Source organism: Xenopus laevis, chromosome 9_10S (assembly GCF_017654675.1).
Source record: "Xenopus laevis strain J_2021 chromosome 9_10S, Xenopus_laevis_v10.1, whole genome shotgun sequence".
In the NCBI taxonomy this organism is placed as follows: Eukaryota; Metazoa; Chordata; class Amphibia; order Anura; family Pipidae; genus Xenopus; species Xenopus laevis.
The window spans coordinates 48,633,677-48,705,765 of NC_054388.1; the positions used below are offsets into that span (position 1 = coordinate 48,633,677).

General features: G+C 43.3%; 2 protein-coding genes across 2 annotated transcripts; both read left to right on the forward strand.

The window, feature by feature from the left end:
- Positions 1-2,504: 2,504 nt before the first annotated feature.
- On the forward strand, positions 2,505-12,358 carry ralb.S (v-ral simian leukemia viral oncogene homolog B S homeolog). The gene is given in 5 exon segments (NM_001091765.1): positions 2,505-2,545; positions 9,020-9,175; positions 10,173-10,381; positions 11,108-11,285; positions 11,536-12,358. Coding segments are annotated over 4 exon segments (621 nt in total). The 5' UTR covers positions 2,505-2,545; positions 9,020-9,061; the 3' UTR covers positions 11,656-12,358.
- A 23,118-nt stretch (positions 12,359-35,476) lies between these two features.
- Positions 35,477-41,908, forward strand: inhbb.S (inhibin subunit beta B S homeolog). The gene is made up of 2 exons (XM_018238661.2): positions 35,477-36,253; positions 39,341-41,908. The coding sequence occupies exons 1-2, from the start codon at positions 35,911-35,913 to the stop codon at positions 40,108-40,110; spliced, it is 1,113 nt and encodes a 370-aa protein (XP_018094150.1). The 5' UTR covers positions 35,477-35,910; the 3' UTR covers positions 40,111-41,908.
- Positions 41,909-72,089: the final 30,181 nt, after the last annotated feature.

Here is a 72,089-nt window from a genome sequence, read left to right on the forward strand (position 1 = left end):
TACACCATCGATACGCCCTCTTTATAATGAACTGCAGCTTAGGAAAGGGGGGAGGGGCTTTGTTTATGCAGAATTCATTATCAGCATTGTGCCAAAATAGCCTAATTATGTGGGGTAGGGGGTATTTAGGAAAATGAAACAACTTGCAACAGGATCTTGACAAACTGGCAATCTGGGCAGTTAAGTGGCAAATGAGATTCAATGTTGATAAATGTAAAGTCATGCACCTGGGATGCAAAAATATCCAAGCCACTTATACCCTTAATGGGACTGCACTAGGCAAATCCATTATGGAAAAGGACCTTGGAGTCATTGTAGATGATAAACTTGGCTGTAGCAAGCAATTAAAAGGGGCACACCTTAACGGGAGGAGGGGGCCATTCTTCCACTTTATAGAGCACTGGTAAGGCCCCATCTAGAATATGCCGTACAGTTTTGGTCTCCATCACTCAAACAGGATATAATTGTATTAGAGAGGGTGCAGAGAAGGGCAACTAAGCTGGTAAAAGGTATGTTATGCTGGAGAAGAGGCGCTTAAGGGGAGTTATGATAACTATGTATAAATATATAAGGGGATCATATAATAATCTCTCTAATGCTTTATTTACCAGTAGGTCTTTCCAGTTGACACAAGGTCACCAATTCCAATTAGAAGAAAAGAGGTTCCGCTTAAATATTGGAAGGAATTTTTTACAGTGAGAGCTGTGAAGATGTGGAATTCTCTCCCTGAATCAGTGGTACAGGCTGATACATTAGATAGCTTTAAAAAGGAGTTGGATGACTTTAGCAAGTGAGGGAATACAGGGTTATGGAAGTTAGCTCATAGTACAAGTTGATTCAGGGACTAGACAGATTGCCATTTTGGAGTCAGGAAGGATTTTTTCCTCTCTGGGGCAAATTGGAGAGACTTCAGATGGGGGATTTTGCCTTCCTCTGAATCAACTAGCAGTTAGGCAGGTTAAAATAGACTTCAAAGGTTGAACTTGATGGATGTGTGTCTTTTTTCAACCTAAATGACTATGTAACTTTGGATTATTGCTTTAATTTAAACAATGCAGAATACATTTACAGCATGTCATATTTTGTTCTGCTCATGTTTAGCAAAGGTGTTTACTGCCCCTTTAACATCAATCAGAAAAGGCTCCTATACAACAAACATGCCTATTTATTGTGGCTCTGAATATCTTTATGGGAATCACCACAACCCAGTGCAACTCAACTGCCATTAGGGTTGCCACCTGTACAGTAATAATGATGGTTGATCCCAATTTTATTAATATGGAAAAAAGATCAATATATAAAAAGGTATTTTTTTCCAGAAAAGGTGGCAATCCAAACTGCCACGCATATTCCAGGTCTGTTCCTGCACTCACAACTGCTCTCTTCTGATCCAAATCTTGTTCTACACAGAAACTCATGATTATTTATGTAGTGCTCTCAATTACACTGTCTTCTTAATCAGACACCCTACCTGCATCATCCCTCCACTTACCCACAAGCCACTTAACTATAATCCCCTACCTAAACCCTGTTACCCAAGTTAGTTCTTTAGCTGCCAGTACCCCTCTCCTCTTCCATAACCTCCTGCTGTTTTACTCCTCTCCTAAACCATAAACACGTGCAAGTGCCTTAAGACCCTTTCTCCATTTCCAAAACACTTTATTTCTCTCCCACCCAGGGCCGGCCTTAGGCCAATTGGACCAATTGGGCCCCGCACCTCTGGGGGGCCCCGCACCACAGATAATATTTCCCTCAGCACATGATGCTGCCTGGCCTGCCCCCAACTTTGAGAGTCCAGCCCATCCCCAAATCCATAGGTCTAGCCTGCCCCCAACTCTCATAGGCCCAGCTTTCCTCCAACCTTGATAGGCCCTGCCTGCCCCCAATCCAACCAAGCCTGCTCCCAAGCTGATTCGGCCCAGCCCCAAACTAATTGGCCCAGTCCACTCTCCTATTTCCTCCCTCTCTCTCTTACCCTGTGTGCCCCTATTATGTTACCTTGTCTGCCCCTTTCCTTTCTATTTTGTGCCTGTATGCCCTTATTTTCCTAAATACTTGGTGTGTCAGTAGCCAGCAACACTTTGTCTAGGGGCCCCGCCAACATGGTCCCAATTGGGCCCCACATGTGATAGGACCAGCCCTGCTCCCACCCATATATCCAAAACTGCCTGCCTGCGCACTGAGACCCTCTTTCCACATCCACCAACCCGTGCAATACTGCAGTCCTGCGGATAAGTCTATATTCCTCTCACACTAACTGCAAGTGTGAAATAAGGAGCCCGAGGCACTAACACTCCCACTACATCAGGTCGGAAGCCAACTCCGCACTTCGCAAACGCTAGAACTCTAGAGAATGGAACTGTGCGCCTGCGCGCCTAGTTAGCTCTACATAGTGTCCCGCCCATCAGAGTAGCGCTCATACGAATTATGTCCCCTCTCGAGATCCGTAGCTGTTGCAGGAAGTTGGGGGAGGAGGAGCCGCACCCGGGGAGCTGGGAGTCTGGGAGCACGAGAGTGTCCGGGAGCGGGGAAGGGAGAACAGGAGGTGAGTTGGATGGGAAAATAAAGGGATGTATCTTTTGCTTCCACTATTATACCCTTGTTATGAGCAACCAGGTGGTGTTAAACCACAGCTCGAAGCTCATGTCTCACTGTAGCGCCCAAACACCCATCTACTGCCAGTCCCCAGTGTCACACTCACACTTACAGCTTTACTCCCAGAATTTAGCCTGTCTCTAGCACCTCCCTACAACCATGTAATGTATCTTATTGCCTACTCCCAGCATCCTCCTACAGTCCTATCACTCATTCCCTAAACCCCTAGTATTCCCCCAATACTGTTATTATTTATTGCCTACTCCCAGCATCTTCCTACAGTCCTATCACTCATTCCTTACTCCCAGCATCCTCCTATAGCAGTTTTACCACTCATTCCCTACTCCTTGTATTCCCCGAATACTGTTATTTATTTCCTACCCCCAGCATCTTCCTACAGTCCTGCCATTAGTTCCCTAATCCCAGCATCCTCCTACAGTCCTATCACTCATTCCCTACTCCTAGTATTCCCCCAATACTGTTATTATTTATTGCCTACTCCCAGCATCCCTCTGCAGTCCTATCACTCATTCCCTACTCCTAGTATTCCCCCAATACTGTTATTTATTTCTTACCCCCAGGTTTATTCCCTACTCCCAGCATCCCTGTACAGACCAGTCGCTCATTGCCTACTTGCAGAGTCAATCTACAGTTCTAGCATCCCCCTACAGTCCTGTAGTTTATTTCCTACACTCAGTGTCCCCCTGCAGCCCTGTCACTAATTTCCTACTCCCACAATCCCCTGCTTCCAGATCTTTGTTGAACTACACATTTCACTCAGATCTACTGACATCTGTTGTTACTCTGACGAACTGCAGTGTCACACTGACAGCTGGAAGGGGTAGATTTTATAGTTCGGCAAATATGGAGGCTGGCAGGTTGTCCATTTCATATTTTATCTTTATTGCGTGTGTCAAAAATTGAAGTAAACCACAATAGCTAGTATTTTTGTGAAAAGTGTCAATGTAGTTATTCCCCAGATGCTCCATTACTGACATTCAATGAAGTGGATCCTTACCAACAGGGCTGGTCCTATCAAATGTGGGGCCCAATTGGGACCATGTTGGCGGGGCCCCTAGACAAAGTGTTGCTGGCTACTGACACACCAAGTATTTAGGAAAATAAGGGCATACAGGCACAAAATAGAAAGGAAAGGGGCAGACAAGGTAACATAATAGGGGCACACAGGGTAAGAGAGAGAGGGAGGAAATAGGAGAGTGGACTGGGCCAATTAGTTTGGGGGAGGCTGGGCCGATTCAGCTTGGGAGCAGGCTTGGTTGGATTGGGGGCAGGCAGGGCCTATCAAGGTTGGAGGAAAGCTGGGCCTATGAGAGTTGGGGGCAGGCTAGACCTATGGATTTGGGGATGGGCTGGACTCTCAAAGTTGGGGGCAGGCCAGGCAGCATCATGTGCTGAGGGAAATATCTGTGCTGCCCTGTGGTGCGGGGCCCCCCAGAGGTGCGGGGCCCAATTGGGCCCAATTGGTCCAATTGGCCTAAGGCCGGCCCTGCTTACCAATATTGAAGTTTGGGAATCGCAAGCCGAAGCAGAATTACTACTGTTTAGATATGTATCTGTCCGCACCTGTTTCTTCAAAAAGTATAAATAATAAATGCCCCTTTCTATGCTGAAATCCAGCTATTTAACAGTTCTTCTTTGAAATTCTGGCAGGGAAGGAGGGACTAAACCAGGGGTGTCCAAACTTTTTGCAACGAGGGCCTGATTTGGTGAGGTGAAAATGTGTGGGGGCCGACCATTTCAGCCTGACATTCTTTGAACCATTAACATCATTTAACTCATTTAAACAAGGAATTGCGGAGCAGTATTATTTGGGCACATTAGTGAAATGATCTGCCTCTTGGTCTATACTGCTGCCTGTGTGCTGAAGGAATTAGCAATAGACACGTACTGGCACATAGTGACGCGCTGCTTCACATACTTCTTTAGTTTACTGTACTGGCACATCATTACGTCTATTGACACCTTCAGCCCTAAAGAAGTATGTGATAGTGGCGCGTCACTACGTGTCTATTACTAACACCTTCAGCACACAGGCAGCAGTATAGACCAAGTGGCTAAGCGATTCCTGATTGCACTGTGCTGGCGGGCCGCATTAGTATTAATTTCATGATGGAGGCCAGGGCCGGTGTAAATTTGAAAACGGGCCGCCTTTGGCCCCCCCGGGCCTGAATTTGAACATGCCTGGACTAAATACATTTTACAAATCGTAACAACTTCTTCACAGCTTACAGACAGCATGCATGAACTACATAACCCACAATGCATTGCACTGTGACTTTCCATGTGGGGTTTGGAGGATGCAAGCTGAGGACAGCTGGCTAACATAATGGTAGTCAGCCAGCTCAGCAAAGTAGTCAGACAGATCAACAGGAGGGTAGGCTTAGAGAATTGTTTCAAACCATTAAAAATTATGAAAAATCTGCATATTTATTAATTGATGTATATTGCAAAGTTGCTTGAAATTACGTTTACTTTTCAAAAAGTGCCTGAACCAACTCGAAACCTGAACCAGACTCACTGAATCACTCTGCTCCTACCCTGGCACCCATGCCTGGCCCTATTTTCAAGTTTCTAACCTGCACCCACAACACCCCTATTTTGTATCTTAACCTGACACAGGACCTACGAAAACTGAAAATGATATAATTCCATAGGCAAATCAACCAGGTTAGGGGAAAAACGATCTTTTAACTTGAGATGGCAGGGCAATGAGTGCCTGCAATTAACCTGTGTATCCAGGCAGGTTAAACTTGACTGGTATGTTGATAATCCACAGGTACCCAACCAAATGCAGGACTGGGCAGTGGGGTCTTATCTTGAAATATAGAAACATCTTGTGGGAAGAATATTTGTCCCATGGGGTATATTTGTTTGCAAGGCTTCTGTTCCAATTGCCTTTAATTATGAGACTCACTGATTCCCAGGAGATGCTGCTTTCTCTACCATTATAAGTCCACCACCATATTTATTTCTCCCAGATATTCTTGCCTGGGGATGGCATGTGTTTTTAGTCTGTTTTAAGCATGGTCAACCAAAGTATGGGCCATCTCAGTTCCAAAGCATTTTGAATAATGGATCATGTACCTGTATTAGACTCAAGAATGTGCCTTCTGGTTACCAGGTGCTGTGACCTTAGCAACCAGTTAGCCTTTATTGTGCTCTATACACACTATCTGTATTCCTCTGCCAGCAGTAGAATAACCGTTAATGGATATGCTGGTGTAGAGTAAACTTTTGGTACCCCTTAAATCTGATAATACACCATTGATTTACTTATTACATTTCCTTAATTAACTCTGAGGCTGGCCCATGCATCATCATTATTTTTCAGATAATCTGATTTCAACTTGGCTCTGGGCATCCAATAATGTTATGCATCTTGGTATTTGCAGTGGTGGGGCCATATGCTCAGGCTCATGTACATGCAGATGAAGCACTGAAGGGACAAGCACAATCAGTAGGGACTGCTCTCCGAATCATACAGCTGTACCAAATAGCAATAAGGCCACCCTCATTGTAAACAGCCCCCCGCTTTTCATCAGTTCCCAGATAGTGAATGCCCCCATAAGGCACAGCGAGTGGCTGGTAGTATTTTCAATGTAGTTCAATGTAGGGATAATTGAGCTCACCTTTGTATCTGCTTTGGAACTCCATTATGTGCAGTGACGCAATAACTGATTTGTACACACCCCTTCTTCCAACTTGGGGATTGTCTGTCATTGGGCTTATTGTAAGGGCTTCTCCGTGCCACTGGGCACTACAAGACGGACTGTTCCTGCAAGATGACTGTAGACCCTAAACCCCTACATGCCAGATACAGACCCCTATGTGCACCTCTTTCATCTTGGTTTTAGTCCTCTCCAGCACTACAACTTGATACCCAAAGCCTGTCAGGAGTCCCAGCCGATAGTTATTCAAGAAAGGCCTATTCATCTTTGTGACTAGTTATTCCATTAGCAACAGTATAATTACAGAACCAGAGACACCAAACAATGAGCAGTTATTCATTTGCATTAGCATACCACTGTTCACTGTGAAAGGTTTCTTTTGAAGCAGAAGTCATCATCATTGCACTGAGTATGCTGTCCATTTTTTTGCTATTGAGTTCAGGGAGAGCTTCTTTATGCCCAGATGGATAGATTGGATGTAAACAGCAACTCAGAAACTTGGGTTCTGTTCATCTGCTCACTGACTGGCAGCACCAGCCTTTGGCCTGACTGAGCTCAGAAGGCAAGATGTTGGGGTCTCTTAATGAACATGATTGTGTTTGGTTTTGAGAGGCTGAAAGTATAACCCTCAGGCCACTCCCTTGGTTGCTTTCTACGAATGGGCTTAGGACAGTGTGTATATAGTTCCCTATTTCATGTGAATCATAGCCATTGTGCAGAAAAGCCCCTTCCCATCCCCATCATGGCCATTTATACATCTTCCGGCCTGGAAAAAGTGACATGCTCTGCATAACATTTTCTCTTAGGGCTGATCGCCTTTGGGAGTGGGTAAAATATGTACGAGAGGAACATGGCATGATAGAGAGCAGTTGACCCAGTAATATGCACCAGGGGGGTAGAACCATTTACAGTCAGGTACTTTATACAGCTCCAATAAATCTCTTTTCTCCATTGTCCTGTGGCTTTCTGCCAATAAGAGGATTTGGATATAGAAATCCTTTTCTATCTATCTATAGATATTGTATAGTAGCAAGAACTCCGTGTTGCCTTGTTTGTTAGTAGGGCACAAAGCTGTAGTGGCCCCTTGAGACCACAGAAGGTTCAACCTGTGGCCTCTGGCTGCTGCAGGATTCTGGGATTTGTACTTTTGTTCTGATTACACATGTCTGCTTTAGCCGTTTTAAGAGGAGAAGGTGCCATGTATGTATTATATGCACTGCTCTGCTGGGGCCTGCCCATGCTATGTATTACGCACTTGTTCTATTGGGGCCTGCTAATGATATGTATTCTAAGCAATGCTCTTCTGGCCTCTGCTGATGTTGTGGATTGTATGTACTGCTCTGCTGGGGTCTGTTCATGCCATGTATTAAATGCAATGCTGTGCTGGGCTCTGCTCATGTTGTGGGTTAGATGTACTGCTCTGCTGGGGTCTGCTCATGCCATGTATTATATGCACTGCTCTGCTGTGGCTTGCTCATGCTATGTATTATAAGCAATGCTGTGCTAAGCTCTGTTCATGTTGTGGATTAGATGTACTCGGGTTTGCTCATATCATGTATTATATGCAGTGGGTCTGCATATGCCATGTATTATATGAACTGCTGTGCTGGTGTTGGTTTTTTTTTTTTTAATTTTTTTACTTACAACTGAAAATTATTCTTATGTACAATAAATGGGTGAATTCTTTGAACAAACCGATGACAATTAAAAACACAACGAATAACCAATACAGGAGATAGAGGGCCCTACTCAAAAAAGCGCTTACAATCTAAAAGCTAGTAAAAGCCTGAGCTTAAGGAAGGAATATACTTATGATACCAAGTGCCACTTACTGAGTTGATATTTTAATCCTGTGGAACAAATACAGGTTTTGATGGGCTAGGATCAACAGGAGTTATATTTCTTCCCTAACTCCCACAGGCCATATAATAATCCCAAAGATCGTTTCGACAATCATTGAATGAGCTTGGCACCGGGAGAGTCCATCCAGATTGCATAAGCGTTTTTTGAAGGGATTTAATGCCTCATTAGGAAAGCCACTGGTAGTCAGAATTTTTGTTGAATACTATAAACTACCTCCACGTCTGGCTTGTGCCACTATATAGCCATGCCAGAAGTAGTGATTCCCCACTGAACTGAAACCATTTACCCACCGGCTTCCCCCTATATACCCTGTGCAAAAAGGAGCATGTTCTGGGCACACTGACCTGGCAGGAAACACCAAAAGGAAGGTTATGTAAATTTCCTGTGGGACTGACAACAATAGCGGGAACTGAGCTCTTTGCAGGATCACATTTCCTGTGTTTCGCTTTACATGTGTAATTTCCCTATAAATGCTCTAGAATCATGTTGTTAGGAGGCCTCATTTCATTCCTATCCGAAAAACTTTGAAGTTCCAGCACTTGATTAGTTTATTTCCCAAACTCTTAAGTAATGTTTCTATTTCTAAGTGATATTTACTATATATTTCTAATCCCAGCAATTTTGATTTCTCATGTGGAAAACCTCAGTGCTACCTTAAGTGGGTTACCCCACACTGTTTGTCTGGTTTCCTACCTTGCCTAACCACACACCAGCCATCAATCTGTGAACCATCAAAGACGGCTGCATTGTGAGCCAGGGGTTATATACATTGGATATGAGTTAAAGGGAACTTGCTAGGTATTGTGGACCATTTTTTATAAGCTATGTCATTGCCATACAATTCTACCCACTGTTTGTCTTTCTCTTAACAGCCGGGACACTGAACATCAGGGAATAGACAGACTCTCGGAGACATGGCTGCTAACAAGAATAAGAACCAGAGCTCCCTGGTGCTGCACAAGGTTATAATGGTGGGCAGTGGTGGTGTGGGCAAGTCTGCTCTCACCCTTCAGTTCATGTATGATGAGGTAAGAGGATCATGAATCTTCATTTTGCTTTTCCTGTATAGAAGGCCCTCCAGTACTGGTACCGAATTTTCTAGAAACTAAATTAAACCGCGTGCATAGAATTGCTTGTCTTCCTACACACAGGGCTGCACCTTACGCATACAAGTTGGGTTATACAAGGCATCCATACACTCTGGGATATTAATAATTGCATATGTCAATAAGATGCCCTCTTTGGCCAAAATACATTTGTTGGCCACAAGCTATTCCTGGTTGGCCAAGAGCCACATAGATATGCTGTTGTCACTGACCAACCTGGTCTTGTGTTTATGTTGGAGTTACTCACAGCCTTGTATTTCATTTAGAAGTAGCTGAATTGTGCATATGCCCAACTTAATGGCAAAGTCTTCTGCACCATATTGGTTTGTGTTAAACTGGTATCAAGCTGGCACATGGGCTATTCTTTTTGTACAAACAGCTGCTTGGCAGGCTATTGGCACATAATAAACGTTGCAAGTGAGCAGGGTGCAGAAGGACCACCTGTTCTGTCTGCAGTTTGTACCACATGTAGTCAGTATGTCTGCTTCAGGCATTAAAGGAACAGTAACATCAAAAAATGAAAGTGTTTTAAAGGAATGAAAATATAATGTATTGCTACCCTACACTGGTAAAACTGTTGTGTTTACTTCAGAAAGAAACTCTACTATAGTTTATATAAACAGGCTGCTGTGTAGGCATAGGGGCAGTCATTCAGAGCTGAAAAATGAGAAAAGGCACATGTAGTATACAATAGTATTCTTCTGCAGTTATCTGTTATGTACTGTATATCCTGTGCTTGAAAGGCTGCCCTCATGGCTGCACTGTAGTAGAGCTTCTGAAGCAAACACACCAGTTGTACCAGTGCAAAGTAACAGTGCATTATATTTTTATTCCTTTAAAACATTTTTATTTTTTGTTGTTACTGTTCCTTTAAACTGAATGGCTCTGGAGGCAGCTCTGAAAGTCTCTTTCCCTGCAGTTTGTAGAGGACTATGAACCCACGAAAGCCGACAGCTACAGGAAGAAAGTGGTTCTAGATGGGGAGGAGGTTCAGATCGATATACTGGACACTGCCGGACAGGAGGACTATGCAGCCATTCGTGATAACTACTTCCGCAGTGGCGAGGGCTTCCTTCTCGTCTTTTCCATTACTGAGCATGAGTCTTTCACAGCCACTGCCGAGTTCAGGTTGGTACTCCCCACTGTTTACAGATCTGGCTCTGCAGTATGGCTCAGCAGGGAATAATAATCTGATAAAAACTGTGACTGATAAGGATGATCAGTTACAGAGTACTTCCCTCTGGGGCACAGCACTGTACTTAATACCTGCAATAGACAAGGAGTAGGTGAGCACAGGGTTCCAGTGCTGTTTTGCCCCAGGTGTGCCCTAGCCTGCATGTCCATTTCTGCCCCTTGTAAATACAGTTTCACAATTCAGGCAGCACTGTATTCATAGCAATTGACAAGTCCTTGTGCTCCATTCTGCCAGGCAAACACCTGTACCTATGGGCCCTAAGCATGGGGTAGATAGTATGTGTAAGACCGTGGTACTAGTTATAAACAAGGTCTAATAATAATAATGTCTTTCTTGTGTCACTGGCTCCTGTTGCATGTGCCTTGGAGCCAATTCTATGGCACATTTTCCCACCTTGTGCAGAGTACTAAATCAAATCACTTGTTGCACCAAATTTTAATAGTCTTTTATTCTTCCACTAAAAAAATTAGGAGATGATAAAGCTGTGTGTGTAATCCACTCCCTGCATCCATTGCACATGCCCTGGCTTGGCATGACCTTAATATGTTATCATTAATTCCCTCTCCTCTCAACCAAAGCTGTGAAGCCCATAGCAATTTTGTTATGCAAATTTCATTATGCCACAAAGCCACCTCAATATCCTGTTACTGCACTTTCAGGGAACAAATCCTGCGAGTGAAAGCGGAAGAAGATAAAATCCCCCTGCTCGTGGTGGGCAACAAATCCGATCTGGAGGACAGGAGACAGGTCCCTATGGATGAAGCCAGAGGCAAAGCAGAGGAGTGGGGAGTACAGTATGTGGAAACGTCTGCGAAAACTAGAGCCAATGTGGACAAAGTGAGTCTTGTGCAAGAGGCAGTTTAGGGGCTTCGTGGGAAGGAAGCTAGGGGTTGAGAGTGTGCTGAATCAACACTTTACTTACAAGTAACCTTTAGCATCTTTTGGCCTGAAGTAATTAATTAATTGGACTGTTAGGTTTTCTGTGTCATGCCTTTCTGATGTGACTATGCATATAGATATAAGGCAGATATAGCCGTTCATTCCTTCTGGCCGGTTGTACTCTGAGCCTCCTTTTTCTCTCTCCAAGGTATTTTTTGACCTAATGAGGGAAGTCCGAACAAAGAAGATGTCTGAGAACAAAGATAAGAACGGGAAGAAGAGTGGGAAGAGCAAGAAGGGCTTCAAGCAACGCTGCTGTTTACTGTGATATCAGCCGGTAGCGAGATGCGTGGAGGCAGCAGCCAGGCAGGTCCCTCAGTCCCTTTTCTCTCCCTGGCACCCCATATAGTCCTTCATTTCCTTTGTGCCGGGGACATGCACACAACTTGACTTCGCTGGCTGCCAAAGCACTAAGGGATCAACCCTCGGCTGTACCCCTAACTTAACATGTCTTTTCATTTCACCATTTGCTTTTGATACCTTGATAAAAATACTTTAACTGCTGGTCCCTTCTGCGCAAATGCCACCTCGTCCCTGACTATACTAGGTGCCAAAGTCTGCTTTTTATGCACTTCGCTGTTTGGTTAAACTTCTTGAGGCAGCCGTGACACGTGTCCAATGGGACTTCTGTCAAATCCTCCCAAAACCCCATATTGAAACTTCTTATCTCGGTGATGTGCCAAACCTGAACAAAAACTTTTTTTTTAAAGGAGTTACAAAAACAAAACATGAATTAAAGGGGCTACTAATTTCCCCAATAATTGTTATATTTAATGCTTGCATCTAGTATTCTAATGAAGCCTTTTATTGGCGCCTCCTTCATTCCCATTGAACCCATTATGTACAAAGCATTCCCTTAAAGGCCGGCTATAAACCCTGGGCAGTTTGCCCTCTCTTTCCTCTATGTCTCTACAGTAAGGTGAGGCCCTAGAGATTATTTTTGCAAGAGGGAAAAAAGAATCTTTAACAAAGAAAAGTAAATGAAGATACAACAGAGCAGATTGAAAATGCCACTACAGTATTTTGTATTGAGCGCAATAATGCCCTTCCCCGCCCATGATCCCTTTTTAATATATATATTAAATTAGGAACTACCGAAAAGCAGCTTATACTACCTAGTAACCATCAGGCTGCTACCTGTGCCCACCTACATATATCCTTGCCCGCTTGCCTCCCCCTCAGCTTTAAGGTCCAGTGGATTTCCCATGCGATAATGATCTGTTTTCCTAATGAACCCACATGAACTTGTTTCCCCAGTCTCTTTAGGGGTTGAACCATTATTTTCTATGCATAATGCACTTGAGTTGTGATTCGATTCACAAGCTGATGGTTTTCCTAAAAGAGCAGTATATTTAGGGTTAATTTCTCACACAGCCAATAAAGTTGTTGAAACATTGAAATATCTGTATTGGTCGCTTTGTCACCTGGCAGGGAGGGGGAGACTTTCTGCCATAAGGGTGGTTGGCAAACTGTATAGATTGCAATGGGTTGGGGTAGGTGCAGTAAGTAGGGCAATAGGTAACATGCTCAATAATGGCAGCATGTCCCATAAATATTCCTGGTAGGGCATTTTTTTCTCTAACACACTAACACACAAACTAAGTTCCTGAAGGGCATACCTGGTTCCTGGGTTAAATAAAATAGGTTCATAATATATAGCATAGCTGTCGTATACATATGCTTTATGGCTTAGGATAGCTCTGCCTCTTCCTAATTTGAAAAGTCTGAACCTGACCTTCATAAATACATATATAAACTATCTTGCAATAAAAGGCCTGTGGCAGCTTGCTGTTCTACAGTGCTAAACTTTAGGGACAGGGTCCGTGACCCTGGCAGACAGGTTTTTTTTTTTGTATGTTTTTTGGTGAGCCCTCAATCCTGTTTTTATTTTAATTATTTTTTTTTTATTTCTTTAGTTCAGACAGATGCTTGGTTGCCAGGGTACCATTGGAATTTATTGGGGTCTGGATCTTGCCTCGGGTTGCTGCATGTTCTTCCCCATTAACTTGTCACAGTGGGCAAATATCAAGAGTCATAGGTTCATACTTATCAACCAGAAACATAAACACTTTTTTTTTTTTTTTTTAAATACATAGTTACATAGTTAAATTGGGTTGAAAAAAGACAAAGTCCATCAAGTTCAACCCCTCCAAATGAAAACCCAGCATCCATACACACACCCCTCCCTACTACATTCTGCACAAGGTCCATTAAAACGATAAAGGCTTCCAGGGGATGATGTAGTGGGAACAAAATCTAGGGTTTCATCGACGACCTTTTTAAGCTAGTTCATACTTGAGATCTTTGCAATGCCTCTGATGAGTCATGTGCCCAGTGATACAATTACCTCATATGTTGGAGCTGCTAGAAGTTACGCACACACCTTTGTACCTTTCTGCCTCCTCCCTTTTTGCTCTTATGATATGTTGGTTATTAACATAGTCATTTTAGATATTCATGTGGGGGTGAGTCCGATTGACTTTGCGGAAATATTACGGCAATCAACTGATTAAGGTAATGACTATGGATGATCAGGTGCAGTGCCACCTCTCTCCAGGGCCAGTGTTTCCCATAGAATTGCCACAGAACAACGCCACCATCTGTCTGATGGTGGCATTGTTGTATACTGAAATAATATACCAGAAATAGCAGTGCCCAGCTGCACCATCACTCTCTGTACATGGGGTTATGATCTTTTTGCCCCATTAACCTGATTTAACCCAAAATCATGTACGAGGGAGAATGAACCAATCTCCTTGCTCGATCCAATCTAACTGTACCAAATGAACCACTGAGAATAACATTGATACAAAATCTAGTTATATACTCACGCTCACAGAGCGTCGGGGGGGAAATAATCGTATCCCATTTTAGCCCAGGGTGTTACATTGAGCCAAACATGGGGTACCAGGGTGGGGTAACGACTTCTGCAGATGCTTCTGTACTAAGGAATATCAGCGCCCTTCCCCAATTTTCTAGAGAAAATTTCGTTTGAATCTTTATTTATCCTGTGACTTAAGGGGGCAATTTTCTAAGTGTTTTTAAATACATATTTAGCATTTTATTGCTCATTTGTTCCCCATGCTAATCACACTGGTTTGTATTTCAACTGTATAATAAAATTTTTACATTTTACTTCACTTTGTCCCTGGGATTTTTCGTCACTTGGTTCACGTTTGTGTATGTATTTGCAAAATCATTTGGCCTTCTAGTCTTTAGATTGCAACTGAAAATCTCGTTACTAAGGGTAGTGACCCTGCAAACTGAAAATTAATTTGAGTGGAAGGAGGCTCTGCAGTTACAAAGGGGCCCCAGAGAGAAGAGGCGGTGCCCCCAGTAGTGTACAGCTATACGTCTTAGAAAGACTAAGGTTTCTAAAAAGATTTTGCTTTGGATTCCACTGTTTAAATGCACATGCTGTCAGGCTAGAAAGTTCAAGTTTCTGTAGGCCAGCCAGTTATAAGCCTTTATCCGTATTCAGTTTTGCCAAAAGTGAAGTGTGGCACTCTGTTACATGTACAGTAGAGGGCACCCTAGGCTTGCAATGTGGTACACTGGCCTTTCCCTAAAGACATTGAGATGGAGAATTAATTTGTTTAAATGCTGAATTAAAAATGTGACCTCTTGACAAAGCTACTGTTGTAGCGAAACAGCTGTCGAGGCACTGTGCTGTGTACAGAGGAAGGGGTCCCCCTATTTGAGGATGCGCTATGTTTTCCTAAGTTGCTTCTACATTGTTCCTTCTGGACTTGCTGTATTGGAGGCGGCTTGATGGCAATACATCCGGACATGGTCTGTATAAGCCGCTTTCTCATCTGTTTCATATAATGCATATCAAGCGCATGTGTGGCCAATCATTCTACTTTTATGGAGGGCGGAATTGCCTAAATGCAATACAGTGACTGTAGCTTTGCTAACTATCCCATGGGACTGCTTACCCTGCCTCTGCCTAACCATCTTGCTTGACTATGGGACAATACATACTGTTGCTTTGATTTACGTCTCAAATATCATATTCCATACTATCAGCACCACTAGGACCATTTTGGACGGCTTATAACCTTATGAGCCTAATAGCCCGAGCAATTCAACTATATGTGTGATATATACTATTACAATTTCTGAACAACATAGTTCACTTATAACTTGGGAACCATTCTTATATATCAACATCGGACTAACAAGAATTACGCTGGCTCACTAACCCACGCTACACCCAAGCCTACTTTCCCCCACATTCTATTTTATTAATCGGGTGGTGAGGTCTAGCAACCTCAGGGGGGGGGGATCCCTTCTTTCTCTTACTGCTTGTTTTTAACATGTTTTTAAACTTACATATGTTCATGGCATGGCTGTGAATAAATATTGCTTTTTAATACTACATTGATATATTTTTTGTTACATTGTATTACCCAGCAGCAGGAGTCCTTGGGGCCTAAGTCCCAATTCTGGTTCATATAAAAATGTGACTAACTTTTGTATAGCTAGGGAAGTTATCTTCAGCAACCAATCAGATACTTTATAATATTACTCTAACCCCTCAAGGCCAGAAAAAGCTACCTGCTTATTTATTGCTACGGGTAATTGAACCACAGGCAGTCCCTCTAATTTGTAATTTACTGCTATCAACTTCTACAAGCTTATATGAACTTACCCCCACATTTCTGGGAGTCAAGATCCAACCTGCTCACGGATCCTGGAAAAGTCCAAGATTTTCCTGCTGAAAAATTCCCTTTGTGGCACAGACTCCTCTGCCCATTGCTTCATTGGCACTTCTTGGAAATATTGCCTTTAAGTCAGCAGCTCTTGGGATGTTCCTAATAATATATACACACTTTACTCACAGGATCTGGGTGCAGAGGTAAAAACCAGTGATTTCATCATTATGAATAGGATGATATCATAACCCATGTTTAGTGTGGGAAGAGTTGGATGCTGTGGTGAGGTGGATGGGGCAGTAGGAGCGATTCCATGTGTAAAGACATGTACCTAGATTGTAGGCAAACTGAAAGTCTTGTAAAGGGAATTAATTCAGTAACTGAGCATAATTTGGGGAAATAGGGGGCATGTTTACAAACTGGTGCTTTTAAAGGCCAAGAGAATGTTAGTGTGCATAATAGGGGAATTTTTGTTCCTCTGTGTGTGGGTATATAAAACATGTTCTTGTGTATGGGATGCAGGTTGGGTTCCTTCTCAAAAGAGAAATGAAACGTGGAAAAGGTCAGAGAAGGGCAAACAAATGAATAAGAAGAGAACACAATCTAATTTAGAGGAAAAGTCTTTACACATTAAAACTGAAGAAAGGCACCTCATCGGGGGATCTGTTCAACATGTACACATATACGTGGTCAATATAAAAAAAGATTTGCCGGTTATGGAGTTCACTAACGGGAGTAAGATATAAGTGATTCATTGGTGTTGGAGGAAAGGACATTTCACCATCACCATAGAAAATATTTCTTTACTGCAAGGACAGGAGGATTATGTATCTGGGCATTGAGGAAGGAGAGTTCTAGTTCTGGTAGGAGTATTAGCTTTGCAGTGAATTAGTTTCAAGGAGTTTGGAAAGGTTGATGAATTGGTTGTTTTTTGTTTTTTTTTAAACTCACTTTCTATGTGACTATTAGCTCTGTCCAACTGATTAGATAGAGGTGTGACTCATGCTTCATATACTGTATGGCACTAGAAATGTGCAGCTTTTTAACTCATTGTTAACCTAAATTCAGTTCTATTGGAGCTGTATATTTAAAGTAGCATCCCCTGGGGCCAACATGGAGATATGGGGGATACTCTGGTTTACCCTGGTTTTCCCCGATGTTTTTTCTATATCTGTAACTTTGTTCTGAGCTAAGGGGGGGCAGCCTGAGGGCCAGTTAGGGTAGGATTTTGGGGAATGTTTATTTGTGCCCTGGGTACCCCTGGAACTATAGCAGGGTGACTGTTACCCCAATGTTTCTATTTATCTGTAACCTTGTTCTGAGCTAAGGGGGGCAGCCTGAAGGCCATTTAGGGTGAGATTTAGAGATAAGTGAATCTAGGGTAGTCTAGCAATAAATCGGACCTTATTTATTAAAGGGAGCAAAGTACCCAGTGTTTGGGGTAGTTGCCCTTGGGGAAGGGGACAGGGATCAGTCAGCATATGGCATACTACTGATACCTGAATCTTTGGCATAATATTAAGGCACAAAGTCATGCTACGATGTGCCACCTTATCGTAAGGCACGCAATGCACGTGCCACATCACTATGCTATTGACTATTTTTGTTCCCAGCATGCCAACTGCTTTATCTGCTTTGTGCAAGGAGTATGTGCTATGCTTTATGCTGTAAGTGGCCGCAGATCACGATAAGCTGTACAACTGTGTATTTATTCCGTGACACAATGCTGCTTGCCAACCAGAAAGTTTGTTTGCACTGGCGAAGTGTCACTAAGGGCAAGAGGGTGCAAAAGTGCATTAATGTGCGTATCCAAGGATCTGTCATGCTCTGGGCGTGTCATTTTGTTGTTGTAGAGCAGCCGTGGGACTCTGGGCACGAGAGGAAGGTAGGTAGGACATCAGCTCACAACTCGTCACTTTATTTACTTTTTTCTTCTCCCTGTGCAAAATAGTGGGAGTTGTCCACAAGAATTAGCCCTCCTCCTCTGAACCATTTCCAGTTCTGTACTGCTGCCGGTGAGGTGATGTCACCAAAGCACAGGGTAAGTTGTGACTTCATTATTTGAAAGGGTACTGGCCTAGCATTGTATCTCCTTGTCACATGACACACATTCTGCCTATTATTAAAATGTATTTACAGCTTATTTCTTGCACTTAACCACAGAGAACAGCGACACTGAAATGTTGACAGGGACAACTATTTTGTAAGCTGGAGACGAGACTCTCAGTAGTGATTATATTACAGGATAAACGGCATTCTTGGGCCCTCAAAAAGTTAAAATTTTACTAAAATTTAACCCCCCCCCCCAAAAAAAAGTTTGCCTTGTGAAAGAAAATGTAATTCCATTTAACTACAATATATCCATTCATTCCTCATTCTCACTGGATTTATAGTGATGTGTAATTGTCAGTAACTTCCAATATTTTATAATCTACAGTAGGGGGTAAATTATCCCTTATAATACATGAGTTATACTAAGAGTTCCCAGTATAACTCAGCCTGCAGCCTTTTGCCTTTATATGGTCACAGAGCCCCTCATTGGGTTTATAGTTATGTGTAAGGGCCTTCTGCTACATTGTTTAAGTCAGATCTAGCAGATCAAAAAAGCCTTCAGCCTAGTGTCTTTATATGGTCACTGAACTTCTCCGTGACTTCCAATATCTTATAATTTACAGTATGGGGCACATGATGCCTTATAGTATATGAGTGAAACTCAGATTTCCCTGTATAACTCAGCCTGCAGCCTTGTGCCTTTATATGGTTGCAGAACCCCCTCAGTGACTTCTAATATTGTTATAATTTACAGTAGGGGGTACATTATCCCTTATAACACATGAGTGATACTCAGAGTTCCCTGTATAACTCAGCCTGCAGCCTTGTGCCTTTATATGGTCACATAACTCCTCAGTGACTTCTAATATTCTTATAATTTACAGTAGGGGGCACATTATTCTTTATAATACACAAACGATACTCAGCGTTCCCTTTATAACTCAACTTCCAGCCTTGTGCCTTTATATGGTCACAGAACTCCTCTGTGACTTCTAATATCCTTATATTAGGGGGCACATTATTCCTTATAATACATGAGTGATACTCAGAGTTCCCTGTATAACTCAGCCTGCAGCCTTGTGCTTATAAGTGGTTTATAATGTGTGTATTATAGCTCTGCCTAAATTAGAAATAATAAAAATTAAAGAAATAACCGTCATTAACTTCACTTTATTGGCCAATTAATTAGACTGGGAACACATGAAACAGATGATTAATATTTGCAGCTCAGGGCACGAGTGTTTGGCACCAGTGATTGGCGTAAGACTAATTTTGCAGGCAGTGCCAAGATATCACCATGCACATGAGGCTGAGCGGGCACAGACTTTCATTAGACTGAGATCAGATCTGGGTTGTATGAAGCCCAGCAATACACAGATAAAAGGTCTATACTTGCACTAATTCTGCTCCTTCACCTCTCACAGACAGAAGAAATCTAAGAATTTTGCAAAAACTGAAAAATAAAACAATTTGGCTTTCCCTCATTCAGATCTGCTGTATAAAATTCATAAAACAACAACTAAAACGTTCCATTTACATAGTTATATCAGAGGGTTTCAGACCTTTATAACGCAAGCCCATATTCAAAGCTTGGTTTAGACAGGCACCCACTGTGGTTGAAGTGGCTCAAAAGAGTTGTAGTATTATTATATGGTATGCTACACATCAAATTTCTTTGACCATTTGTAAGACCATTCCCTTATACAGTAATATGCATAACATGTCAGTAAAGAGCAATCATTTCTAAAAATAGTGGGCCAGTAATATGTGTCACAGTGACCCCAGTATTTTATGATGCAGTGAATACTTCTTGAGTATATGATATAGTCACCCCACCATTTGTTAACCTAGTGTTACCTGCAAAATACAACGCAGTAACATGCCAAAGGTGAAATGAGCTCAGCAATATCACTGTGAGCCAATAGTTGATGACATATTAGTACTAGCATTGTATAACGCAGCAGTATTATATGACAGGGCGATAACAATAACATCGATATTTCATGACTTAGTGGCACCAGCAATATACAACATAGTGACCATTTCATATTCATACAGCACCAGTATTTCATGACACAGTGACCCCAGCAATATATGTCTCAGTGACCCCAGCATTTCTTAACACAGTGGCCTGACCTTTTCCTGACACTGGCCATTTTCTGATCATAGGGTACAAAGAAAGCACAGTATGAAAGTATGGAGGTACAGGTATGGGACTTATTATCCAGCATGTTTGTGACCTGGGGCTTTCCAGATAACGACTCGTAATCTGTAATTTGGATCTTCATACCTTAAAGGAGAATTCAACCCGTAACTAAAAAAAACTCTACCCCCCTACCCTACGTAGTAATTATATCTTAGTTTGCATCAAGTACAAGGTACTGTTTTATTATTACAAAGAAAAGGGAAATCATTTTTAAAAATTTAGATTATTTAATTATAATGGAGTCTGTGGGAGACGGCCATTCCGTAATTCGGAACTTTCTGGATAACAGGTTTCCGGACAAGGATCCCATACCTGTACTGCCTAACGGAATGGCAATTCTCACCAATATTTATAAATACAGATAAACACAGAGTGGCATTTTTGTACAAAAGGCTGAGAATGACAGGAGATTGCAGAAGTAAAGAAAAGACTCTCCATTTTCTTCTGTTTTTGCTATTCTTGGTGAGAAGCTAATGGTTACACTGAGCTGCCTGTTGGACAGATAATACGAATGTGACAAGGCAGAACATGTCTGACCAGTTTCTCCTATTGCAGAGTCTTGTATAAAAGCGAGTTGCAGGCCTAGCCGTGTATGATGCAGATGCTCCCAGCTCACTCCTGGTATGTGCAAGGAATGTTCCCATTTGAGTTGATTCTAAATACATAGCTTTGCTATTAATGTCAGTAACATTCTGCTTTCTCTTCTTGCTGGAACAAAGGGATCGTAGTTCAGTCCTTAAAGCGATACTGTCATGGGAAACAAAGAGCAAACAGATTTTTTTATATATTTAATTTTGAAATCTGACATAGGGCTAAACATATTTTCAGTTTCCCAGCTGCCCCCAGTCATGTGACTTGTGCTCTTATAAACTTTAGTCACTCTTTACTGCTGCACTGCAAGTTGGAGTGATATCACCCCCCTCCCCAGCAGCCAATCAGCAGAACAATGGGAAGGTAACCAGATAGCAAGATAACAGCTGCCTGGTAGATCTAAGAACAACACTCAATAGTAAAATCCAGGTCCCACTGCGACACATTCAGTTACATTGAGTAGGAGAAACAACAGCCTGCCAGAAAGCAGTTCCATCCTAAAGTCCTGTCTCTTTCTGAAACCACATGACCAGGCAAAATGACCTGAGATGGTTGCCTACACACCAATATTACAACTTAAAAAAATACAATTGCTGGTTCAGGAATGACTGTTTGTATCGTAGAGTGAATTATTTGCAGTGTAAACAGTGTAATTTAGAAATGAAAAACTACATCATAAAAATCATGACTTATGGGTCCGTTTACTAAAGTGCGGTAAAAATATTCGCACAAAATATAGACAAATTTGTCGCCAAATATGTTTTCGCCAGTTTACTAACCTGCGGTAAATCTAAATTTGCGGATTTTCTTGCGCAAAAATATGTTTTCGCCAGTTATCGCATTTGCTGAAAATAACGCTACGTACACATTAACGCCTGGTTTACTAAACAGCGAAATGTGCAAAAGACAACATTTTACCGCGATCTATGTAGTGGCGTAAAAGTATTTTTTCGCCAGAAAATTCTCAAGGGGCAGGAAATATCCCATAGTAATTTTTTTTTACCCATCATTCTTTGCTGACAGGAGACAGATCTGCAGCTATTGCTGACAGGATGTTTTGGCTTCTGCTTCCATCTGTTGCAACAGCAGCAGTTTCAGCTCAGAGTCGTATTATTGGCTGCGGCATCACAGTCCAAAGATTCGTTGGCCTCTACGCTTTTTTGGTTTCATTGTGATTGGCTACATTAAACTGTGCATTTCTGTGAAGCAAAGAGATTGACTGGTATCATTTCTTGTTCATATGCTTCTATAAGTGTTTATATGATGCAGACATGTTTGATTGGTGTTACTCTGGTAATGTTGTTGGATGGTATAATCATCAGTCAATAAAGTTTATGAGTTTTGAAGATGCATTTCTGGCCATAAATGTCACAGTAAAAATTGCCATAATAACCGCCATAAAACAAGACTATTTTATAGCATAAATATTCGCAAAAACTTAATTTGTCGCCAGAAAATTTCGCAACTCGCTAAAATTACCGCTAACGTAAGCTGGTTCATTAACGTAGTTACCGCAAGTGATCGCAATGACTTCTGAGCGCTTCGCTGTTTAGTAAACTTAGTCGCTGCGAATATTCTGGCGTAAAAATATTCTCAGCGATACCTAAAAAGGGGAGTCCCCATCAAATTTCAAAAAATTTGGGGGCCCTGGACCGACCTTTACCCCCAGCACCCAAGACAACTTCCAGCAGTTTAATCAGGTCAGGTTTCAGGGAAGGTGACAGTTGTATTAATACAGATGTGAACTGTTGTGCCTAATAGTGATGGCGGCACGTTATATTTTCTGCAATGTTTTTTGTCTATGACATGTAACTTGTGATACATTGTTCTTCCTTGTTTTGACTTTATTTTGTAAACTGCTATTTTTATACACTCAATAAACTACCCGAATTTAAAAAAAAAAATATTCTCAGCGATAACATGCGGAAACTTAAAGTCAGATTTACCGCACTTTAGTAAACGGACCCCAGAATCCCTTTAAGCTTATCAGGAGGGTTGGGATTTTACCTTACAATATAATAGTGACATGGCACCCTATATTATAAACAGACACTTCAGAGCATTTTACTTTCCTAAAGGTGGCCATACACTGAGAGATCCGCTCGTTTGTAGATGTCGTCAAACGACCGGATCTCTCCCCGATATGCCCACCTTGAGGTCAAATGCCCACCTTGAGGTCCCTAGGGCCCAACGATCGGATCCTAACGAATAGCAATGGGCGGTCGGATCGCGGGACCGCATCAAGGAATAGATGCGGCCGCGATCGGACGGGATTTTTTGTCCCATCCGATCGAGATGATCTCGATCGGTGAAGCCCGTCGGGGGGCCCCATACACGGGCCAATAAGCTGCCGACACGGTCTGTCGGCAGCTTTTATCGGCCCGTGTATGGCCACCATTAGAGAGAAGAACAGTCTATTCTAGTGCCCCCAAAGAGCCACACCCCCTGGTGCCATCAGTGAGTGTAGTTTTCCCACTGTGACATGGATCCAATATTGTTTAAGTAAACAAAACTCTCGAGTCTAATTAGGTGAACCCACCTTCACTATACACTCCTTGTTTCCTTGAACTTTAAAACAGGGATCTATCTGTGGTGTATTGGTACCATGTATGATATGCCCAATGTGTATGGGTTTGGGGGCACTTGCAACAGGCATTCTTATACATGAAATGGGCACTGAGGCACCTAATTTGAGCCTACTGTCATTCAATGGAGATAACTGATGTGGATTATGATTTTAAAACTGCACATACACAGAAAGATTAACCCCTTATGAGATGGGTGAAGTCACATTAATCCAAATATTTAGCTAACAAGCCAATGATTGACTCATTGGTAGATAGACCCCATGGGACGGGACTGTATCAGTGGTCCAATGTGCACCTCACCTAACAGCATAGATATCCGTTCAGGCTTTGGATATATATTGGTTTGATTTGGCATGTTTGGCGCCATACACACTACATCAAGTTGCCAACTGTCTGGAGTTGCCAGCAATGGCCTGTATGCGGCAGCCTTATTCATGCTTTGTATATATCAGAAAAATTCAGATAATCATCGAGTGATTGGTGGTGTTATTGGGGTTTATAGCTGCTGTGTACTACATGCATAGTAGCTCAGTGTGCTTTTAGCTTGTGAAAGGCAACTTTATCTTCCCTTATCAACATGGGGTGGATGGCTTGTCCAATCACAGAGGGCCTGGAGTTGCCATATTTACTTTTATTTTGAAGTATATAAATATATTTCATATTTACCCGAATGAGTATTTTCTGCACTGGAGGATATTTCTTCTCTATTTCTGTGCAGATATGTCTGTGTATTTATGGGAGAATGTATTCATTCCTGTAAGCAATCTCTTTGTGCAATGCGCAGCCCTTCACTGTCTATTGACACTGTACAACCCAATGCAAACGACAATATGTCAATCAGTCTGGGAAAAATTCCTCTAAAGAAGTGTTTAGGGGCAAAGATTGAAGCACCTGCCGTATTTGCCCTGAGCAATCAGTCTGTCCTGCCCCAAACCAAACATTCCAGTGACGGCGAATGCGTAAGCACAGAGAGAAAATGATATATAAATGTGCCAGTAAGAGACAAAACACTTGTCAGTTAGAGCGCGCTCCATGAATACCAGATATACAGCTGCAACGCACGACTGTGGCCACACACCTTCTGTGTCTCCATTTAACCCTCTCCCAGCTGGTGAGTCTATAACATGGATCAATATGTCAGGAGCAGGCATGCCCTTATTGGTATTGGAGCCGCCTACAAGCCCATTCATTCTTATTCCAACATAAGTCTCTATAGCTGTCATTGTACAGGTATGGGACCTGTTATCCACAATGCTCGGGACCTGAGGTTTTCCGGATAACGACTCTTTCCGTAGTTTGCATCTTCATACCTTAAGTCTACTTGAAAGGCATGTAAACATTAAATAAACCAATAGGGTGGTTTTGCTTCTGATAAGGATTACTTATATCTTAGTTGAGATCAAGTACAAGGTACTGTTTTATTATTACAGAGAAAAGGGACATCATTTTTAAAAATTTGGATTGTTTGGATAAAATGGAGCCTTTTAGACCTTTCTGGATAACGGGTACCATACCTGTACGACAACATCTATGGTACCACCATGGGAATGTTATGGGGTACATCTGAATATGCTTTCCACACTCTAAGTGGGTACAAATTTTTGTCACTCAAGGCCAAATAGTTACAGTGACATACACATGTCCAAAACTTCACTACCTTGGTGTACCATGCAGCCCTGAACTACCTTTTTGTGTGTTTTTAATTTTAGTGTTCAACAGTCCTGCCCTGCTTTATGGCTGAGATTCTAGCTATCTGTATAACAGAGCATTTTGTCACAGTGGCACAGATCCGATCTGATACCCATTGTAAGTATTAGCCCTGCCCTGCTGAGACTCTAGCTATCTGTATTGCAGTGTATATAGCAGTGCAATATATGAATAACATTTATTTAAAAAAACACCTTTTTTATTCTAGTTATTTATACAGGCTGGATCTGCTAAAACCTGTATTTAAAGGATTTGTAGTGGTCACATGATGAGAGTACAATACACAATGTGTGGGTGCATTTACGTGTATTTATACACATGCAGCAGCGAGTAGATGCTTTACGTAGTTACTAGACATTTTTCTATCAGACCGTGAGAATTCTTGGGATGTGTGTAGTTGGGACCTGACTCACCCTATAGTGAGTGGCCTGATTGCATCTTGTTCCATTCTATAATGTGTATTTATAGTTATATTCTACTACTGATCCTTAAAAGGGAAGGTAAACCTTTTTTTTTAAAGAATGTTTCAACCTTTAGTGAATTGGCCCTATACGTTAATGTTAAGATGATTGTCCCCTTCAGATCAGAATGAGAGGCAGTTGGGGATCTATTAAGCAATTGAAGGGTCAGAATGGTAAATATTAATTTCCCCTGAGAGCGGGGACTTCTCATAAACTGCAGGGGTCTTGGCACTAGGTGCATAATTCCATTGGACAGAATGATTGCTGTGCATTCTGGCCTGAGGTGACTGTCCATAATCCCAAAATGACTTGTTGGACTCAGTCACTGGTGCATTAGCTACTGCCTCAGGATCATTATTTTAAGGTAATTTTAAATGAGCTGTTCCCTGTAAGCATATCAGCATAGTTCCCCCTGCAGAAAAGGCAACAATCCAAGCTAATTAAAAATAAAATACATTAATACACCAGGCTTAAGAGCACTAACGTAACTAGAGGGGGGCGGCCCTGGAGCGGGACGTGCTGCCGCCCCCCTCCGTATGTTATTTTGTGTGTGTGTGTGTGTCACTGCTTAAGAGTCATTGATGTCACCCAGGAAACCAGCACATTTTCAGCATTTTTTTCTCTTTTTTGGAATTTCTCTTCATCTGTCGTTCTCTCAACTCTCCTCTGCTCCCATGAGGTGATTGGGTGAAATAATGCTCCTGCCTTTAATTCAGGAAAATATGCCCTTTCCTTTTCCCTGTGTGTCTCACCTTCCCCTCTGTCTGGGTAGGGTACATCTGTGGTTGGGCAAGGGCCAGCAGAGCAAGATAAGAGACAGTAGTAGGACAAGATGGAGACAAGTGGACAAGAATGGGACAGAAGGACAAGATGGGGGCAGTAGCACAAGATGGAGACAGTAGGACAAGATGAAGTCAGTGGAACATGATGGAGTACAGCAAATTGAAGAGAGTGGGGCATGATGGAGATAGTAAGGCAATATGGTGAAAATAGGGCAATGTGGAGACTGTAGGGCAAGATATAGTCATTGGAGCAAGATGGAGACAGTACTGCAGATTGAAGAGAGTGTGGCATGATGGAGACAGAAAGGCAAGATGGGGAAAACAGGGCACGATGGAGACAGTAGGGCAAGATGGTCCCCAGTTTTACATTCCTCTCAAACAGACCCATTTCTGTGGGTGCTTTTCCCAGATTTAATGCCAGAATGTTGTCCTGTTTTCCTTAAATTTGCCTTTCTATGCCCTTGGCATTAAAAGTTGTTTTTTTCCCTAATTTGCGCCAATTCTACAGTTTAACATTGCTTATATGTTCCCCCGTTTTTCATTTTTGGGGGCTTTCTTAAAAACACCAGGGTTTTCCAATGGATTTGCACAAAGTTCCTTTAGTTGCTGGCTCCATATGCCCCCGTATCCAATTTTGTTTCATACTCCTTCCCCTCCTTATTTTCTGGAAGGAATTGTCAAAGTCAACAGTTTATTTTGAGCACAATGGGAGTCGTGGGGACCATGTGTGAGCGTGGGGTGAGGTGGCGAATTCAGATAGGGAACAAGTTGCCTATTATGTACTAGGCCATGCAGGACCCCTCTACACTCCCCTACCCACCCACACATAAACCTTGTCCTGCTGATCCCTGAATAGGTCTCAAATAGAACTCTGTCACACTGTGGGGGCTCCTAATTAGATATAAATACATGTAACCCTTCCAGCCAAGGGGTTTGGAGAATGGTGACCCGCCAGGAATGTAAGATGTTGCTTATTCTCCCATTAACGACAAGCACTCAGCCCCCCCCCCCCAACAAAAGCTCAAGGGCTGAACCAAAGCGCTGGCGCCTGCAGGTTGGTGGGGAAGAAGGCAGCATTGAACCACTCAATAGTCTATGCCCCCCCCCACACACACACACAGACAGTGATTTCTTCATTGAAGTGATTGAAAACATCTTATTCAATTACATTATTGGCATGGGAGGAAGCGCACGCGCGCGCGTGTGTGTGTCCATGTATTAGTGAGCATATGTTTGTGTGTGTATCTATGCGTTAGTGTGCATGTATGTATGTGAATATTTACATATCAGTGCAAAATGTATCACACCAAGGCCTAATGGGTAACAGTGCTTGGACTGTCTGTGTTGAACCAACTCTGTAGCCAATCAGAGCATTGATTGATGTGCAGTGTCAGACCAGCCTGTAGCCAATCCCAGACCATTCCCAGGACTAGAACAATCTGGAGGCAATTAGATCATAAAGTCTTCTTAATAACTTAATATGTATAATCCATAAGGTCCCTGGGATGTGAATCAGATTCATTGTATCAGTGGTGCAGAGTGGAAGGGGGGGAGGTCAGTGTTCCCATCAGATGCCTGTATTCGGGCAGACTATGAACATGCCTTCCTTATTAAACACTAATAAAAGCCACACAATTCCACCAAGATAACAGGAAATACCATGCACTTTTCGCATTTCTGCAGAATCTGTCATTGACCATCAGAACTTACATTATTAGCTGCTGGGCTTGTGCAAATGTTATGCATACCAAGTTCATACCAAAGCCTATTGCCTGAGAATGCGTGCCAGCATGTGTATAGGTAATTGGCTTCATATGCATTCGGGTGCCAGCTGGGCATGTGGCAATATTCTGACCTGAGGGGCATGTAAAGTCTGCAGCGTTACTGTCATCAGCTACCAGTGGCGTAACTGTAGAGGAAGCAGACCCTATAGGGTAGGGGACTGCAGGTTCAGCCTCCTCTATAATAAAGAAATCAACCCCCCACCTGCTATTCTGATAGCACAGTGGGCAGGGCTGGACTGGCCCAGTGGGCCACTGGGAGAAAACCCGGTGGGACCTGGCCCTCATGGACCCCGCCGGCTCAGGTCCACTCCCTTGACTGGTCGCCTCCCCAGTTTAAAGAACGAAGGAGGTGAACTGGATGTGACGCAATGCGCATGCACATAGGGATGGACATCGGGAGGCCCTTGATTTTGTAGCCCCGGTGGGCCCCCAATGCCCTAGTCTGAAGTCGACAGCAGACAGTGTGAGTTGGCGGGGAGAGGGGGACGTGGGGAGTCAAGCAGGGGTGGGGTGTTGCATACAAGCCAGACCCCTCCACAGATTATTTGACTGTGGTCCAGCAGACGGTAATTAGGCCACTGCCTGCTACTATAGGCACCATTTCTTCCTATGCCACTGTCCTTCCCCAGAGGCTATTATCCCCACTGCTACTATGGGAACCATCTCTCTCTACTACACTTGTTATGCCACAGTCCCTTCCCAGAGACTATTATCCCACTGCTACTATAGGCACCATCTCTCCCTACTATGGGGCTGATTCACAAAAGGTCGATATTCCTTAACACACAGTTATGTGCGTTATTTAAGAAGCGTTCTTTAAGGAACGATTCATCAAAGTATTTTTGCATGCGCTAATAGACATATCGCAAGCGTTGATTCTACATTTCTGCACAGCGGTATTCTAATCGCATTGCTATATTTATAGAATAGAATTAATCGTAACGCATTATTCACTAACATCTTTTAAGCGATAAAAGCATAACATAGTGCGATCATTACTGTGAAATTTAACACCTCCCAGGAGTAGGCGTTACTAAACAACATCACATGGATTAATAGAGGAAGATGTATCGAGGATCTGTAGGGCAGCAATTAAAGACCCTTATGAGGAACTGGAACCTTACTTGCACACATTTTCATGATACCTTGGGCAGATCCAGAATGCTCTACGTTCTGTGTCATGGAATTATATTAAGTTTCCTAGGGAAAGGAATGACTAGAATACTGTAAAAAGAGACTTCTATTCTGCCAAATAACGCACAAAATAACGTATGCTATAAAATACCGCACACAATTCACCTAAAATAAACGTAAAATGATCACTTTTTAAGTTAACGCTCACTTTTTCGACCTTTAGTGAATCAGCCATTATACCTGCTATCCCACAGCCACAGTCCCTTCCCAGAGGCTACTATCCCACTGCTACTATAGACACCATCTCTCCCTAGTATTGTGTTGTAGATATATCTCATAGTCTTTCTACCTCCTGCTGGTTTTTACTGTGACTCCCCAAGTGTGGGGCCCATGAAATTAACCACAGCTTAGATCTTTACTAAGGATTCCTCTGTTCTCTTTCTGTAGTTTCTTTATGAGTCTCTGTCCTTCACATAATGTAATTGCTACAATTGCTCAGTAGTCATGTTATGACCCGTTTTTCATTTTACAGTTTATTTGTTGACTTAAGGAATGTGTTTTAAACCAGAAAACAGCTGACGACCATTGGTCAGGATCATTTGATTTATGGGCCACATCCTCCTTGGCCTTACAGCAGATGGGTGCTGGGTGTGTAGTTACAAGCCAGGTAATGAGTGAAGCACCAGAAGATGGATCTCAGGGTATTCTGACCAGGCAGAAATCAGAGAGATGCGTGGCACCAAACTTGACATTTCCAAAAATAACCAGCAAAGATCAGCCCCGAGGGCCTGAAGAAGTAGCAGGTTGATCCACCCTGTCAGCAGCATGTCAGGAGAGATGAGCTGTTTGCAGTCAATCTTGTGCTGTGCGCCTTCTGTTTACAGCACTAGAATCACTGAACTACAGTAGTTCTGCTGAAGGCAAACTTTAATGAGTCAGAGCCAGCCCATGCAGTCTGTCTGGTATGGAACTGTGTGAATACCCCCAGGCACCTAAACAATGCTGTGCCATTTATTTAACCCCAACCCAAAACCTGCCAAGAAGAATCCCCTATGCCCCTGTAAGAGGTGTCTTGTGCCACTGTGGAGCTGGGTACAACAGAATACAAGCAGCTACAGAATTCATCTTGATTGACAAGTGTATTTTCTTCATCCTGGGGTTTTACTACATAACTGTGTCAGTGATCTGTTGGGTGAATACTACAGAAGCCTTATGACAGCAGATATTGCAGTCTGAGTATTTCCCATGATTCTTGTTAGGGGTTCAGGGCGATGCTGTGGGTGCAGCACCAGGAGGTGTGGCAACAACTTGTGGCTTTAGAGGGTTTTTAACAGTGGCGTAACTAGAGTGTGCCGGGCCCCCCTGCAAAAAAAAATCTTCAGAGGGGCCCAGCGCACTCTGATCCTTATCCTCCCACCTCTGTCCTGACTCCACCCACTCTCCACCCAGGCTCTGCCCACTCTCCGCCCTGTGCCTACTTCCGCTCTGCTTTCCCACCGCAGGTAAGAGAGCGGCTGGGGAAGGGGGGGGTTATTAGCTATAGAGGAAGCAGACCCTTTTCCCCGCCCCCTGCTTCCACTATAGTTACACCACTGGTTTTTACAATATTTTGTATATGCAGTGCTGTGCTTTTTGGCTCTGTTTAGCCCGCCTCTCCCTAACCTCTCGGGCCTGTCCATCAAACACAAAGCTTCATGCAGCAGCAGATGACATAGAGCATTAGTTCATTGTGCAAACATGCGTCATACACACAGATGGTTCCATGACTGAACACATGAATTGGAGTTAGGGTTGCCACCTGGCCGGTATTTTACCGGCCTGACCGGTAAAAATGATTGTTGATCCCAATGTTATTAATAGGGAAAAAAGATAAATATATTGGAAGGCCGGTATTTTTTTCCAGAAAAGGTGGCAACCCTAATTGGAGTGAGCAGAGCATCCGAATATTTGAAGGCCACAAAATACACCCTAATTTGTGCACTTTTACAACTGCCACTCACAAGGATCAGCAGGGGGCAGGGGACACTGTAAACACACTGTGACCTGGTATATATACCTGGGGGAAGCAGTCATTGGTGGTAAGATTCTAGAGTAATCTCCACAAAAACGATTAAGACCGCTTCAACTCACCACCACTTAGCTGCTCCCATGTAGGTGCTGGGTGCTCAGTCCGCAGTGTCCCCACTGCCAACAGTAAATGCATGAACAGAAGGACGGCACTCCGGTAAAAAACAGGTTTTTATTGCTGGGTACTGTCAGGGCCGGATTTACATAGTGGGGGCCCCTAGGCCCACTGCCGTTCATTGCCCCTGTCCCCTCCAGTGGGACAGGAGCAATGGGGATTGTCGCAAGGGAAATTAAAAAAATTATTATATTACCAGTGCATCCCCAGTGTTTTTGACCCAATGTGGGTGTGCTTGGGCAGCATGCCGCCCCCTAAAATCATGCCGCCCTAGGCCCGGGCCTAGGTGGCCTTTCCACAAATCCGGGCCTGAGTACTGTGAAGATACATAGGCCTTACGCGTTTCGGGAACACCTTCCCTTAATCATAGGCCTATGATTAAGGGAAGGTGTTGCCGAAACGCGTAAGGCCTATGTATCTTCACAGTACCCAGCAATAAAAACCTGTTTTTTTACCGGAGTGCCGTCCTTCTGTTCGTGTAAGATTCTAGAGACTGTCTAGAGCAGGCAGTGTCCCTTCCAACACATTCTAAATTCTATTTAGAATGTGTGTGGTAGTAGACTCTTGCTGACAGTGTTGGTGCAACCTGCTTGTTGGTGATGTGGTGTCAGTACATACCTTGTTGTTTGCCTTGTCTCAGGTTCGTGACTCCCAGGCTCTTTAGTGCCTTATAGTGAATGCACTGGGGTTACACAGGCAGTGCCAGGGCCTGATTACCGTGACACAGCATTATGTGTCTCCTATTGAATGTTAAACAATTTTGTGCACATAAAGCACAAAAGAATCACCGACAAAGGTGCCTTTCTAGTCACATTTCTCAGGGCTTTGTTGGTGCATAAGAGAAAGGCCGCACTCCTGTAATTTACACGAGGAATGTTATGAGTTTGTGACGCACGTCAGGAATGCAGCTGCTCAGCGGGGTTCTTGCTGGTCAAGCTGCACTTAGGAACAATCATGGATGGAGGCATGTGCCGTGCCAGTGCCCATGCCTTATACCCAGCCACACAGCTAAAAACACTCACCTCTTACTGCAGTGGAGTAATCAGCAGGAGTGTCAGTTCTTCAGAGAAGGGACTGTTGTACAAAGACAGCCTTAGCCTTTGGGTAGCCACTGCTACTCTACCAGCCAAGCAAGTAACAGTGATATTTGACACCTGTGTTATTAAAAAGATAGTCGGGTATTTTGTCACGGGGCAAGGTTAGAAATTGAAGCACAAAATTTCAGCCCTTGGAGCCCAGTAAGCACTTGAACCCCTGCCTTTTGCTCTGCCAAATCCCAAGGGATCCCTGAACTGAACAAACTCCCTAACCAAGCCTTACCCCGGCCCAGGCACAAGTCTTACCCATGTGCCACCCCATCTGTGCCAGATGCGGCCAGCAACACAGCTTACACACAGGAGTGTAACTACAGAGGACCCATGAGGCCCTAATTTATATACAATTTCAATAAATATTGGTAAAACAGATCAACCTCTGGACATTTTGGGGGCCTGAAAAATAATTTGCTGTGGGACCCAGTAATATCTAGTTTTGCCACTGCTTACACAGACAGGCACAGCCCATTGTGTGAGTTCAGAGAACTGTACACAGAAAAAGCATGAGAAATTAATTTTTGCTTTGTTTTGAATTTGACATGAACGTAACAGAAATGTTTCCTACGCTGGCTGGATCATATCTTACAGCCAGAACCCTAGCACTTGGGCCAGTGGTACATATACACAATGGCAGACAGGTGGCGCTGTTTGCTCACCTACTACTGCACTTCCCATGCCAGTACAGTGAGAAGGCTGCGGATAAAGAACGCAATCAGATCACTTGTTATGTGGAGCCTGGAGGAAAGAATGCGCAGAGGTAAGCGAGGCAAACACCGCAGAGAATCAACAACTTTCAGATCCCAGTAAAAGTACCAGTGTGAAGTTTGTGCAACAACAAAATGATTCCTTCTAGTTGGCTCTGTATTCCCTGGCACTAGGGTTGCCAACTTTTCTGGAAAAAAATACCGGCCTTTCTATATATTTATATGTTTTCCCTATTAATAACATGGTGATCAACCATCATGTTTTACGGGCCAGGCCAGTAAAATTTGGGCTGGGTGGCAGCCCTACCTGGCACCAGTCATCAGAGTATGAGTGGGAAAGCAGTGAGTATGTGTAGCCCTTTTCCAGGGACGGGGAGAGACTTGTAACATCACCAAATGTGCAGGGAAAGGATGGATTGCATTGTCGGACTGGGATGCCAGGGGAACACCAGAAAACCTTAAACCATGGGCCCATTCTCCAAGCTAATTTTCTTTCACTTCTCACTCAACCTTTTTATTTTCTTAGTACTTTTTCTTTTACATGATATACTCTAATTTCCATCTGTGTGGCCCCTTTTTTTTCCAAAAATAATTAGGGAATGAACATGAAATTTTTATATATGCTTAGAAGCAGGAGGGCCCATGGACACCTGGGCCCACCGGGAGTTTTTCTGGTATCCTGGTAGGCTAATCTGACACTGACATTGGGATGAACTGGAACTGGAATGTGACCATCACATGCTCTCACATGCACGCCCATACTTACATACTCAAATACACACTCACAGGCATGGTTATAAAGACATATATCTCTATCACATTCCCATCAATCCTTGCCCCAGTGGAATTCACAATCTAAGGTCCCTGTCATATTGCCATATGCCCCTGCCCCAGTGAGCTTGAAATCTAAGGTTACTATCACAATCTCATCCAGTCCTCATCTTCGCCAGTGAGCTTGCAATCAAAGATTCCTATAATATTCCCATCAGCCCCTGCCCCAGGGAGCTTGCAATCTAAGAGCCCTATCATATTCCCATCAGTCCCTGCCCCAGTGAGCTTACAATCTGAAATTGCTGTTGCATTCCCATCTACCTCTGCCCCAGTGAGTTTACAATCTAAGGTCCCATCACATTCCCATCAGTTGCTGCACCAAAGAAAATACGGATACTGGCACATGGGGAGATTTGTCGCCCTTGTTTAAATCTGTGCTGCTGCTGACAACAAATCTCCCATAAATGCTTTCCCAACCAGTGATTTAATTTGGGCAGCTTTGGAAAACGAAATGCTGTGTCTGTTCCCATTGCCAATTTCTATTGCCATTGGGAAGGCTTTTCGGCGACATTTGTATTACACCGATTTAAATGATGGTGACAAATCTCACTGTGTGCCAGTAGCATTAACAGTTCCTATCACATTCCAACCCACTAGTGTCAGCTTTATCAGAAGCCAATGAGCCAGTCTGTATGTATTTTGTGTGTGGAAGAAAACTGGTACACTGGGAACCCATGGAGATAAGGAAAGTATACACCATCCTTGCAGATAATGGCATGGCAGGAACTACCTAGTCTGGTTAAAAGGTTTGGGGATGCCTTCCTGTTGCCTTTTCATATAAACCTCTTTCAGTGGAATGCAATGGGACAGCTTTCTGCTCTCCTGCAATCATGGCAGATAAAGGCTAATCCCAGAAACCCGAGACAAAAACTGTCAGGACCTCTACCTCCTCCTGCCCTGTGCTGACCAAGCACTTCCCAACTGTCAGTTCACCTCCCCATGGCAAGTAAAGGGTTACCTACTGGAGTTCAAAGTGCAACAGGGTTAGCCCTTTCACTAAGCGATTAAACTCCCCCAGCCCAAGTCTCGCCCCCTGTCCTGCTGTGGCCCCAAAATGCTTTGAGTTCAGAGGGCAACAGGGTCAGCCCATTGCTGATTTCGGGTGTAGGGCAGAGGGGTATGCATGAATTGCTGAGTCACCATTGGGGACAGGTCCGGACTGAGAATTAAAATAGGCCCTGGCATTTAAGGTACACAGAGGCCCAATCAGTCCACTCAGAGGCCCAAACAGCCCCCACCAGCCCACTAAATACTGACTTTCTATGGGACCTTATAGCAGCCCCTCTGGCATTTGCCAGAACCCACAGATTGCCAGTCCGAGCCAGATTGAGGAGGGATCCTTAGGCAGGATAGGGCACTGGAGCAGTTGGGGATGCCTGGAGTTATGAGTTTGGGAGATCCCAGACTGCAGGGCTTGGGAGGGACCAGCGCTTTGGTGGTAACAAGTGGAGGTTTGCAGGTGATGCAAAGGGGGATCTAAGGATGATGAGGGAGAAGGCAGGAAAGAGGGAGATCCCAGTACAGGGGCCAGAGGGAGGGGACAGGATTGAGAGGGAGATCCCAGGCAGCACCCAGTAAGTGAGGGAGGGGGCGGAGCAGACACACACTCAGTCTCCCAGTGACACTTGCTCATTACAGGGAGCCTCAGAGCGCAGAGCAGACTGGCAGCACCTTCCAGGCCGGACTCACAGCTTCTCTCTCCGCTTGGAGACCCTCGCCGGGAGGTGGATCCGGACCCAGCGCCGCCCCATGGCTCTCCCGATACTGCCTCTGCTTCTGGCCGGACTCCTGCGCACTTGTGCCCCCAGCCCCACTCCCGAGCCCGGCTGCCCCTCCTGCCACCCCCCGATGGAGCCCGAGATGCTGGAGGCGGTGAAGCGTCACATTCTAACTCTGTTGCACATGCAGGATCGGCCGAACATCACACACACGGTGCCCCGGGCCGCCATGGTCTCTGCCCTAAGGAAACTACACGCCGGCCGCGTCCGGGAAGATGGGAACCTGGAGATCCCTGATCTGGATGGGCACAGCCTCCCGCCCCCCGGGCACAGCACCGAGAACAGCGCCGAGATCATCAGCTTCGCCGAAACAGGTGGGTCGTGCCCTCAGGTGCTGCAAAAACACTGCGACTTCGCCACTGGGGAATCAACAGGTTCTGCACTTGGGGCAACTACTGGCGGATTCTCTGTGCAGAAGCCGGTGCTCGGGCTTTTATCAACGGGCAATTAACACTTTGTATTAAACACGACAACTGCTCCCTCGCTGCTCCTGCTTCAGGATTATTTGTAAACAGGGGAACAGTAATGGGCACATTCATTCTAAAGTCACTTTACTTAGCTCAGGGGCTTCTGCTCGGGGTATTACATCTGCCCAAGCGATATAAATCGCACAGACGCACAGAGGAACCTGTTATTACAAGTGGAGGTGTAATATTAATATGAGCTGGGGAATTGGACAGGTAGCTGAAAGTGTTTGCTGCTGTAGCTTTAATTGTTTCAGGGTGTAACCCCCCCCCCATTCCCCAGTGTGCAAGCTCTTGGGGTGTAATATTGTGCATGGTGCTGGTGCAATGCTGATATCTTTTTTGAATATATCAAAGCTCATTACTGGGCAGTGTGTAAGGATCAGTGCTGAATAGGCATATATAGATGTATATACCATTTGTACATATGGCTCAGTCATGCATAAGTGTGCAACGTCTGGGACAGGTGGGTTGTGCAGGTATTAGTTACAGTGTTATGTAAGTGTGCATGGGTCGGTGCTGTGCACCCGTGTAAATATCAGCCTGTGCTGCTCAGATTTGCAGGGATCAGTATTGTGCCATTTTTACTGCTGAGCAGATGTTGAAGGATTGGTTGATAATTTGGGTATGAGTCCCTGGGTATCACTGGCACACACAGAGCACATACCATGAACACTCAGGCAGCCAGGTACAGGGAGATTAAACAAATAAGTAGAAAGATACCCCATTTTCCCTGGCATATTGGCACAAGTAATTTGTTTTTTTTCTCTGTGTTCCACAATGTCCCAAGTTATATTTGTTTATCTACAGTTTCACACGAGGAGACCCCAAACAAGAAGGACAAGGGGACAGTAAGGGTTGAAACAACAGATTTGGCCAAGGTTTTGGTGGGGCAAAATTATGACAATAGGACATTATAGCTTTGGGGGGTCAAGATGAAAAAAAAAAACAGGGCAAGATGACAACAGTATCACTTTATATTTATGTTGCCAAATGTGGCATCAAACTATTGAATTACAACTCCCAGCACTTGACAGTAATATTAGGCTGACGGTGGATCCTGGGATTTGTAACAACCAAAGGGCCATAGGTTGTTGAGCGCTAATTAATAAAAATAATGTGGCCCACCAGTTGTTTGTGGCTCCCCACCCTGCAATTTGTTGCTGATGAAAGTTCCACGGGGCAAGATCCCTTTTATTTTGTTGTGTTGGTTTGTGGGTTTCATTCTATTAGAGAACAAACGTGTTTTTGCTTTCATTTTGCATATTCCGTGGTTTCTATGGAATATTGGGCAACACAATTCACTATTCAAAATAAGCCATTGGCACATTTACCCTGAGGCTATTGCCCTTTCTCTGGTGAATAAATCTGGCTTTCAGGAAATAATAGACTGAAGTCTTTTAGGTAGTGAATTTCCTCAGATCTTTACCGGGGAGCAAGTCAGGGAATGACAGTTATGGATGGTGGTGAAGAGCAGCCGCGTGTATTTATTCAGCATTTAAAGAGATACCGCTTGTTCTAAGGCTTGAGAGCGTCTGAGGCCAATGGTTAACTCTTTGTCCACCTCAGTTCTTTGCAGAGCCTTTCAGTAACCATCACACTGCACTGTTCATAGGAATTATGGACAGTGAGTGGGTGTCATGTTCCTTGACTTTTAATATCATTATAATTTACACTAGGGGGTATATTGTCTTATAATACATGAGTGAAACCCAGAGTCAAGGCTGGAACTAGGGGTAGGCAGAAGAGGCACGTGCCTAGGGAACAAAGCTTGGGGGGCACCTCATAAGCAGCCTACTCCTAGGCCGCTACTGAAAATGGTTAAGCAGGTGCTGACACAAGCCCATCCGCACTCATTTGCACCTGCCCGTGCGTCCACGTTTGCACATGGTAGGATGGGGCACGATGTGGCCGGCCAAGTTGCCTGGGGAGCCCGGCTGGCATTGCCCGACACTGCCCAGAGTTCCTTGTGTAACTCTGCCTGCAGCTTTAGCCTTTATATGGTAACAGAACTCTTTGGTGACTTCTAATATCCTTATGATTTACAGTAGCTCATCCTGCAACCTTGTGTGATGTTTATTTTTTGTATTGTCTGGTATATTGTACACTTTAAGGTCCCCATAGACGAAAAACTTTCTCTTGCCGAACACCGATTTTAGCAAAGTCAGACCAATCCTTCGAAATTATTGTGCAGTTAGTGGGATTCGAACGATCGAACATCTTACGATTTTTCAGCCGACATCTGTCAGGAAATTGATCGGCCAGGTCTTAAAATCTTTGTCGGTCCCAGTGCAATCTATCTATGTTTGCAGGGCCAAGCAGGCAGCTCCCCTTTGTTTTCCTGGCAAATTGGTCTTTTTAGTTGATGGACAATTCGTATGATTGTTCCAAGATAATCGTGGTCTCACGATGATGATCGGATCTTTTAAAAATCTCAACATCTATGGCCAGCTTTAGACTAAATATCTTCTAAGCTAAATGGTGGCAAGTTCCAGAGGCTTGCAGCACAAAGTCTCACAATGGGAGTTCTGATTATGAGACTTGGAGCTCTCTCTCCCTGTAAGAACATTATACCTCTGAGTATAAACAGGAGGAAACAGTCAGATCGGCAAGAAACTCAGATCCCATGTGCTTGTTTATACTGACCATAGGGGTTAGAAGAAGTCTGTCTGTCAGTGCACTCGTCTGTGTCCTCGGCTCAGTTTCTCTCTTTGTTGTTGCCGGAGGGGGTTAGGTGGGTTCTGATATCACTAGGGGTGTTTATAGACATGATGGTTGGTGGGTGGAGGTACTGAACTTTGGTTGCTGTTCTCTGAATGAGCCGAGGGAGCAAGGAAAGTGAGTTCACACCCATCATTTGTTTACGGTTTGTGGCTTTTGTAGGTTTAATTGCCCTTATTTATCATGTGAAATTAAATTTTTTTTTTGATTTTGCAGATGATGTGACAGCTTCCAGGGTCCGCCTCTCCTTCACTATCGCCAATGAGGGGAACCAGAACTTATTTGTGTTCCAGTCCAACCTGTGGCTGTACCTGAAGCTCCCAGAGGTGATGGATAAAAGCCGGCGCAAAATCCGTATAAAGGTGCATTTCCAGGATGCATTTAATCCTGAGAAAATTAACATGGTGGAGAAAAAAGTCGACATCCGGAGAAGTGGTTGGCACACCTTTCCCCTTACTGAGGCCATCCAGTCTCTCTTTGAGGAAGGGGAGCGGAGGCTGAACCTGGAGGTCCAGTGTGATGGCTGTGGGGAATATTCAGTCATCCCTGTCTATGTTGACCCTGGAGAAGAATCGCATCGCCCCTTTCTGGTGGTGCACGCCAGGCTTGCTGACAACAAGCACCGGATCCGTAAAAGAGGCCTTGAGTGCGATGGACGCACCAATCTGTGCTGTAGACAACAGTTCTACATTGACTTTCGCCTTATTGGCTGGAATGATTGGATAATAGCCCCTGCTGGTTATTATGGGAATTACTGTGAAGGCAGTTGCCCGGCCTACTTGGCTGGAGTCCCTGGGTCTGCGTCGTCCTTTCACACTGCGGTGGTGAATCAGTACAGAATGAGAGGGTTGAACCCAGGGACGGTGAACTCGTGCTGCATTCCCACCAAGCTCAGTACAATGTCCATGCTTTACTTTGATGATGAGTACAATATTGTCAAGAGGGATGTGCCCAACATGATTGTGGAAGAGTGCGGCTGTGCATGATGGGAAAGTTAAGGACAGTACCAAGTTCATTGTGATCCCTTCTGCCCATGGGATCTTTGGAGGTCGATGTCTCACACTTGAGAGCAGTGGGGTCTGTGAGCCTCCCATCGCAGACTTGTTCCAATACCTAAATAATAATATCACATGGGACTGTCAGTGCCAGTGGCCACCATGGTGGGTCACCAGCGATCAGCAAACATGTTCATTTCATGCCAGCGAGTCCTGGCAAATGGATAAAAGCAAAGAGGGTTTCACCTGCCTTAGGAGGCAGTAGGGCAACCATGAGGTTACATTCCTTTAGTCTCGAGTGACCAACCAAAACCTCCTCTGACCAGGTAACAGCTGCCTCCGACTCTCCATGTAATTCGCCTATAGCACTTTTTATAGAGGAATGTATAGTTACATTGTAGTGGAACTAAAGGGGGGCCATGTCTCCTGCACTGCTTGGTGATGATGGTGGGACTTAGCAAGCACTCGAAGACACCACCTACTCCAGTCTAGCTCTTGACTACAATAGAGGACAGCGCTTCCGTTCTGCCGTACAGCCGCAAGTGACTCTTATACAAATAGTACTGTAACCTGCAGTCCTTATCTCACAACCCTCTGAGCTGCCTCTTGCCGCAACTAGAGTGACCAGGGCTCCTTTGATTGACTTGCCTTATTATTGACCTGTAGCCTCACAGAGGGCGGAGAAGTTAGCGAGCGAAGAAATGGTCATAATGATCCTTCTGCCGGAATATCCAAGGTCCTTTACCTTAAAAGCATAGCACTTGCAACTGCTGAGGACACATTTCAAAACAATTTGCACTTCTCACTGCCTTGAATAGATGGCACTTGACAGTGCACTTAGCATGACTCACTATCCAGTCGTCGGTGGGTCATCCTGCACCCAGCTTGGGCTCTAAAAACAGCTCTTGTATCCACAAAATGGTGTGCTGTATCTGTGGCTTTGGGAGACAATTCCATAAGAATCTACCTGCGCTAAGGCTGTGTCGTTGACATCAGCTATAATATACTGTGCCCAGACATGGTTCCATCAGCTTCAGGGCACACATATCATTTCATTCAGTTCATGGTGAAGCCTGATCATCAACTCAAACCCTCAGAGGCAGCAACTGCTTTGGCCCCTCTGGCACTTAAATGGTTAAGCAGGGGGGTCCTCTTGGTGCCCTTGCAATGACCAAGCCTCACGGTGACTGGACTGGTCCTATCAGTCCCCCCAAAGGGCTGTGTGCCTGAGCTATGCATTTCACGTACACTGGACAGGAAAGACTTCACGGCAATCGTAATTTTTTTTGCTAATATATAAATATCTATATTTTTTATACTTGAAAATGAATTTTGTTGGCTTAAATGTGTGTGGTTTTTCTCTGAAGCGAAGGAATGCCTGTGACGTTTTGCACTGAATCTGCGCATTATTCAACACAAAAAGAAAAAAAAACTGCCATTTTTTATTTGTAAGGGAGAAAAAAAAAGAAAATTGCTATTTTTATAGAGATGGAATAAACTTTCTACTGTATTATAAAACATTTTGGAACCAAAGAGGCCAATTTGTCATTCCGAGGCAACCGCTGTATTTTATTTGTACATTTCATCTCGTCTTTTCTACTGCAATTGAATGTAGAACCGGGGAATCCGGCCTGTTTAGTATCAAATGCGCGCATTCCTAAACCTTCTCTTATTTAATATGGCGTTTCCTTAGTAACATTACTTATTCATAATAATAATTTAAATACCAAACGTTGCATTTAGAAATTCCTGTGCTGTACAGTTACAATAAAGAAGAATATGGAAAAGAGATTGTGCCAGCGAGACTTCATATTTTTAAATAGAATTAACCAAACTGCCTGAAAACAGGGGTTTTATTTTTATACATTGGTTTAATATAAAATATACAGAGAAAGAATGCTCTGTCTATAGCAAAAAAATAGTTTGAAATGGTTTCCTTTGCTTTTTTCTTTTCCTCTGCTTATCTTTTCCCTCTGCTAAGTAACGCCTGTAACGACTCCAACTCCTACTGTTATATAAACAATGATAGAGAACTATCTCTGCAAAGATTATTGTGTGCCCAGGTCATTCCTTCTCTGTATATTTGTATTTATACCTATGGGTGGGTGGTGCCATAGGGGGTATACTGTAACTGTGTTCCCAGAATATTCCCTCAATTTTTATTGTATGGATACAAATATGGGTTGTCTAACATGTAGCTATTGGAGAACAATTCGGTGCAAACTACCCTATAAAATTCATGATAAATGCACACAGAATTATCTGTGTTGACATGCTGTCATGCATTTTCTTCCATTATTAAATAATAAGAGTAGAACATGAGTATATTGTTTTTGTGGCCGAAGATAATGACAGTTATGATCTGTTTACTGGTAACAATGCATACAAGCGGGTTCTGCCATGCAGCTTGCTGAGATTGCCTGCATAGAGGTCTGAACAGAATTAGAACATGTGTTTTGGTCACTAGAGGGCAACACTCTTTCCATGTCTAATGTGAATGCATAGAAGTACTCATGAACTTATACATTTACACTGATGTATTAACTGCCACTTCTCCAGTGTAACCAATACAAACTTGGTCAGTTTTTCTTCCATAATTGAGCCCTTCCATTCCCTTTATCTGCTTAAGTGCTCTTCTCTATACTTTTTCTATTTCATTATAGACCCTTGTATATAGTGATCATATCCCTTTTAAATGCCTCTTCTCCAGTGTAAACAATCCCAGCTTTGCCAGCCTTTCCTCATAACCGAGCCTTTCCATACCCTTTATCAGCTTAGTCACTCTTCTTTGTTCTTTCTCTAGTTCATTACTGCCCCTTTATATAGTGACCATACCACCCTAACTGCCTCTTCTCCAGTGTAACCAATCCCAACTTGACCAGCCTTTCCCCATAACTGAGCCCTTCTATTCCCTTTATCAGCTTAGTCTTTGTTCAGTCTCTGTTTCATTACTGCCCCTTATATATTTATATATAGTGATCGTATCCCCCTTTAACTGCCTCTTCTCCAGTGTAACCAATCCCAACTTGACCAGCCTTTCCTCATAATCATCCCTTCCATTCCCTTTATCAGCTTAGTTGCTCTGCTCTGTACTTTCTCTAAATCATTAATATCTCATTTGAGCACTGGAGCCCAAAACTGCAAGGTATATTCTAGATGGGGCATTACAATACTATGTAAAGTGGTAGAATGTCCTTCCTCTCCTGTGAATTTATACCCCTTTAAAAAAGACAGCATACACCCATTTTCAGAATGAACTCAAAGAATAGGGCATGTGATGAACATATTTTTAAAGATACTTTTAATGAAAATGCATTATTGGCTCTTCCTGTTGCTGACTGGCATTGCTTGCAACAGCTCAGTTTATTACCCACAAGTACCCCCAGTTCCTTCTTCATGAAGGATTTGCCTAGTCCTAGTAAAGAATACAATAGAAGAGTACAATATTCCTGTGTATAATCTAAACCTATTGTTTTCGAAATACATTTTTCTGCTATATGCTTTGTAACCTGTGCCGTTTAGACCTATAAAATGGGTGCCCTCATGGATACACATTAGCTTGTTTATACAAATTATAATAGTGGGAAACATGCCAGTTTTATCAGTGCATGACAACACTACATTATATTTAAACTTTTTCATTTTTTGGTGTTACTGTGCATTTAAAGGTATAAGTGGGTACATATGATTAAATCTCAGGTGACCTTACTTTGAACAGTGATTCTCATCTGCCGCGTAGCTACTCAGATGCCAGATTGTGAGGATCCCCTTTCAAAGATTTAACATACTGAATAGAATTCACTGACCTGGATGGTTTTTGGCAAACCCAAATACACTGTTTTCAATACTTTTAAACTGAACTCAGTGCAGAGCCTTGTAGCACACTACTTAGAACTCTGCTCCAATTAGAGAACGTACCAAGTGCTCAGTGAACATGATAGTTCTTTAGCGTGTGGCACCTGGAAAGTCATAATTGCCATCTTGCCCTACTTTCAATTTAGGGTGAACTGGGGAATTTTCCCCATTTGTTTCTTTTAAAAGTACATTGATGCCTAAAGGTAGTTCCATCTCATATCACTAACTGCAACAGTGCACAGAAAGCACTGTTACACCAACAGTTAAATAGGAAATAGTGAGCTAGCCCTGAGCAACCTGTGATGAGAGTCTAGCAACACCCTGCTGTGCCTCAAAATGTGCTTATATACAGTATAATAAACACATTAACCAATGATTAGTAATTACTAATAACCCTTGTTTCTATCCCTATAAATTAGGTACCTATCTAGTGCTACCAATCCCTGTTTCAGCAGGGGAATCGAGAGCAAATCAGACAGTAACTTTTCCAGCATGCTCCCTATAATAAACATGATGCAGTGATGTTTAGATTTGAGTCCATTCAGATGTCCCAAATACCTGGCAGGGAGTGACACCTCTTTGAATATACAGCTGGGATAACCCATAGTGCTGTAGTATATTATATACCTAACTTGTTGCTACATTTGGATACTTTATCATGGGAAAACTCCTTTGCCTCGAGGCTCACACATTAAGTGTCAGGAAATGCATTTGCTCACTGAGATCTCTGTTACATTTGGAAGAAAAGATGCCTGCAATTAATGTGAAGAGACAATAAAGTTTTGGGCATTTACACGGACACACTCACTGCACTATCTGGGCAGATAATTAGCTGTAGCTAGGAAAAGGGGCTATAATTAATATACAGCAGTGGAGGATGGAGACAGTAGGGTAAATGGAGACAGTAGGGAAAGATCTCAGTAGGAGACAGTATGGCAAGATGGAGACAGTAGGACAAAATTAAGACAGAAAGGCAAGATGGAGACAGTACAAGATGACAAGAAGTGAGGAAAGATGAAACAAGTAGGGCAAGATGGAGACAACAGGAAAAGGTGTGAACATTAGAACAAGATAAAGACAGTAGGAAAAGATGAAACTAGTAGGGCAAGATAGAGACAGAAGGGCATGGTGGAGACAGTAGAACAAGATAAAGACAGTAGGGCAAGAAGGAGACTGTATGGCAAGCTGGATACATCAGGACAAAGTAGAGACAGCAGAGTAAGATACAGACAGTAGGACAAGGTGGAGACAGTAGAACAAGACTGAAACAGAAGGGCAAGATGGATGCAATATATCAAGATGGATAAAGTAGGGCACGATAGAGACATTAAGGCAAGGTGGAGATAGTAGGACATGAAGAAAGTAGGGCAAGATGGTGACAGCAGGACAAGGGTAGTATGGCAAGATGGAGACAGTGGGATAAAGTAGGGCAAGATGGAGACAGTAAGACAAAGTGGAGATATTAGGACAAAATGAAGAAAGCAAAATGGACATAGTTGAACAAGGTGGAGACAGTAGATCATGATGGAAACAGTAAGACAAAGTAACCCAAACACTCGAATATCCTTTACTTGAGTCTGATCCTTTAGTCTTAGTTGCTGAATGATTCAGTGCAACAGAACTCTTCTTGTTTGACCTGAGGACCAACAACTAATGGCAGCTTAACACACCTACAGTCAGGGAACAGAATAGCTCAGTGCATAAGGACAGGTTGCCCTTTAAACAAAAAGCATGTTGTGTTATAACGGCACAAATGGGTTCCCTGCAAGGCTATTACTCATTCTCTTGTATATTTAATGTCATCTTAAATAATTGAACACTTACTGTAGGTCAGCAGAATGGGCATAATAGTTTCTAAAGCCACGTGGGAGCCACACCTCACACCATTGTTACAGGCAGTGATGAGTCGACACAGACTAGAGCACTATTGCAGCATCATCTCATTGCTTATACATTGCCACGGTACACCCCATCTTCATCATCTCTCTCTATTACATAGTTCACAACTATTTATATGAAAAATACTTTATTGTTTGGGTAATAACCTATACAGCCTCTCAGCAACCCCTGACAGTACAGTTATGGCTGGCTGGTCAGTCATTGGTGGTTGTTCTTGACTGGCATTTCCATATGTATTTGAAGTATGGTCCTTGAGTGACAGTCCATTCATCAATCACCATGGCTGACTGAAGGATATAAAAGAAAGGCAGATTATTGAGTATCAAAGATCCAATTGGAGAATGACCTGTGTTGGAGGAGGGTCAACATGGATCTGTTGGACAAGGTCTCACAGGAGGGATATGCCCCTATTTCTAACATAGTTTCAATTGGTGGGACACAGCTTACCTCTGTGGCCTTAAAAAGAAGGAAAGTCGTTTCACACTTGGGGGTGCCATATGTTAGGCACCCCAAGTCAATGTATTTACTTACCTGAAACCCTGGGCCGGTGCTCCAGTCCTATCAGCAGAAAACTGCACCGACAGGGGTTATTCCAGCGAGGCCTGCTTGTTTCTCGCCCCCATGCCCTCTCTTTTATTTGCTCAAATTTTCATCCTGCATCATCATTCATCGTTTTCACCAGAGCAATTGGGATTAGCGTACAGGACATTTAAAAAACTATTGTATCATCATTAGCATCCCCAATGTTTCTGAACCAATGTGGTGTGGTTGGGCAGCATGCCACCCCCATAAAGTCCTGCCTCCCTAGGCCCTGGCTTTGGTGGCCTCTCCACAAATCTGGGCCTGGCACGCACCATGGAGCAATCCTCCTCCGGCTTCTTCATTCGTCTTGCGGTTGTGCATGTGCATTAGAGGGAAAAGCCGAACTTTAACTAAAAAGTTGGCTTTTCCATTCTATTGTGCATGCATCTGCCCAGGGAAATTTGAAGAAAGAAGAAGCCGGAAGAGGAGCGATCTGTGTTGCTCGCTGGAATAACCCGGGCCGGTGCAGTTTTCTGATGATAGGAGCACCGACCTGGAAGGATAGCCCTTTGCCCCCCCCGTACCTCTCTTGTTCCTTTCCTAAAGTGTTTATGTTCCTGGTCACCGAGTTGCCACCAGAGAGCAAAAGACTGGTTAATCATGTGAGCTGCCAATCCTGTTCAAAGTGCAAAGTCTACATCTAAAAAAAGAGACTCCCCAGTTCTCCTTTAAACATATCCTTTTTTGCTAAGGTGATGGAGGTGGGTGAATACCCTTGTGTTCCTGGTGGCTACAGTGTGATGACTGAGAGTTGCCCTTGTGGTGCAGAAAGTACTCCTGTCTTTCTACAGTAACCCCCGAAGGCCTAGACCAATGCTGGGAATTAGGGGACAGGTGACCTTGTGGGGTTGAGGTGTCCTCCTGGTGATATTTTATGGATGTGGCCACTTAAGTGAAGAGCCTGGTCTGATTATCTGGCTCTGGCTAACAATACTAATATCCCCACTGTGGTTAACGGCTCAGACATAAAAAGTAGCAACATATTTAGAAAGCAGAAAATATGGATTTTTGTCCAGTCCCTGATGAGTCTATAAATAGAAAATGTCAGCTTGGGGTTGTTATCATGAAGTGGCCCCTGTGTTGGTTACAATGGAGAGAATGAGCACAATCAGTAAAGGGGAAAGTCCTTTAACTCAGCCCTGGTCCTAGATGCATAAAATGCCAATTATCTGGAATGTGGGAAGGTGACCTAGAAATTGACATTCTATCTATAGAAAGAACTGAAGCGGGAACTCAAGTTATATCATCAATGAAAGAGTGCCTACTTCTAAATGGAGCTATTTCTGTCCCCCCCCCCCATGCAGTAATAGAACAAATCAAAGTACAGTATATCCCCCAGTTTTGCACCCGGGAAATGAATGGTACTCGATGAATGGAGCACACGGTGCAGTTATTTGCTGAACAGATTTGGCACCATTGGTTTCAGCAATTGGGTTGTACTTAGCTGTGAGCAAAACTCTAGAAGGTTGGAGAAACCTATAACGTTCCACCAAATGTTCCACCTTGTGCCTTTTATAGAGAGTCACAATGAGCCCTGATGCATAATAAATAAAGCAACAGAATCAACGTAATGCCCGAGTTGTGCGGGCCAACCCGAAGCCCGTGGGTTAGGGTCAGGTGTAGGGATGTCGCGGACTGTTCGCCCGCGAACTAATTCGCGCGAACATCGACTGTTCGCGTCCGCCGAATGTTCGCGAACGTCGCGCGACGTTCGCCAATTTGGGTTCGCCTTAGCTGGCGCTTATTTTTGACCTCTCACCCCAGACCAGCAGATACATGGCAGCCAATCAGGAAGCTCTCCCTCCTGGACCACCCCCACACCCCTGGACCACTCCCCTTCCATATATAAACTGAAGCCCTGCAGCGTTTTTTCATTCTGCCTGTGTGTGCTTGGAAGAGCTAGTGTAGGGAGAGAGCTGTTTAGTGATTTGAGGGACAGTTGATAGTAACTTTGCTGGCTAGTAATCTACTTGATACTGCTCTGTATTGTAGGGACAGAACTCTGCAGGGATTTGAGGGACATTTTAGGTTAGGTAGCTTTGCTGGCTAGTAATCTACCTTCTACTACAGTGCTCTGTATGTAGCTGCTGTGGGCAGCTGTCCTGCTGCTGATCTCTCATCTGCTGACTGCTGCCTGTAACCCAATAGTCCTTGTAAGGACTGCTTTTATTTTCTTTTTTGTTTTTTTACTTTGCTACTATAAGAGCCCAGTGCTATTAGTCTAGCTGTGTTGGGGAGTGGGACTGGTGTGCTGCTCCTCCTAGTAGTTCACCACTACCAGCACCAACCAGAGTCAAAATTGTTACAAAGTATCTTATTTGCACCTGTTAGCTGTTCTGAGCTCTCTGCCAAAAGCTAATTAAGTTAGAAACTGGTTTTTTTCTGGCTGTTCAGTGCAGAGAAAAGAGGGACTGGTGTGCTGCTCCTCCTAGTAGTTCACCACACCAGCACCAACCAGAGTCAAAATTGTTACAAAGTATCTTATTTGCACCTGTTAGCTGTTCTGAGCTCTCTGCCAAAAGCTAATTAAGTTAGAAACTGTTTTTTTTCTGGCTGTTCAGTGCAGAGAAAAGAGGGACTGGTGTGCTGCTCCTCCTAGTAGTTCACCACCACCAGCACCAACCAGAGTCAAAATTGTTACAAAGTATCTTATTTGCACCTGTTAGCTGTTCTGAGCTCTCTGCCAAAAGCTAATTAAGTTAGAAACTGTTTTTTTTCTGGCTGTTCAGTTCAGAGAAAAGAGGGACTTTCCAGTACAAAAGAGGGACAGGGGGTTGAGTGGTCAAAAGAGGGACAGTTGGGAGGTATGCAAGTGCCACCTAGCTGTGTGAGCTTTTTCACATTCTGTCTAAATAACAATAATAATTCCGTGTCCGTAAACATCACCTGAGTGATGTTTTTACAGCAGCAATAATATATTCCGTACCCACTACTGTATACTTTGCCCTTGCAGGCATTGTTTGCCCAGTCTTTAACCAAGTGCCACCTAGCTGTGTGAGCTTTTTCACATTCCGTGTCCAGAAACATCACCTGAGTGACGTAGTGTGATTTCTGCCCTTTACAGCACAAAACGCAGCGCTGTGTCAACAATGTATTTTTCAGATACATTTTTGCCCTTGATCCCCCTCTGGCATGCCACTGTCCAGGTCATTGCACCCTTTAAACAACTTTAAAATCATTTTTCTAGCCAGAAATGTCTTTTCTAGCTTTTAAAATTCGCCTTCCCATTGAAGTCTATGGGGTTCGCGACGTTCGCGAACCGTTCGCATTTTTGACGCAAGTTCGCGAACATTTTTTCCGACGTTCGCTACATCCCTAGTCAGGTGTGGGTTTTCGGGGGTTGGGTGTGGGTCAGGTTCGGGCTCATCACTAGCCCGTGACTATTCGCCATGTGGGGATTAAGGAAAAGTTTTTATCTCAGGGTTAAAGGGGAAGTAAACTTTGCAATGTAGGCCCGCTGGCCCCACCAGAACTGCATGAGCACTACTGTCTGAAACAGAACTGCTGCCCATTGCTTGGTGTTATAGTGTAAAGCTGCACAGTGGGGTTGGCCAGTGCCATGTTTGGTGTCATCACTGAGATCGAGTATGCCCACTCTGCAAGCATGGGCTTCTATGGGGGGGTCCTTGCCTATCCCTGGACTTGTACTTCATAATATGATATTCCCTTACCATATGTATACATATACTGTTTTGTTATTTTTTTTATATGAACACATTTCTTAAAATTACCATGAAGGACCTGAAAGGATTTTAGAAAAGGCTTACATCTTGTCAGGTCAGCACCCCTTCAAATAATGGACCATCCCAATGTCTATTCTGCTGCTCAGAGCAACAGTCTGGATTTCCCTCTGAGAGAAGCTTCCTGCTCCTCAACTGTGTGTGGAATGAGAGAATCAGAGCAGAGAATCTCCTCCCGATGAAGCAGTTTATTTCCCAGGTCAGATGAGGTGTGTTAATCTGAGGGTAGGAATGTCACTGTATGTGTGTGTCTGTGTGTGTATATGTGTCTGTGTGTAAAATTAACTGTTAGTGTTAATGTGTGTAAGAAGGTCTGACAAACTGTGTGTGTGAGTTATAGAGACTGTGTAACTACATTCATTATTGAATCAGGTTGGCTGTGGGTTTTGCCTACAACATTCTCTCTTTGCCACAAATCACATTAACCCCTACAGTTCCTTGTCCTGCTGCTCTATTGTATCCCCAACCTATCCATGTCCTCACTCTATTCACTCCTCTTTTACCCTTTCCCTTCTCATTCTGCTGAGTTGCCCCCACACTCACCTCTCTGTCTCTAATAACCCTCTACCTCACTCACTATATATTTGTATAGACAAAAACCTTCTGACACTCTGGGAACAATGCAGCTTTCCCGTAGATTGAAATAGAATGTATAAACATAGATTCTAGGCTAGTGACATTTTGTTGTGCACAGACTTGACTTTATGTATAGTAGAACCCCCATTTTAACCCCATTTTACATTCTTCAGGGGACCAGAAAAATGTTGTTATGCATTATATGTTGGTGGGGCCAAAAAATGGTGTAAAGCATGGAAGAATTTAAAATCACCGTATGTATCCAGCTGTAACTAGGACCCTAGAGGGAATAACATTCTGCAAACTGCTGGCGAGTAATTGTGATAAGAAAGTAGAAAAGACCAAGTGCTGTCCTGGCAAACAAGGTGTTTGTGTAACTAACAGAATGGTAATGTGGAACAGTCACTAATATATTTATTGAAAAGCTGTTGTTAGGTGTGTGTGGAAACCAAAATAGGGGTACAAGTAATTTGTGTACAGAAATATGTTTTTTTCCTTGCCCCCCCCCCCGGGAAATTTTCTCTGGACGCCCATGTCTGCAAGGATCACCAACAATTCATTCAAAAACTTTTAATTGAATGGAGTAAGGAAATGTAGACTCTACACTGAGAAATGGATAAGGAGAACTAAAGTCCCTTTCTAATAAAAAACCCCTACCCCTCACCCTCCATAGTCCCCCCCTCCCTGTCCCCCCACCCGCACAGGAGTTAACACAAGTAAATACCCCTAAGCCGGTAATTACACCTTTTTGCAGAGTCAGAGCAGCAGAGTTCATGGGGGCCATCTTCATCTGATTCGGTAAACTCAGTAAGGAAGCCCCGTATTGACGCATGCGCAGTTGGAGCATTTTCCCGGCTCGCTACAACTGCGCATGCTCCGAAAGTGACGAAAATTACCAAAGTGCTGGAAGAAGACACGAAGTTTACAGAATCGCTGAAGATGGCCCCCGTGAGCTCTGCTGCGCTGACTTTGCAACAAGGGGTAATTACCAGCTTAGGGGTATTTACTTGTGTTAACTCCAGTGTGGGTGGGGGGAGTAGGGAGAGGGGACTATGGGGGGTAGGGGTTTTTATTAGAAAGGGGGTTTAGTTCTCCTTTAAAGAAGATTTATCAAATATTTTGGAAGGGGAAGATGGATGGAGACAGCTTAAAGGGTGTGTAAAGTCAAATGCATTTGCTACTGAAAGCGGCTCCTGTCTGTTCCTTTCCATATTATGGTTCTGACTCGAAACAATGTTGCTTAGGTTAACAGCAGAACATGCAAGGCTGCTTCTTGCACAGAGCAAACAGTCTTATGTGAGATGACACAAGGAAGAAATTCCCCATTTTGGCTAATTTTTAAATAGGGTTGCCACCCTATAGGCCTTCCTATATATATATATATTCCTATGATGTGAGTTGCCAGGATTCCCTGGTAAGGTAAGACTATGGGTCAGGTCTGGACTGAGAATTAAAATACGCCAGGGCATTTCAGTTACACACAGGCCCAATCAGCCCCCACCAACCCACTTAATACTGACTTTCTATGGGACCTTATAGCAGCCCCTCTGGCATTTGCCAGAACCCACAGATTACCAGTCCGGGCCTGCTGTGGGTTGAGCAATGCTGGGTGTTAGGTGACTGACAGGAGGCAATATCCTCTGGCCATTGAGTTTTGCAACCAGGCTGGATTTACACAAACCTTTTCATCAAAGAGAATTTGTTATAACTCTCTGTGTATCATTTGTATCTGTTAATTACCCACAGTGTAACCAGAGACGCAACTGCCAGATAGAGGCGCATGGGATACAAAGTATCAGATAACATCATGTACGTATGCAACATACATCTCCTGGACAAACACCCCATGGAAGCATTTCTTTTTTGGGTGGAGGGGATTATAGGTGCCAGGAATCGCCATCACCCCAAGCATAAATTACCATTCTATGGTATCTCCTTGTACAGGCTATGTGAAATGTAGGAGACTGGTCCTGCTGAATTGTGCTTAGTAAAGGAGATTTTTCTTTTCAGATTCAGTACTTGAATGCTAATAAAAAAAACTAAAGAAATTGCATAACAAATGAACAAAAACATTAAATATTATGCACAAATCACATAAAATTACTCTTTTTTTAAAGAAACTCTACACACAAATCACTAGCAATGCTGCTTCTTTTCCAACTCACAATGTTGCTTCTGTAATAAGCAGCACAGCCTGACTGAATGCCCATCAGAATACCAGAATGAATACACAAATCAAAGTTCTAAATCCAAGAAGACAAACGCTTGGGGTAGTCACCTTTGTAACCAAAGAAACATCAGCATTAGCAAGAGACTCACATAGGGTCAAACTGAATGCCCCTCTATAGACCCCACCACCTTGCTTCATCCATGTCTCTCCAAAAAACATATCTTTCCAAGTTCCACAAGTATCATATCCACCACCATTGGACAGGGTTGGACTTCACACATCAGAGAAACCTTGCACTGTGCATTCCAGGTGTAGAAGTGGACAACAGAGCTGACTAAGAAAAGAGTGACCAAATCATAACCCCTGTGTCACTTAAACACCCCATAAGCCCCTCTCTATATAACCAGAAATGCAAGGAATGCCCAAGGCAGCAGAGACTTGTTTGTAAACACTGAGGCACTGAAGCAAGATGTGGTCCATTGTTTCCCCTTCCCCAGAACACTCCTCACATGGACAACTGTGATCCTCAGTGCATCTGTACTACAATTTCCCATTAACATAGAGCTCCCATTGGAAGGAGTGCCAGACAATGTCTTTAATCTTCAGGGGCATTGACTGATCTCACACTTTGTGAGGTCAGTCCTTCAGGGCCAGCGATTCATGAAAGTAGGATCCCAAAGTTTTCTCATCGATCGCTCTTCTGGGAGAAGCCCTGAACTCTCAAACAGAGACATGCCACCGCCTCATCACCTTCAGACTCACTACAACATACGGCAGGAGAGGGCCATGTGGAGCATGCAGGCTCTTTACTGAGCCGCCTTTCATCCAGCAATTTCTTTTTTTCTCAAAACAACTAGAACAGCATGTACACAATGAAATCTCACTTCAATCTAACATGTAATTCTCTACTGCACCCACTTAAATCTGACTTCCGCCCCCAACACTCCACAGATATAGCCCTTACTGAAGTAGCTTGCTTACTGCTGCTAAATAAAAGGGTTCTACTCTCTTGTAATTCTGTTTGACCCACCTGCAGATGTGGTCATACTATCTTGCTCCATTTTCTCTTTTACCTGGGGATTCAGGAAACGGCTCTATCCAGGACAGTGATCCCAACCAGTAGTTCGTGAGCAACATGTTGCTACCCAACCCCTTGGATGTTGTTCTCAGTGGCCTCAAATCAGGTGCTTATTTTTGAATGGCAAGAATTGGTTGCATAAAAATAAGGTATACTGCCAAACAAATCCTCCTGTAGGCTGCCAGTCCACATAGGGGTACCAATAGCCAATCTCAGCACTTATTTGGCACCACCCAGGAACATTTTTCATGCTTGTGTTGCTCCCCAAATCTTTTACATCTGAATGTTGCTCACAGGTGAAAAAGGTCGGGGACCCCTGATCTAGGATCTCCCCTATTTTTCTAATCAATCCTTCTTTGTCTTCAGTGTAGCCTCTACATCCTCACCTCATCCACTTTCAGTTGTGGTACCTCAAGGCATTCTTGGACGCCTCTTATTTTTTTTTATTTTCAAGCCATGTATGGACTTTAGGAAAAACTTTGCTGTAGTTTTGATGAGTCAGACGAGTGGTGCTTCCTGTAGTCCTGAGATCTAACAAGGATTCTTCAGCCTAAAAGATCTCGCTGAAGGACTGAATGCAGGTGCCGATTCACGACTCCTTCCCCTCGAGGAGACATTTAAGGACACCCCCACCATACAGTGATCAGAGAAGTCATGGCTGTTACCACAGGAAGTGACACAATGAAGTCCTAAAAAAAAAACTACCTATCCTACTACTACATGCTCCTGTAAAAAACGTGAAAACCGAACGGCCTGACTAATCATGCGATTAGGGAAGAAGCATCATAATTAGCCGACCTGCAGCATCACCCCTATCCATAGGCCTAGCCATGTGTTAAAGTCATTGCCCAAAGCCCTGCCATCAGCTAAGCTGTAAAAAGAAAAAGATTGATCCAGCTAAACAAGTCCCTACTTGTCTTCAGGGTCAGAAAACCATACACATTAATAAGGCGAATATTTGTCCCAGCAGGAGGTCCAAGACAATAGATTTACCCATCTCTACCGTAAAGGAAGAGTAACATAAAAAATTAAAGTATTTTTAAGTAATACAAATATAATGCAGTGTTGCCCTGCACTGGCAAAACTGCTGTGTTTGCTTCAGACACACTACTATTGTTTATATAAATAGCATAGGGGCAGCCATTTAAAGGAGAAAAGGCTCAGGTTACACAGCAGATAGTAGATAAGCTCTGTAGAACATAATGTTATCTGTTATCCACTATGTAATCTGTACCATATAGCCTTTTTCAATTTCCGCCATTACTACAGCAGCTTGTTTATATGAACTATAGTAGTGTTTCTGAAGAAAACAGATTTTACTAGTTTTACTAGTGCAGGGCAATATAACATGATTTTTTCATTACTTTAAACTAACTTGGTGTTACAGTTCCTTTAATCACTTGTTTAACCATTGCATTTCTGGTCCTGAAAAGGACTGCCACTCCACTGTAAGTCTTGGTCACAAGAGACCAATAGGAGACCATTCCTCTTTGGCTGTAGGAAGGAGCTGTAGATTACATAATCTAGTCTTTCGGAAAAAAAAAAATCTCTGCTTTAATTTTAATTTTAAAGCAAAAAGAAGGAAGACTCCCTTAACCTGTCTTGACTTGCAACATTAATGGTCACAACATGTATTGGAGGGGGGAAAGGCATTTACAAAGTTATTAATACATGTAGGCTTCCATCCAGTGTCAGACTGGGATGTCAGGGGCCCACCAGGAAACCCTAGACCATGGGCCCACTTTTCAAACTATTATTCCTCCTCTCCTCACTCAACATCTTTATTCTCCTAGTCTTTTATCTCTACATACTATACTTAATTCTTCCATTATTAAGCCTCTTTGTTCCCATAAAGAATTAGGGAATGACCATGAAATAGGCCAAATGATTAGAAGCAAGAGGGCCCACTGACACCTGGGCCCACCAGGAGTTTTCCTGGTATACCGGTGGGCCATTCTGACACTGCTTCCATCCTCTTTTTGTCTTCCTAACATCATCAGAGTATTTCCTCTTTTCAGAGAGACCCGATGGGGGCTTCTCCTCTTCAACCGGATCGATTTCCTCAAACTCTGACACTGCTGACAGATGCCATCGTTTTTTATACATACTATAGGCACACTTAGGGGACTGTTCTTGCTGAATTGAGTTTAGTACAGAAGTGGATTAGTTGAGCATGTGCTCCATGCAGGTAGCAATGGCAATACCTCCCAACATTTTGGAAGTAAAAACAGGGACAAAAAAATGTTTTCGCACCTAGCGCAGCAATTTTTTTGACCACACCCCTTTCTGTGGTCACACCCCCTAATTACCATGTTTGTTTTACAAAATTTGGCAGGTTATGAAAGTTTGAAAATATTTCTCCTTATCTAAACTGTTTTTGTGTCTCAAAATTGTTACAAAGTATCTTATTTGCACGTGTTAGCTGTTCTGTGCTCTCTGCTAAAAGCCAATTAAGTGAGAAACTTTGTTTCTTTTTCTGGCTGTTCAGTGCAGAGAAAAGAAGGACTTTCCAGTACAAATGAGGGACTGCGGGTTGAGCTGTCAAAAGAGGGACTGTCCCTCCGAAAAAGGGACAGTTGGGAGGTATGCAGTGGCCTGTATAAGGGATACCGGGCTCATACAGATTTTGATAGAAACGCTAGACATTGCTGAACATGTCTTTACTTGTTGCTGTGAGAAGACTCAGATTTCAGGCAGATCGTTTGTCGGTCGCTGACTTTGCTTTATTAAGTTATAGAAAGAGTGAGGACCAATGAGGACCAATGAGAGACATATAGGGGATCATTCATCCAATAACCTGCTCATTTTCCCATTTGCTGTTGCCAGATGCAGATCCATGAACTCAACATTACATTTGGGGGTAGTCACAAAAGTGGTGCAAGAAATAGTTTGATGCAACAAAATGTTTTATGAATACAGTGTTAATTCCTGGATGCCAATGTATCGAATGTGTTCCAAATTTCTCCAGACTGGTGTGGCATTAAATTATTCCAGTTTTTTGTAAAAAACAAAACAAAACTATAATCGGAGCAAAGCCACTTGTGAATTTAGAGATGACTTTCTCCCCCTGTACTGCTGCCGGTGGCTGAAGGATTAACAAGTCCATGTGAGCCATGCGTGTGATGGGATCAGTGTCGGACTGGGACACCAGAGGCCCACCTAAAAACCTTTGAACAGGGGAATTAATCTTAATTAATCTTAGACAAAGGGCACACTCTTAGTACTATTATTCTTCCTCTCCTACTCTCAGTCTCTTTTCTTTATGTACTATAATCTATTATTCCATCTATTTAGCCACTTTGTTCTCATACAAATAGCGAATGACCATGAAATAGGCCAAATTTTTAGCAGCATAAAGGCCCACTGACACCTGGGCCCACCGGGACTTTTCCTGGTATTCCGTTGGGCCAGTCCGACACTGGATGGTATACACCGTGGTGCAATTACTGGCCCTGGGCGACACCACGCTGATCTTGTAAAACTTACATAACACCTTGGAACGTGACTCATGAATCTACTATGTCAAGAAAAATGATTTATTCTCCTTAATTCATTGGCGGTTCAACTGCAGCCTCGGGTTGTTGTTAGACTGCACTTCCCATCATGCTCCCACTGTGTACAGCTGTTGTTGAACTATTACCCTCAGTTGTGGAGTGGGGGGTGCTTTTGGGCACATTGCACTTCCTACCTCAGTAACATGTCTAGTCAAATCCACTCTATAAGCATCATCCTTCAACCTTAATTCCTGCTGCTTCCAACTCAATTCTGCTTCATGACACTTGTACATGCCAAATTGCTGAATTTTGAAACCACCAAGTGCTACTTGCTCCCTCAATCTAATAGTTCCCTTGGTACAACAGACTGCCCCTATGTTCAGTCTGCGACTCACAACAGGTGTGGGTTGTTTACAGCAGGAGGATACAGAATGGCAAAGTGAATAGGTGACAGAGATAGTGTATAAATGACAGAGAGGTTGTTTAATTGACAGAGAGTATATAGGTGACAGAGAGTATATAAGTGACAGAGAAAGTGTACAGGTGACAGAGAGTGTATAAGTGACAGAGAGGGTGTTTAATAAGTGTCAGAAAGAGTGTATAGGTGACAGAGAGGGTTTTAAGTGATAGAGAGTGTAGATAGGTGACAGAGAGAGTATATAAATGACAGCGAGCATCAGTGTCGGACACTAGGGGCCCACCATAAAACCTTATACCAGGGGCCCACTCTCAGTACTAATATTCTTCATCTCCTCAATCAACCTCTATTCTCTTAGTTTGTTTTATTTACTTACTATAATCTATTATTCCATATATTTAGCCTCTTTGTTCTCATAGAATAGGGAATGGCTATGAAATAGGCCAAAAGTTTAGCAGCATGAAGGCCCACTGATACCTAGGCCCACCGGGAGTTTTCCTGGTATCCTGGTGGGCCAGTCCGACACTGGCGAGGATGCTTAGGTGACAGAGAGGGTGTATTAGTGACAGAGGGATTATATAGTTGACAGAGAGAGTATATAAGTGACAGAGAGAGTGTATCAGTGACAGAGAGAGTGTATAGTTGACATAGAGGGGTTTTAAGTTATATAGGTGACAGAGTGTAGAAGTGGCAGAGAGGGCGTATGAGTGAGAGGGTGTGAGGGGGGGGTAACTGGGGGAAGGGGGGGGCTTGGACAGTTGGGAGGGTCTGTTGTATATCTCTTGTCTCCAGCTCCCTGCTTAACGACTACAAAAGTAATTATGTGTTGGCAAGCTGGGGTGGAGGGATGTACAAGCGCTCCTGCACCACATGTGGAGGGCTACCAAAAATACAAACACTTTGCATATCTCCCCCAGCTCCACTCATTCTTCCAACTCCCAGGAACCTTGACACAAAAAAACTTCAGAGGACCTTACTTAAACATGCATACCCTGGTTGGCTGACCAGTGGCCGCTAACAACTTGGTCTAGTTGTAGTTACATACAATTACTATAACAAGTTCAGCCCTTCAGAAATGTAACACGGGGCTGTAACTCTTTTCTTTCCCCACCAATTAATCACTTATTTCCTCCTTTTCTGGTAGGAAATCCCATAATCTCATTGTCTTTACATCCGATGGGCCCCAAGGGGAAGCAGGCCTGGGTGCAATTGCACCTCTACTCGCCCGGTAGTTACACCACTGTGATAGCCTCTTCTCAACTACACAAACAAATCACCTTTAATATGGATTTTGTACAGTATATACATGTAGAAGTAAAGCATACCAAGGCATTTCTTGCACAGTGGATTATTCAGCCGTTTCAATGAATTAGAGCTGTGTCAGGCAGGAGCAGGAAGGAAGTGGATACCTGAGGCAGGGTTATAGGAATATGATATATAAGTGGATATAAGAGAATGGAGATGACACTGTTACATAATAACAATAGGTCTTTTAAGGTGCATTTTTGTGATACTTCTATTTTGAGCTCAGGGTGCCGTACAGATCCAGATACTGTATCTCGGTCTGTCAATGCAAGTCAAAAAATTTGTCAGCCATAAAGGTTTACGAGTTGGAATGCACGGGGATAACTGTGAGTGCGTTATACTGGAATATTGCCCTCAGCAACAAGAATTCTATTTAACATTCCTGTAACAGCACAACGCAAGGCTCTTAAAGTGCCACTACACACTTAGCTTCATCACCATCCACATAACAGACCTGGAGTCTTTGTACTTTAACTTGCAAGATTACTCTCAATGGGGAACTCTATCGCCCCCCAATTCTTTTTGCATAAGGAAAGGTAGGTGTAAATGTACTTGTTATTAAAAGCGGTGTATGTTTGTACCTTTCTGTTCTCTGGTTCTGAATCTTTTAACAATGGAGCAGACTGTAGCCTACTGTAAAGGACATTTACAAATAAACTGAAATCCACAATTGTATTGAGCTTACTTTGCCCTTTAAAAGTGACAAATGTACCATGTTGTTTTTATTTTTAAGGTGCAGCACCAACTCACTAGATGAGGCCAGGGCCAATTTCTCTAATGACAGGGCCCCATACTACTAAGTTAGCAGGGCTGACCCTCACAGTGGGTCCCAATTATCACTTAGATGTCCAGGGTGGAGGGCCCTGACAACAAAAAAAAATATGACATGTCCTATTATGACAAAACCACTCCCATGACTTGCCCAAACCCCACTCCCTCCCTTTATGGCCCTTCATTCCCAACCCACGAATCCCACCTTTGCATCTTTTGGGTCTTCCCTTTGCTATGGAGCTCCTGATTGAGTACCCACTGTATTCCCCTGAGGGTTCCCCTGAATGAGAGCAATTCCCACATGTTGTGTCAGTCATGGTGCTGTGCCGCTCTCTCTGCAGCCAACGCAAATGTTTATCCAGCACTACAGAGGAGTCAATTGTTAGAAATGTTAATAATAAAACTTGCCAAACTGCCCTCTCACCATTGTAAATAAGGGCAAATTGTTTCAGAATTGATTTCTCTGTCTGCATTGCTTTTCTTGTTATGCAATCCATATGGCAGGGCATGTGAGATTTTTCCTTACTGTGTCTGTTATGTCAATAGACCAACAGTGGTGTCACAATCTTAGAATCTCATGCCAGTTTTAACTGTTGTTTTGCAAGAAGTTCCCATTATTATCCTGTATTTATTTAGCGCCAACATGTATAGCTGGGCCAAACTGGCCAGGGACCTTTCCATCCCCCAAACGCACAAGCGCGTACATGCATGAACGTGAGAATGCGCACACTCACTGACAACTGGGGACAGGGAGGGCTGGGGGAAAGCTGTTTAACAGTAGCCAGTCGGAGAGGTGGGGGAGAAGGGCACGGACTATAGGTAGATGACAGAAAAGGTATGTACCTATTGCCCCCCATCGATTAGGGTAAGGTCACACTGGGCGTTTCGCGGAGATTTAGTCGCCTGGCAACTAATTGCCTTTTCTTTGAGGCGACCTATCTCCCCAAACACCTTCCCTCACTCTTGCGCTGGCTAAAATGAAAAATTGGCAGCGCTGAACACATGCGGCAATTCGTTTTCCGAAGTCGCCCGAAGTTGCCTCGCGAGGAATTTCCAAGTAGATGTGACTTGTTTCACCTTCTGTTAATCTGGCCACAAGTGCTCAGTGCCTATATATCCCCCTGCTCTGAATTTACTCTTTGCCTCTTATAGGTCAAGCATAACTTGTCCTAAGTGCTTTAAACCATGTCCCCCATATTCCTGGTGTTGACCCTGGCTTTATTTATATTATTTTAATTTTTCAGATACTCCCCAAGAGTTTGCCTTGCATGACAAAGATGGCAAAAATAGGAAAAGATGCAGACAGTAGGGAGAGATAAAAAAAAGACTGCTAAGATGAAGACACTAGAGAAAGATGGAAACACTAGAGCAAGATGTAAAAATTACGCTACATTGAGGAAAGGAAGGCAAGATGACGACAACAGAGCAAGATGGAGAGAGTAGGACAAGATGGAGACATAAAGAGGATCACCGTACCAGAGGCCACCCCTTCAGAAGAGAAGGAAAATAAGTTTCATTTAAAGCAACGTTGGGGGTTCTTTACAGTCAGGACAGTGAGGTTGTGGAATGCACTGCCGGGTGATGTTGTGATTCAGTTAATGCCTTTAAGAATGGCTTGGAGTTATTTCTTGGACAGACATAATATCAAAGGCTATTGTGATACTAAACTCTATAGTTAATATAGATATGGGTGTATAGAATTTATGTGAAAGTAGGGAGGGGTGTGTGTATGGATGCTGGGTTTTCATTTGGAGGGATTGTTCTTGATGGAATTTGTCTTTTTTCAACCCGATTTAACTATGTAACTATGTAAGTAGATCCAGAAGGAGAGGGTGGGGCAAAATGGGTAGAGTAGGATGAAATGGAGATGAGATGGAGAGAGTAGGGTAAGATTGAGACATTAAGGAAAGATGGAGACAGTAGGATGAAATGAAGACAGTAGGACGAGATGGAGACAGAAGGGCAATGTTCCCTCTAATCCGTGTGCTTGTGCGCCCACACAAATTTTGTGTGAAAAGACAAAATGTTACATTTATTCTGATATGAGCACACAGTTTATAAAAATGCACACGCAAGTTTAAAATGTGCCCGCAAAATAATTTTTTTGCGCTCATAGCTGCAAAAGAATTAGAGTGAGCAATGTAAGATGTCAAGATAAAAACAGTTGAACAAGATGAAGACATCAAGGGGCAAATTCACTAAGCAGCGAAAATGCGCTAGCGACGCCTTCACCAGGCAAATTTTCGCCAGGGCGCCGCTAATTCACTAAAATCCGAAGTTGCGCTCAGGGAGGTGAACGATAGCGAATTTCCGCAAGTGTTAATTCGTCAAGCAAATCGAAGTTACGCTAGCGATGCCTAATTTGCATACGGCGCCAAGTTAAAGTTGAATGGACGTATATGTAGCAGCAAATACATTACACTACACAAGCCTGGGAAACCTTCATAAAATAAAATAGAGTTGTTATTTTGCCCTATACATGTGCCCACTGTATAGTTTAGGTGCCATATGTTAGGAAATGTAGGGGGGAAGGAGGGTACCCCCAAAAAAATGTACAATCTTTTTCAGCCTATCACCCTTAAAAAAGGAAAAAACGCCAGCGTTTTTTGGGACTGAGGTGGCGAAGGCGAGTCTGGTGCAAGAGGTAACGTTCAGTAAAATGCGCAAGTTAGTGAATTAGCGTAGTTACGTCCCATTCGCCATAGCGCAACTTCGCCTGGCTTAAGGGTGCAAAGTAGCGCTAGAGTAGGTCCACTTCACTAGCGAATTTACACCAGCGCCCGTTAGTGAATTGGCGAAGTTACGAAATGACGTCACACTGGCGAATTTGCGCCAGCATTAGTCACTTCGCCCTTTAGTGAATCTGCCCCCAAGACACCATAGACACAGGAGGGAAAGTTTGAGACAGGAGGGAAAGATGTAGAAATTAGGATGAGATTGGAATAGGATGGCAAGATGGAGGCAGTAGGATAAAATGGATGTTCAAGGGCAAGGTAGACACAGTAGTGCATGATGGAGAGATTAGGGCTAGACAGACAGTAAGATGAGATGGAAACATTACGGTGAAATGGAGACAGTATGGCATGATGGAGACAGTGGGGTGAAATGGAGACAGTAGGGCATGATGGAGACAGTGGGGTGAAATGGAGACAATAGGACAAGATGGAGACAGTAGGGAAACATGAAAACAGAAGGATGAGGTGGAAACAGTAGGATAAGATGGAGATAGTAGATGATGATGGAAACAGTAAAGGAATCACACCAAGGAACGTACAGGAGTAGCTCTGGGGCTCTGTCATATTTTTGTATTTGAATTTGGAGCCAAAACTGGATGTGCTGTACACTGTCACACTGACATCACAGCAATGCAGCACACTTAGTCCATGTGCACCGCTATCTTTGACACACGCCATCAAGCACTCTTCACAGAACCCCCATCCCAATGTGGGGCCACTTAACCACCAAGACAAGGCTTAAAAGGAAACTATTTGTGGAATTGTCGTAAAAGTCGGGGAGCACGAATATCGGAAAGGTTTAATCCAAGAGCATTCCTCTGGTCCAAAACCTTTCCATTGGATCAGGTGGCAAGCCCCTGGAAATTCTAGAGTCCAAAATGTCCTTGATCTCATATTCTTGTTGACTATCTACAATTACAGGAGCAGTTTTTTCAGAGATAAATGGAATACATTGGGAATATGTATCTAGGGTTGCCACTGTTATTTATAGGGAAAACCCATAAAAATATAGGCAGACCGGTATTTTTTTCCAGAAAAGGTGGCAACCCTATATGCATCTCAGGTGGAAGTTGACAGCCACAGGGTTAATAATTTCCAGAATGTAGAAAGGACCAACAAATTACTGGCCCAATTTTGGCGAAATAATTTTTAGATTAATCCTAGTACAGAGCCACACCTTATCCCCTGCAGTGTATTGGGGAGAGGATTTACGTATTTTATCTGCATAATCCTCATGAGAAAAGGAACTCTTTTCCAAATTTGCTTTAGATCAATGGGGCAATCGTAGGGGCAGTGTGGAAGAAAGAATTCAATTGGCTTTTTCAGAGAACTCCCTGTAGATGGCTGGTAAGAATTGGAGATTGGTAAAGCAGATAGTCATCTGATGAATGGGGTTAGCAGGCAAACCGTTATTTAAAGTAATTGTTCAGTATAAAAATAAACACTTGGAAAATAGATGCCAGAAAGGCTGGAGCTACTGGATGTCTAACAAAATAGCCAAAACACTACTTCCTGCTTTGCAGCTCTCCTGGTTTCCACTAATTGATTACTAGGCAGTAACCAATAACGACTTGAGGGGGCCACATGGGTCATAACTCTTTTCTTTTGAATCTGAGCTGCATGTAAGGATCAATTGCAAACTTACTTAACAGTTATGTCACATGTGCCCCCCCTTCAAGTTGCTGAGTAACTCAGAGTTAGAGAGCTGCAAAGCAGGAAGATGGGTTCTGTTCTGTTCTGTTCTGCATCTGCTCACAACAGCCTTTATAGATTACATTTAACTAACTTTATTGCACCCAGTTTTTATTTTTACACTGAACTGTTCCTTTAAACAGAAAGGACTCCAAGAAGAATTCTGGTTGGTTGACCAGTCAATGGAAGGATTGTGCAGGCGAAGCTAGGATAATCCCAAAACCACAGGAGCCGAGAGGCAATGAATCAGGATTTTTTTCTTATGCAGAGTTCCGACTGTTAAAGGTAATTACCCAGTCATCTCAGAGATAATTTCAGATCTATCATCAATCGCCAGGACCTTCAAGGGGTTAGAAAAGGGGAATACCAAGATGCTTGTCGAAAGGAGAGTCCATAAAATTCCTTGCAGCCTGTATGTTGACAGTCTTGTAGGCTAGCCAAATCTGTAATAAGAGGAGGAATTGATGAGAGTTCTTTTTGGGAGGAGTAGCTGGGGGTTGAAGGAGGGGCCTTTCGAACCGTGATTAGTGATGTGCAAATCTGTTCTGTTCGCTTTGGCAAAAAATTGTGAAACTGCAAAAAAAAAGCAAAATGCATTTGTCAAGTGGCGTATTTTCTTATGGGCGTTTTTTCTCTGCAATTTTTTACCCAGTGAATTTTTAATGCAGTTTTGTGAAAAAATTCGCACATTGCGAAACTCAGAATTTCATCGTGAATCCGTGGTGAATAAATTTGCTCATCACTAACTGTGATCCCAGTTTAGGCTGGAATTTCTTCTGTGTCTGCTTGATGTTCCCTAAGGTGGGTGTCCACCTTGATAGCAAGAGCCATCAGGTCCTCTAGCTGCTCTGGGCCTGATAATCCCCATTATAGCGAGGATGTGGTGGAATATAGGGTTCATTAGCTGGTGTGGAACCTGGAGGAGGCGGAGCTGTCTCTGCAGGGTTCCCAGTGAGTGGTGAAGCAGAAGGCATCTCAAGAACTTATGCAAATTTGCTGAACTTCAAAGGCCCCCAGAGAGTTCTTTCTACATCAGGTGGAGCTTCCTCTGTAGGGTCCATGACTCCAAAATACTGTCAGAACCTCACGGCTCAGAAGAGGAGAGTATGGACCAAGGAGGAAGCTGGTTAGCAGCACAGTCAGAATAGCAGTATCCAAGGGGGCAGGAAATCTCGTGGTTTTATTCAGACAACAGGTCAGGTCAGGCAGAGGCGGTTCATAAACAGTAGTCCAAGCCGAGATCAAGATCTGGAATCAGTCTGAAAAGCAAAGGAATCTCTTCCTGGAACTTACAGGAGTAGAACCTATTTTGTGCAAGGATCCTGGGGCTTTGGTGTCTTTTTATATTTGAATTTGGTGCCAAAACTGGACTCACTGAAGTTGTGCACTGTCGCACTAAAGTCACATCATACAATAATTACTGTGTGTGTGGTGGGAGACAAGGCGACCGATATCGGTAAAAAGCCTTGGATATCTGTCGTCTCATCTATCGGGCAGCCCAAACATCATAACCTTAATGCCGAATCATCAGATAGAACTAAAGAGTTATTTTTGTTTTTACCTGCATATTTGACAATTCAGCTCTTAACGTTAGTAGAGTGGACGAAAGATCTTTTGCACGACCAATGGTTGTGGGAAAGATTGTAATTGTAGCGTGTATGGCCAGCTTAAGGTGGTCACAATAGGAAAAGATAAAGACCTAAAAGCTAGATGTAACAGGAAGTTTACGATAAAGCTGGCCATAGATATAAAGATTTTTAAAAGATCTTTTCGTTAATTTGACAGATTGGTCGGATTCCGCTAATACCGGTCGTTTGTGTCTATAGGGACCTTAAGAAGAGGATGGTGGCAGTTGGCAGTAAGGATGTTGACAGGAAGATTTGTTGCCCACAAAATGATAAATGTAAAAGATGTCAGAAATTGCAATAAGATGAAAGATGCATGATGAACCTGCCACCAGATGCAGAATCAATAGTGCCAGCTGCATAGACTCTAATCTTCTGGTTGAGTCTTTCAAGTGTGAAAGGGTTAAACCCCGCCTTGTCCTTCCCCTCGTTCTCCCGACACATTGCATGAACCGGAGCAATAAATGGATTATTTTGCCTTCGCTGCAGGGCATTTCAGCAAACAATCTGATCTTGCTGCCATAATCCCATTTTGTAATGCCCGGCCCATATCCCTCGCTGCCGCTTCTCTGGAATTTAAATTTAGAGATTTTCCAAATTCCAGAAAAAAGATCAAAGTAGAATTTAATAGAAATATTAATGAGCTCAGGACACAGGATCTCTGTCATCTGTCCAGAGGCAGGGACAGGTCTGTTTTATTGTTTTTTGGGACCTTTCTACAGCACAGAGACCATTTGCCTGGGGTCCTTGGTTGTAAGATCTTCTAGACAGTAGCTGCTCGTTATATATTTATCCACAACATTCAATTGAATGTTGAAAATGTTGGTTTTTCCCATTTTAGGGAGAAATTCCTGTTTCACCAATGTATTTGTATGTACAGTGCTACGCAATATGTTGGCGCTATATAAATACATGTTAATAATACTTGGGTCAGGCTCAGTCATTACAATGATTGCTAGCTTAAAACTAAGTAGAAACCAAGCTCTAAGTGGACGCTCAAAAGATATGGCCTCTCTTCTATTAAACAAACAAATTCCCAGTCAGATGATGATGGGATGATGAGAGTTGTAGTTTGACAACAGCTGGAGTGTGCTAGCTTAGACAACCGTGATTAATACACTTTTGTCTGAAAGTTCCAGAATTCCTCTTCTGTTATTCTCTCATGGTAGGTGCCGTCACAGGAGCAGCAAGAATTCCTCATAAGCAAATGGGCCTCGCATGGTCTGTAGGTTGACTTTATTTTCCCTCCATATGGGGCAGCGTGGAAGCAAATTTGCATGACAAACGCTACGCTGCAAAGCCATTCCTTGCCCATTGTTTCAGCCGAGCAGCTGTCATTTGTGCAACATGATGCCCATTCCGCCCGACCATGCTCATTTTTCCAGGGACAATTTTTCTACAATGAACTCTCTGGCTTCTGACAGCACAGTCTTTATGGCACGGGCCCCAGGGAGCGCAGAGCACTGCCAATGTTAACAATAGCATGGTGCTTTAATGGGACAAGACTGTGTTCCTAATAAACCGTGCCCAGAACACAAGGCCAATCTGCACATACACAGCACCTGGGCGGGTGCCTTCTGGGAATTAATCAAGATGTCAATCAATGGCTGACAATAACATTGCTGCCGTCCCATTCCATCAGAGTACCCTGCATTCCCTCGCCCACTAATTGTATATTACATTATACCAAGTACTGTTGGAAGCATAGCATTGGAACTCTACATGCACTGATGTATTTTGGGAAAACATAATAATTTAACCTTCAGTTTTCTGCTGCACTTCTAAACCATTTACATGTATATTAGCACCAAGGAAACAGTATCTCTTAGCTACAAGCCACATTGGGGGGGGGAAGGCTTGAACCTCTTTGTGTCCTGGGTACCCCTGGAACTATAGCAGGGTGACTGTTACCCAGGTCTGGACAGAAAGTAAAAATAGGCCCTGGCATTGAAAGTATGCAGTGGCCCACCAGCCCACTAAATAGTGATTGTCTATGAAACCTTACAGCAGCCCCTCTGGCATTTGCCAGAACCCACAGATTGCCAGTCCGGGTATCTGTAACCTTGTTATGAGCTTAAGGGTCTAGCCTGAAGGCCAGTTAGGGAAAGATTTATGGTGAGTGTGCCTCAAAAGGAGATCAATACACAGATCTTTTTCAGTAAATTGGAATCTGAGCGCAAGGAACAGTAACACCATAAAATGAAAGTGTTTTAAAGTAATGTAAATATCATGTAATGTTGCCCTGCAGTGGTACAACTACTGTGTTTGCTTCAGAAACACTACTATAATTTTAATGAACAAGCTGCTGTGTAGCAATGGCGGAAATTGAAAAAAGGCTATATGGCACAGGTTAAATAGTGGATAACAGATAACATCATTATGTTCTACAGAGCTTATCTGCTGTCTGCTGTGTAACCTGAGCCTTTTCTCCTTTGAATGGCTGTCCCCATTGCTTCTCAGCAGATTATTTATATAAACAATAGTGGTGTTTCTGAAGCAAACACATCAGTTTTACCAGTGCAGTGCAACACTGCATTACATTTTCATTACTTTAGAACACTTTCATTACTGTTCCTTTAATTCGGTTTTGGCAGAGGGACACAGTAAGACACATAAGGATGAGAATGTGCAATGAACACATCCATGGCTGGAAAGAGAGTCCTTTTCATTTGCCTAATGTGAGAATTGTTTAATTGTTTTATATATATATATATATATATATATATATATATATATATATATATATATATATATATATATATATATACGATGTGTGTATATATATATATATATATATATATATATATATATATATATATATATATATATATAATTTTTTAAATTTATTCTCTAATGCAAGGTGATAGCTATATGACTTTATAGCTGACGGCAGAAGTACAAGTGAGGGCTCTGCTACATGTTTATCTGCCTAAAGCCAAATGGCAGCTCCCCCCATATGTATAAGCAGCACAATTATTACCAAAATCTCCATCTTAATCCTGGTACGTTATTAAAAAAAGCCAGAGGAAGGTTTCTGGGATTCCTAGGAGTAAATAGCCCGTGGAACTGATATTAGTTTACAAGGTTTTTCAGTTCTCCAAGTGGAACAAGTTAAAAGCCCAGGTGAGTGTTCTGCCCCCACCTGAGAAGGGCCACACCCCACCAGCTCACTCTTAATCTGCCATCACAGGGCTTTGAAGTACAAGTGGTATGTACAAGTGCAGTACAAGTACAATCTCTGTACTGCACTGCAGAAAAAAGCTGGCCATAGACGCAAAGATCCGATCATACAAATTCTCGATTCGTACGATTTTCGGACCGTGTGTGGAGTGTCCCGACATTTTTGTCCCATGGAGATCGGTCGTTTGGTTGCTCGGGCAGGTTAAAAGATTTCTGTTGGCTGCCGATAATATCTCTGCATATATTGCCGATTGGACGATTTTCAGTGGGAGACTTTTGTTGGACATAACTTTCGTACGATTGCAGTCAGGGGCAGAACATCGGCTGATCTGTTATTTTTCTACTTTTTTTTTATCTGAAAGGTTAGAAACCTCATTTTGCATCCCCTGATTTTAAGTTTCCCCTCAGTTTACATTGTTGTTTTGTGGGTCCCACCTATATATTATGCATAATACATTTCCCTGATTTTACGTTTTCCTGGATTTCAAACCATTTTCTTCTGGTCCCCTGAAAAATTTAAAATGGGGGTTCTACTGTAATAATAAACCATTTAATGAATGCAACTCTGCTTATAAACATGGGAAATAACTCTCGCATTGTACACACCTGATGATACAATGTTTCTGAGCGTGAAAGAATGTAACAACAAGTGGAAAAAGAGTGTGTTCAGGCTTGCATCAACATACAAGGGAATCCATAGACTTGCACTGCTATTGTGTAATGTCCTATAACAACATCCTATAGAATGACAATCACAGACTCCTTATGTAAATGTAAAAAGCCTAGGAAAATCAGGATAAATATCCTGGAATTTCAGTCACAAACAGAACTCACACCTAGCAATAATATAACACTTACCATGAGATGCACATTCACTGCCAAATGCACTTACAGCATTAGAGCAATACCACAGTTATGCCTATGAACTGATGCAGTAGGGTAAAGTAGGGAGAGAAGGTGCCTATAGTAGCAGTGGGATAATAGTCTCTCAAGAGGTATTGTGGCTGTGGGATAGCAGGTATAGTAGCAGAAGGGATAATAAGCTCTGGGAAGACACTGACTACAGAATAACAGGCGAATCAGTGGCAGAACTAGATATTACTGGGCCCAACAGCAAATTCTTTTTTTAGGCCCCCAAAATGTCACAGGTCTACCTGTTTTACCAATATTTATTGAATTTGCAGAGGAACTAGGGCCCAATGGGGCCCCTATACCTCTAGGGCCCCCCAACAGTCTCAGGGTCTGCTTCCTCTATAGTTATGCCCCTGGCAGGTATAGTAGGGAGAGATAGTTTCTTTACTAGCAGTGGGCATAATAGCCTCTGGGAAGTAACTGTGGCTATGGAAATAGCAGGTATAGTAGGGAGAGATGGTGCCTATAGTAGCAGTGGGATAATAGTCACTGGGAAGGGACTGGGGCTGTGGGATACCAGGTATAGTAGGAAGAGATGGTGCCCATAGTAGCAGTAACAGGTCTGGACTGAGAGTAAAAATAGGCCCTGGCATTTCAGGTACGCAGAGGCCCAATCAGTCCACACAGAGGCTGAAACAGCCTCCACCAGTTGATGAAATACTGACTTTCTATGGCACTTTATAGCAGCCCCTCTTGCAGTTGCCAGAACCCACAGATTGCCAGTTCAGGCTGAGCAGTGGGGATGATAGCCTTTGGGAAGGGACTGTGGCATAGCAGGTATAGTAGGGAGAGATGGTGCCTATAGTAGCAGTTTAATAAGAGCCTCTGGGAAGGGACTGTGGCTGTGGGAATAGCAGGTTGTACCCAGGGCCACTATTAGAAATCATGGGGCCCGTACAACAAAACTTTTGGGGCCCCCTGTGCCCTGCCAACCCCCAAGCCCCACCCCAGATCCCACCCACTCCACACCACAGTTAAAAGACCACACAGACATCAGTGCTAATAAAGGTAACCACCCCCTACACACTCAAGTTATAAAAATCTATTGATGGTCAAGACCTCCTTTAAAAGTTTTTTATTTTAAATTGGTGGCCTACAAGTTAATAAAAATAATTGGAGACCAGGATAATTGGAGACCCCCCTATAAGTGAAAAAAAACAAACACATTGGTATTCAGTAGAATTGATCATGTGGCTTCAGTACTTCAACTCAGCCTCCTTTTGTGACTTTGGTTCATTTCACCATTTCACCACTTCAGAACTTCAATTGCGGCTGTTTTCATGACTTTGGGGCTTTTCTCAGCTTCAAGACTTCAATTTCGGCTGTTTTTGTGACTTCGGGTCTTTTCGCCACTTCAGGACTTCAATTTCGGCTGTTGTCATGACTTCAGGTCTTTTCCCCGCTTCGGCTTTTCGGCGATTCGAAAGGGCAGCACGGCTTCGGCGCTGTCAAGGTGGGCCCGGCTCTTTTGAAAAGTGCAGCACAGCCGGGTGCTCCTTCAGACCCGGTACAGTTGTACCCCCTGGCCTGGCCGGTAAAAATTATGGTTGATACCAATGTTATTAAAAGGGAAAAAAGATAAATATATAGGAAGGCCAGTATTTTTTTTGAAGAAAAGGTGGCAACCCTGCCCCCTGTGCCCCCTGATGGCAGCCCTGGTTGTACCAAGAGTAGTTATAGTAGTTATAGTAGTTGGACAGTGCTTTATAAAAATAATAGGGCCCTACAAAGTCAGTTTGGCCTTAGACCGCTGTCAGGCAGATTAGAGGTTCTTTGATCCTGTTATGTTTGTAAACCCCTATACACTATGGATATATCAAACAGTGGGTGCTGAAGCCAGCAGGAGGCTGATGCATCATTCAGAGAGAGAAGGAATTGTCATATGTAATCCCATAAACTGAACAATAAGTTCCTCTCCTTTCAACAGGGTGAGGGAAT

Excerpts from the sequence above, each read along its gene's own strand:
- inhbb.S (XM_018238661.2), top strand. The coding sequence starts at position 35,911 with ATGGCTCTCCCGATACTGCCTCTGCTTCTGGCCGGACTCCTGCGCACT. Across the intron at positions 36,254-39,340 it reads CATCAGCTTCGCCGAAACAG|ATGATGTGACAGCTTCCAGG; the intron begins GTGGGTCGTGCC and ends TTGATTTTGCAG.